The sequence below is a fragment of the Aquarana catesbeiana genome, linkage group LG09 (genome assembly GCF_042186555.1).
Source record: "Aquarana catesbeiana isolate 2022-GZ linkage group LG09, ASM4218655v1, whole genome shotgun sequence".
NCBI lineage: Eukaryota > Metazoa > Chordata > Amphibia > Anura > Ranidae > Aquarana > Aquarana catesbeiana.
Window position 1 is genome coordinate 184,141,273 of NC_133332.1, and position 72,089 is coordinate 184,213,361.

Below are 72,089 nucleotides of genomic sequence, written 5' to 3' on the forward strand. Positions count from 1 at the left end.
TGTAGAAGGTTGGTGGTGTTCTCATACTACAGGCAGGCAGTTGATTTTGCCAGCTGCAGTATCAGTATATATATATATATATTAGGGATGAGCTTCGAGTTCGAGTCGAACTCATGTTCGACTCGAACATTGGCTGTTCGCAAGTTCACCGAACAGCGAACAATTTGGGGTGTTCGCGGCAAATTCGAATGCCGCGGAACACCCTTTAAAAGTCTATGGGAGAAATCAAAAGTGCTAATTTTAAAGGCTAATATGCAAGTTATTGTCATAAAAAGTGTTTGGGGACCCAGGTCCTGCCCCAGGGGACATGTATCAATGCATAAAAAAAGTTTTAAAAACGGCCGTTTTTTCAGGAGCAGTGATTTTAATAATGTTTAAAGTCAAACAATAAAAGTGTGATATCTCTTTAAATTTCGTACCTGGGGGGTGTCTATAGTATGCCTGTAAAGGGGCGCATGTTTCCTGTGTTTAGAACAGTCTGACAGCAAAATGACATTTTGAAGGAAAAAACTCATTTAAAACTACCCGCGGCTATTGCATTGCCGACAATACACATAGAAGTTCATTGATAAAAACGGCATGGGAATTCCCCAAAAGGGAACCCCGAACCAAAATTAAAAAAAAAAAATGACGTGGGAGTCCCCCTAAATTCCATACCAGGCCCTTCAGGTCTGATATGGATATTAAGGGGAACCCCGGCCAAAATTAAAAAAAAAAAATGACGTGGGGTTCCCCCTAAATTCCATACCAGACCCTTCAGGTCTGGTATGGATTTTAAGGGGAACCCCGCGCCAAAAAAAAAAAAAACGGCGTGGGGTCCCCCCAAAAATCCATACCAGACCCTTATCCGAGCACGCAACCTGGCAGGCCGCAGGAAAAGAGGGGGGGACGAGAATGCGGCCCCCCCCTCCTGAACCGTACCAGGCCACATGCCCTCAACATTGGGAGGGTGCTTTGGGGTAGCCCCCCAAAACACCTTGTCCCCATGTTGATGAGGACAAGGGCCTCATCCCCACAACCCTGGCCGGTGGTTGTGGGGGTCTGCGGGCGGGGGGCTTATCGGAATCTGGAATCCCCCTTTAACAAGGGGACCCCCAGATCCCGCCCCCCCCTGTGTGAAATGGTAAGGGGGTACAAAAGTACCCCTACCATTTCACTAAAAAACTGTCAAAAATGTTAAAAATGACAAGAGACAGTTTTTGACAATTCCTTTATTTAAATACTTCTTCTTTCTTCTATCTTCCTTCATCTTCTTGTTCTTCTGGTTCTTCTGGCTCTTCTGGTTCTTCCTCCGGCGTTCTCGTCCAGCATCTCCTCCGCGGCGTCTTCTATCTTCTTCTCCTCGGGCCGCTCTGCACCCATGGCATGGGGGGAGGCTCCCGCTCTTCTCTTCTTCTTCATCTTCTGCTCTTCTTCTTTTTTTCTCTTCTTCATTTTCTTCTCCGGGCCGCTCCGCACCCATGCTGGCATGGAGGGAGGCTCCCGCTGTGTGACGGCGCTCCTCGTCTGACAGTTCTTAAATAACGGGGGGCGGGGCCACCCGGTGACCCCGCCCCCCTCTGACGCATGGTGACTTGGTGGGACTTCCCTGTGACATCACGGGGAATGCCACAGGGAAGTCCCGTCATGTCCCGTGCGTCAGAGGGGGGCGGGGTCACTGGATGGCCCCGCCCCCCGTTATTTAAGAACTGTCAGACGAGGAGCGCCGTCACACAGCGGGAGCCTCCTTCCATGCCAGCATGGGCGCGGAGCGGCCTGGAGAAGAAAATGAAGAAGAGAAGAAAAGAAGAAGAGAAGAAGATGAAGAAGATGAAGAGAAGAGCGGGAGCCTCCCCCCATGCCATGGGTGCGGAGCGGCCCGAGGAGAAGAAGATAGACGCCGCGGAGGAGATGCTGGACGAGAACGCCGGAGAAAGAACCAGAAGAGCCAGAAGAACCAGAAGAACCAGAAGATGAAGGAAGATAGTAGAAAGAAGAAGTATTTAAATAGAGGAATTGTCAAAAACTGTCTCTTGTCATTTTTAACATTTTTGACAGTTTTTTAGTGAAATGGTAGGGGTACTTTTGTACCCCCTTACCATTTCACACAGGGAGGGGGCCGGGATCTGGGGGTCCCCTTGTTAAAGGGGGCTTCCAGATTCCGATAAGCCCCCCGCCCGCAGACCCCCACAACCACCGGCCAGGGTTGTGGGGATGAGGCCCTTGTCCTCATCAACATGGGGACAAGGTGTTTTGGGGGCTACCCCAAAGCACCCTCCCAATGTTGAGGGCATGTGGCCTGGTACGGTTCAGGAGGGGGGGGCCGCACTCTCGTCCCCCCCTCTTTTCCTGCGGCCTGCCAGGTTGCGTGCTCGGATAAGGGTCTGGTATGGATTTTTGGGGGGACCCCACGCCGCTTTTTTTTTTTTTTTTGGCGCGGGGTTCCCCTTAAAATCCATACCAGACCTGAAGGGTCTGGTATGGAATTTAGGGGGAACCCCACGTCATTTTTTTTTTTAAATTTTGGCCGGGGTTCCCCTTAATATCCATACCAGACCTGAAGGGCCTGGTATGGAATTTAGGGGGACTCCCACGTCATTTTTTTTTTTCAATTTTGGTTCGGGGTTCCCCTTTGGGGAATTCCCATGCCGTTTTTATCAATGAACTTCTATGTGTACTGTCGGCAATGCAATAGCCGTGGGTAGTTTTAAATGAGTTTTTTCCTTCAAAATGTCATTTTGCTGTCAGACTGTTCTAAACACAGGAAACATGCGCCCCTTTACAGGCATACTATAGACATCCCCCAGATATGAAATTTAAAGGGATATTACACTTTTATTGCTTGACTTTAAGCATTATTAAAAGCACTGCTCCTGAAAAAACGTCCGTTTTTAAAACTTTTTTTTGCATTGATCCATGTCCCGTGGGGCAGGACCCGGGTCCCCAAACACTTTTTATGACAATAACTTGCATATTAGCCTTTAAAATTAGCACTTTTGATTATTCATGTTCGTGTCCCATAGACTTTAACGGTGTTCGTGTGTTCGAACGAACTTTTTTCCTGTTCGCATGTTCTGGTGCAAACCGAACAGGGGAGTGTTCGGCTCATCCCTAATATATATATATATATATATATATATATATATATATATATATATATATATATATATATATATATATATATATATATATATATCCCAACTTAGTGCAACTACAGGCCATTAGTATGTCTGGAAGGCGAACAAGGAGAGGCAGACAGTCACAAGCCAATAAAAGAGGGCAAGCAGGCTCTCTGTCTAGAGGCAACAGTGCTGTCGTGGAGATGGTGCATCCTCATCAGCACATGGCCGTGGGACATGCTTGGCCTTTTTTTCGGCAGCTGGCCGTATTGAGCCGCAACATGCGGAAGACTTGGTCGAGTGGATGACCAAGCCCTCCTCATCCTCCTCATCCTCTCTCACCTATGCTCAGGGTACTTTGTCTGGCAAACCAGATGCCAATGCGGCCTCTTCCCTCAGCTCAATGGCATCAGTGACTCCTTCCCGAGCCCCACCATGTTCTCCCGTGGAGTCCCTCGAACTGTTTGACCACAGTGTTGGGTACATGCTCCAGGAGTATGCCCAGCATTTATAAGGCTCTGATGATGATACTGAGCTAGAGGAAGGCAGTAACGTGAGCCCAGAGAGAGGGGGTGTCCAAGAAGGACAGCAACCTGGCAGTCATGTTACCCCAGCTGCAGCATACTGTCAGCTTTGCTCCAGTGATGAGGAAGGCGGGGATGATGAGGTCACTGACTCCACATGGGTGTCTGATAGGAGAGAGGAGGAGGAGGAAGAGGAGGAGGCATATCTTCAATGAGGCAGGATGCCCTCCAGGGGCCAGCGTAAGGGCAGAACACCAACTGCAGCACACCGCAGAGCTCCACATGTGCAGGGCACTGCTGTCTCTGCACGTTATTCCAAAAGTTCTTTGGTGTGGGCCTTTCTTGAGACAAGTACATCAGATCCCACCACTGCTATTTGCAACATATGTCTCAAGTGTATCTCGCATGGCCAAAACATCACCTGCTTGGGCACCACATGCTTGACCAGACATATGTCGACCTGCAATGCAGTTTGTTGGCAAGTGTACCTAAAAGACCCACACCAAAGAACAAAGCGGACCTCTCCTTGCTCCTCATCAACTGGGATCTCCAACCCCACTATACCTTCAGTCCTCTCTGAAACCTGCACTGAGAGGAATGAAGGTGTAGAATTAGGTGTGTCACAGCCAAGTACTTGTGGGCAATCTGCTTTTGGTACACCGACGTCAGATTGTACCATGCAAATTTCCCTGCCCCAGCTGCTGCACCGCCGAAAGAAGTTCGCTCCCAGCCATCCACATGCCCAGCGGTTGAATGCTACCTTGGCAAAATTGCTAGCACTTCAACTGCTGCCTTTTTTAGTTGGTAGACTCTGTCCCCTTCCGTGAGTTTGTGGAATGTGCGGTTCCTTAGTGGCAGGTTCCCAAATGCCACTTTTTCTCATGGAAGGCAATTCCTGCTCTCTACCAGCATGTGGAAGGCAATGTCTTGGCCTCGCTGGACAGGGCGGTCAGTGGTAAGGTGCATATTACCGCTGATTCATGGTCCAGCAGGCATGGACAGGGACGTTACCTACCTTTCACCGCGCACTGGGTGACTCTTCTGGCAGCTGGGAAGGATGCAGGACAGGGTTCAGTAGTGTTGGAGGTTGTTCTGCCACCCTGCCTCCAAAATTCTAATAGTGGTAAATCTGCCACACTTCTCTCCTCCACCCTCTACTCTTCTTCTTCCTCCATGGCCTCTTCCTGTGCTGATTTGTCCTCGGAACCATAGGTGCTCCGTAGGTGTTCAAGGGGCTATGCAAGCACGCAGGCAAAAAGATGCCATGCTGTGCTTAAGCTGGTGTGCTTGGGGGACAGGAGACACACTGGGGCAGAGATTCTGTCAGCTCTGCAGGGGCAGGTTCAGAGGTGGTTGACACCACGCCAGCTTAAGGCAGGTATGGTGGTTTGCGACAATGGCACCAACCTCCTCTCCGCCCTCCGACAGGGACAACTGACGTATGTGCCCTGTTTGGCTCACGTCCTTAACTTGGTGGTGCAACGGTTCTTGGGCAGGTACCCGGGCTTACAGGATGTCCTGAGGCAGGCCAGGAAAGTCTGTGTGCATTTCTGCAGGTCATATAATGCCAGTGCTCGGCTGGCTGACCTCCAAAAGGAATTTAACCTGCCCAAGAACCGCCTAATCTGTGACATTCCTATCAGGTGGAACTCAACGTTGGCCATGCTGTAGCGGCTGCACACGCAGAAGAGGGCCATCAATGAGTACCTATGCGACTATGGCACCAGGACAGGGTCAGGGGACCTTGGTTTTTTTCCCACACCAGTGGGCTATGATCAGGGATGCATGCACTGTCCTGTCACCATTTGAGGAGGCCACAAGGATGGTGAGCAGTGACAGTTCATGCATCAGTGACACTGTCCCTCTTGTCCACCTGTTGGAGCACACACTGCATGAAATAATGGACAGGGCACTTGAGGCAGAACAGAGGGAGGAAGAGCAGGACTTCCTTACCTCTCAAGGCCCCCTTTATCCAGACAGTGTTCCTGCGTGCCCACCAATCACACAGGAAGAGGACAAGGAGGAGGAGGAGGAGGATTGTGTCAGTATGGAGGTGGGGCCTGGCACTCAGCATCAGCAGCAGTCTTCAAGGGATCATTTACAGTCCGAAGAAACCCATGGACTTGTACGTGGCTGGGAGGAGGTGGCTGCGGATCATGTCGTCCTTAGTGACCCAGAGGACTCTGGACCGAATGCCTCAGCAAACCTACGCTGCATGGCCTCCCTGATCCTGCAAAGCCTGCGGAAGGATCCTCGTATTCGTCATATCAAGTGGAGGGATGATTACTGGCTGGCAACCCTCCTTGATCCACGTTACAAGGGTAAGGTTGTGGACCTTATCTTGCCATTGCAGAGGGAGCAGAGGATGAAACTCGGGAGGCCTTGCAGAAAGGTTTATGCAACGCGTTTCCAGAGCCTGGGAGGTTACAATTTTCTGGTCCTCCTGGACAACATGTTGCTGAGGCTTCAGTCAGTCACAGAAGGAGCGGTGGAGAAGGTGGCTGTCTGACCGATGCGTTCAGACAATTTTTTAGTCAGCAGCTCCAAGGTATGATCGGTTCCAGCAACCATCGCCGGTGTCTGATTCACATGGTGCAGGATTACCTAGGGGTAAGATCAGACTTGGACACCTTTCCCACCGAAAATCCTCTGGGTTACTGGGTCTTGAGGATTGATCACCGGCCAGAGCTTGCACAGTATGCAATTGAGCTACTGGCCTGTCCTGCATCCAGCTTTCTTTCAGAACGCACATTCAGTGCTGCTGGAGGCTTTGTAACCAATTACAGGGTGCGCCTGTCCACCGAATCGGTCGATTGGCTGACCTTCATAAAAATGAATCAGTCTTGGATCACCAGCTACCAAGCACCTGATGCTGATGTAACCGATTGATTTTTTTTTTAAATGTGAGATACCTTCAAGACTGCCTATACTGATGCTGAGTGACTATCCTGTTATGCTGAGTCACAATCCTCTTCCTTCTCAATTTTCACGCTGATAGCTTGTAAGAACACTTTTGGTTCTGGGCACCACCACCAGTGGCCAAGGCCCAATTTTTCTCCCCCTGTTTAAGAGGGGCGTGTAATTACAATTTTTGATGCAATACTTTGCAGCAGGGCTCATTCCTGTTCTCCAGCTAGAGTATCTGTGAGGGGTTGCAGTGTTGTGGCACCAGTGCCCAAGGTCCAAATTTTCAGCCCCTGTTTAACAGGGGCGTATAATTACAATTTTTGATGCAATACTTTGCAGCAGGGCTCATTCCTGCGCTCCAACTATAGCATCTGTGAGGGGTTGCAGTCCAGTGCCTAAGGCCCAATTTTTCTGCCCCTGTTCAACAGGGACATGTAATTACAATTCTTGATCCAATATTTCACAGCAGGGCCCATTCCTGTGCCCACCAAGAGTAACTGTGAGGACTTAGTGTTGTGGCACCGGCACCACCACCACCATCACCACCAAAGGCCCAATTTTTCTGCCCCTGTTCAACAATGGCATGTAATTACAATTCTTGATCTAATATTTCACAGCAGGGCCCGTTCCTGCGCCCACCAAGAGTAACTGTGAGGGCTTACAGTGTTGTGGCAACACCAACACCTAAGGCCCCAATTTCTGCAGAGTATATAGGGCAGGCCCCTACTTTCAAATATCCAACTTACAAACGACTCCTACTTGCAAACGGAAGGAGACAACAGGAAGTGAGATGAAATCTACCCCTAGGAAGGGAAATTCTCTCCTGTAAGAGTTAATATGGGAAAATGTGTCTCCTCTTCACTGATGCTTTATCACCAATCCCCAAATTTTCAAAAAACATTTGTCATTGGGACAGAAAGTGAGGTGAAATCTTCTGAAGAGGTGCACAGACAGCAAAACAAATGTTACAGGGGTGATAACCCTTCCCTATGTTTTCCAAAAAGCTTAAAAATAGATTTTTTGGCTGGAGCTACACTTTAAAAATGTAGCAGTTCAAAATTACAAACAGATTCTACTTAACAACAAACCTACAGTCCCTGTCTTGTTTACACCACCTGTATACTGCTGTTCAGAGTATATAGGGCCTGGGGGCCCCACGCCTTTTCTTTTTTTCATTTGGGTGCGGGGTTCCCCTTAATATCCATACAAGACCCAAAGGGCCTGGTAATGGACTGGGGGGGTGGGGGGTACCAATGCCGTTTGTCTCACTGATTTTCATCCATATTGCCGGGACCCGACATTACATTAAAACCGCAAGCAGTTTTAAATGACTTTTATTCCTTTAAAAATGTCATTTTGTGCAGGGACTGTTCTAAGCACGGGAAACACGCGCCACTTTACAGAAATACTATAGACACCCCCCCAGGTATGATATTTAAAGGAATATTTCACTTTTTTTTACTTTAAGCATCAATAAAATCACTGCTCCCGAAAAAACAGCCGTTTTAACAACTTTTTTGCATTGATACATGTCCCCTGGGGCAGGACCCGGGTCCCCAAACCCTTTTTAGGACAATAACTTGCATATTAGCCTTTAAAATTAGCACTTTTGATTTTGAACCTTCGAGTCCCATAGACTTTAATGGGGTTCTAAAGTTAGTGCAAACTTTCGGTCCGTTCCCAGGTTCTGGTGTGAACCGAATCGGGGGGTGTTCGGTTCATCCCTATTCAACATAAGTTACATGCTAATCCGCAATCATTTAGACTGTCAAGTAGTAGAAAATGAAAACAGACAATAGATACATAATAAAATTATTATGAAAATAAACATAATTCATATATTAAATAATATAAATATAAATAAAACCATAGGGAATTTGAATTGAGTGTGGTTGAGCAACCTTAGTGGTGGGTGAAGGTAGTAGTCCTAATGGGGAACCTAAGTGGAGAAATATGGACATGATATGTGTGAGGACCCTTGAGATGGTGTTACTTTGGATTCAGGTACATATCCCCCCAAGAGACACAGACTCTGGGGACCCTGGATTTGCCATATTAGAAATAGTGGCTGATTCATAATGCTGGGACAAATACTGTTAGGAGATGCTGAAGTCAATTCCAGCCACCTGTCTGTCTGTTGCCCACTAGAATGTGTTTATTGTAAATAAGTCTAGTATGGGATCTGAGAGTCATTAGATCCCCATTGTTGTTTGTGTTAATTAACTCTGCTATTGTGTGAAGAAGAGTTCTGTGTTGATTTGTGATAATGTTGATTGTGTTTTCTGAGCTACAAGATGGCCAGTCTGGCCTAAAGGTCATGACTAAGTCATCTAGGCTGTCTAAAGGGATTAGTTAATTAGCCCATGTTAATTAGGTTTCTGGTCTCAGGTGTATGTTCAGAGTAATATGAGCAGGAGGTATGCACCTCCTCTTTTACTGTATAAAAGAGCCTGTATTCCTTGCAATAAAAGAGATTCCTGGTTGAACTTACATACAGCCTGCCTGGTGTTTGTTCTGAGCTATCACAACTGGATTTGAACGGCATATAGCTGTAGTTCGATTCTCGGAGCATCGGATGACCGAACCATCAGACGTTGCAATCTGATTCAATAGCCACAGAGGAGTGTCAGGAGAGTGGAACAGAGTGAGCAGGGGCTTGTTACATTGGTTGGCAGCGGTGGGATTTGAACCTTTATCCCAGACACCAGTTGCAGAGACAGGGGATTTGATAGAAGAGCTGTTATTAGGTCCAAACTTCACTGTGCTCTGCCCAGTACCAACAGAAGTATCTGTGGAGTTACAAGGAACTTCCCCAGCTGAAGCGCTGGCAACCGGACAGAGGGTCCAAAATCTCTGCCCTACACCTGCGGTGGTTCCGGAGGCTCAGGGTGAGAAGGAGGTGGTCACTTCCCAGCAGCAGATCAGGATACAGGGGGAGAAGGGAGAGGAGGTGTTCATCGTCCCTCCCCAACAGTTGGTCAAGGTGGAGGAAGTGGTCTTTCCTCCCCAGCAAAGACCTGTGCACCTGGGAGACAGTACCACAGACATATCGTCCCAACATCCAGATGAGGGAATGGAAAAGGAAGCAGCCGCCTCACCTCCCAAATGGCAGTTACACAGTTTGGGAGTGGAGGAAGCCAGCCTCCTGCCCCAATAGTTAGCCAGAGCGGAGGATGTGGAGTCCCCAGCAGAAGGGCTGGCAACCGGGCAGAGTGCTGCTGGCCTCTGCCCTCAACTAACAGAAGAGGGAGTTCCTGTGGTAGTGCATGGGACTTCAGTCTCCACTTGTATACCCCAGGGATGCTGGGCGGTTGGCCCAGATCCCCAAAGACATGACGGAGTGAGCCCAGTCACCCTGTCTTCTCTCCAGTGGCTGAAAAGACTCTAGGGAGAAAGGCCAGTCCAGGCCTCTCCCCAGCGGCGGACGTGTTCTCTGAGAGAGGCAGAGGTTGGCTGGGTAAGTAATGCTCTGTTTGGGACAATTTATTTGGGGTACTGTGTGGATATCAGCATTGGGGGACTGGAACTATGGACTACCTTTGGAGTCAACCCGTCTGGGGTCTCCTCCTGTGTTAGTCTCCTGCTGAAAGGGGAGAAATGTGACAGACCTAGCCAGGAAAGAGACTTTTGGAGGGGACTGAATGCTAGCCTCTTGCCGATCGATCGTGGGCCCTGGCATTTGGGGGAACGGTGCTCTTTGTGAGCTGTATGCCTGAGGACCCTTGAGGTGGTGTTACTTTGGATTCAGGTCCATATCCCCCCAAGAGACACAGACTCTGGGGACCCTGGATTTGCCATATTAGAAATAGTAGCTGATTCATAATGCTGGGACAAATACTATTAGGAGATGCTGATGTCAATTCCAGCCACCTGTCTGTCTGTTGCCTGCTAGAATGTGTTTATTGTAAATAAGTCTAGTATGGGATCTAAGAGTCATTAGATCCCCACTGTTGTTTGTGTTAATTAACTCTGCTATTGTGTGAAGAAGAGTTCTGTGTTGATTTGTGATAATGTTGATTGTGTTTTCTGAGCTACAAGATGGCCAGTCTGGCCTAAAGGTCATGACTGAGTCATCTAGGCTGTCTAAAGGGATTAGTTAATTAGCCCATGTTAATTAGGTTTCTGGTCACAGGTGTATGTTCAGAGTAATATGAGCAGGAGGTATGCACCTCCTCTTTTACTGTATAAAAGAGCCTGTATTCCTTGCAATAAAAGAGATTCCTGGTTGAACTTACATACAGCCTGCCTGGAGTTTGTTCTGAGCTATCACAACTGGATTTGAACGGCACATAGCTGTAGTTCGATTCCCGGAGCATCGGATGACCGAACCATCAGACGTTGCAATCTGATTCAATAGTCACAGAGGAGTGTCGGGAGAGTGGAACCGAGCGAGCAGGGGCTTGTTACAATATGTATGATGCAGGCTATATGTTATATGTGAAGAAAATGTGGAGTGTAGGTGTATGAGTGAGGTGAATGGTGAATGATAAAAGGTAGAGAAAGGGGAATGAGTAAGAGGGAAGGAAGAAAAGGAGAAAAAAGCCAACAAAAAAGGAGAAAATAATAGCTGACGCACAAAGAGGGTGAATGGTGAAGGTGGATAGGTACCTGTATGAAGAAGATGGAAGTGATGATTGGTGGGGATGGTACGTCCTCCCGTCCCACAACCCAGGGAGGCGGTGAAGGGGAGGGGAAAGGACGTGCTGAGCATGAGAGCTTCTGGATAGGAGACCAGGACAAATTAATTGGCAAGACCGATGACACACACACAGATGCGCCAATGCAGTCTCGGGACACAACAGCCTTAAAATATAAAATAAGACACAACATTGAAATGAAATGGAGAAACTTAATCTATGTAAATATAAAAAGGGCAGAAAATGAAATAACAAACAAAAAAAAAACAAAAAAAATATTTAGGTAAAGAATGGCGAGGCCATGGTATGCACTGCCATGCGTAGGTTTAAAAGGGTTTAGTAATTAACTGCTGCCACATGCTTCCATCCCTAATTAGTTTTCTAAATGAGAAAAAGAGAGTTTTGGGACTTTAAATGAGGCTGGGACCAAAGGGGTAACAGCCTCCATCCCTATCATTGATTAAAAAATGGAGAGCAGGTGGTGGGGCTTTGTATGAAGCGCGTAGCAGCACAGAGAGTCAAGTGGGGGGGTGCGCATGCGCGGGACTTCTGGGAAGACGTGCTGAACGGGAGTTCCGACCCGGCTGAGCCTTCCGCGGTCCCCAGATGCAGCATCTGTCAGCGGAACCCCTCAATCCTGACACCCCTAGGCTGCGGAGTGTCGAGAGCACAAGCCTGTATGAGGAGATTCCCTCAGAAACTAGTAGTGAGCCGGCAACTTATCTTCGGCCTGCCTGCCCCCACTGCCTCCAAGATGGCGGCCGCGGCCTCCTCACGCGGAGACACAGGAGAAGGAGACTCCATTGCAGATATCCCCACCACTGAACAGCGTGCCAGTTCTCTGATGGAACCCCCCGTGAGTACCCAGTCACCTAAGACTGTTCCCTCTGCCTGCACAGAGTCGTTCTTTAGCAGAGCTTTGTCTGACATGCTCCATATCCCCACAATGCAATCACCTATCCACCCCCCAACCACCCAGCAGGCTATCCCTCTGCACTCTCCCCACCAGACGGACATGGCCCAGCTATTGAACTGTTTCTCAGATATGTTGGCTGAAGACCTGGCTCAGAATGCCACACAAATAACCACATCTATTAAAGCTGATTTACAAAGCTTGGGAGCACGCATAGATGTGATCGAACAAACAGTAGATCACACAGCAGCACGCACTAATCAGAATACTAATTGTATTCAATTGCTGCAAGACCAACTTGATATCGCGCTAGGAAAGATCGACGATTTAGAAAACAGAAATCGGAGATGCAACTTCCGCATAAGAGGCATCCCTGAAGCTGTTACTAACGTTCATGACACAGTTAAGCTCTTTATGAAAGAACTCATCCCGGACATTTCAAGCCACAAACTTGAGATTGACAGGGCCCACAGAGCGCTCCAACCACCCCGACAGGAATGGACTCCCGAGGGATATAGTGGTTAAACCCCACTACTACGAGACCAAAGAAGAAATTATGAAAAGATCTCGGAATCTGGACAACCTTTCCTTCCAGGGAAACAAAATTCAAGTCTTTGCGGACATCTCCAAGACCACAATTCTAAAGAGGAGAGCACTAAAACCTCTTCTAGAAATCTTATCACAGAGATCCATAAAATACCGTTGGTCTTTCCCTTTCCGCCTTCTGTTTCAATACAAAGAAAAATCATACGGTTTCTCATCATTTCAAGAGAGTGAACATTTACTCCTGCGACTCGGATTCATCTCCCAGGAAGTTTCCCCTCAGGAGCCCCCCTCCAAACCAAGTTCTTCCAAGAGACCCCCCTAGGAAGCCCCATCACTCCGATCTGGAACAACCAGCAAACGAAGCGACACCGCGACTCTCTTCCACCCAGATGACTTTTTCTCCGTTGGGCCCTACAAAGCCCTTGTTTTCACCTTTTTTCTTCCAGGATCTCCTCCTTAATTGTGTGGTGACTGTGTACACACTATCTGAACCCTCCTCTCTGCCCAGGAGACCAGAAGCATTTCTCCTCTTCCCCCTCACCTGGCCTCCCCTTATGAGGTGACAGGTGATGGATCCAAGTTATCTGACATTTCCTATTCCAGAAGAAGTACCCCTATCTCCTCATGATGGACCAGATGCATTAATTTCCTGTGTCTTGGCGGCCCACGGGTTTAGCATCAAAATTTCAGCCTATCCTCCCCTTTTTCCCCTCCCTTCCATTTCCCTTTCCCTGCCTTCCCTCTCCCTTCCCGATTACTTGCAGACATCTGCCTAATGTATGTTTTTTTTATCTTTGGTCTGTAGTTTTTTTTTTCATAGGGTATGTTCTTTTTTATTATTATTCATGTTTGTTATTTTTTATAATGCTTTGTAATCATCACGTTTTTGAGGTTCCATATTACCCCTAAAGTTGGGGACCCGGCGGCCCGGTCGGGTTAGCATTGCCACTCCCTCTGTTGTGATCGAGAGGGGTTTTCCCTCTGGTTACACTAGATATACAACCTCGGCTGAGGTTGTTCCTGTTCTTCTGAGACCCTCCTTTTTTTTTTTTCTTGGGTCTTGGTTCTGAACTGAACTTATAAGTTCGGTTCTACATTTTATTAGGTGCCTACGCCTGGTTTGTTTGATGTTAGTATGTTGCTTTCACTAATTATTCTTTCTCTCTCTCCTTATTTTCTCTTTACTCCCCTCTCTTCATTTCCTCTTGTCCTTTATTTATCTCAGAAGCGTGCACAGAGGATCACCATGTTCCAGACTCTTCTGCTGAAGTTTCAAGCCCACCCTCCCAGACTCAAGTTCGCTTCAACTAGGAACTGGGTAGGTTCGCACCACATATATTCGTTTTACTCCTCTTGTGACCATGGCTGACTCTTCCCCTTTACAGAGGGCTCTTAAAATTGCTTCTCATAACACCCAAGGTCTTAACTCCCCCGTCAAAAGGCGCAAGGCCTTCCAAAGCTACAATTCTAGGGGTTTAGGTATCGTTCTTCTCCAAGAAACTCATTTCCCCTCCAATTACTCTCCCTCCTTCCTCCACAATAAATATCCCACTTTCTTCCTTGCAAATGCTAATGAAAAAAAACGGGGAGTTGCTATTCTATTTTCTAAACAGACTCCATTCTCACACGCTTTGACAATTAAGGATACTGATGGGAGATATATCTTAGTCAAAGGCTCGATTGAGGGTAACCTCTACACCATCATCTCCTATTATGCACCTAACAAGGGCCAAGACAAGTTTTTCTCCTCCTTACTTGCCAATCTCTCACCCCACTTTGAAGGTAGGGTGATTATGGGCGGGGATTCCAACATCACGTTTGATCAGGTTCTTGATAAATTGGACCATGGGATTCCCCACCTTAAAAAAAACCCCAAACAAAGTCTTCAGATTGCCTGACTCCTCCATTCATTAGGCCTTATTGATACCTGGAGGGAACTCAATCCATCAACAAGAGACTATACACACTATTCAGCCCCTCACAAAACCTACGCTAGAATTGATCACATTTTCATGTCCAACTCTGAGATACACACAGCTTCCCAGGCCTCCATCCAAGATGTTCCGTGGTCTGATCACTCCCTAGTGACATTAAAACTCTTAAATTCATTATCTCCCCCTGGTTCACGGTCTTGGCGTCTAAATGAAAAAATCTTATCTAACCCTGTTCACTGCATTATGCTGGAGAAAGACATTAAAGAGTATTTCTTCATTAATGACACTGGGGGCATCTCCCCCAGTTCCCTTTGGATCGCTCACAAAGCGGTATTTAGAGGGAAGCTGATCCAACTCTCTGCCCAATTAAAACGCGAACGACAAGCAGATATCTTGAAGTTAGAAAAAGAGTTCAAAGAACTCAGTCTATCCCATAAACGGAATCCCAATCCCATCACTCTTGCTAAACTTGACACTACCAGATTGTCCCTCAACTCAGCCTTGACCTCCAATGCAGATAGACACCTTCATTGGATTAGTGGCAGCCACTATTTGCATGCTAATAAGTTTGGCCCCCAGCTAGCGGCCAAACTTACCCCGAAACATAGGACCTTTGCCCTCCCCAAAATAAAATCTCTGTCAGGTTCTCTCACCCAAAACCCCGAAAAGATCCTAGAAGCCTTTCAATCATTTTATTCCAATCTGTATTCTGACAGCTGTCCGATCTCCCAACAAAATTTAGACTCCTTTCTCGAGAATACCCCGCTGCCAAAAATCTCTGAATTTCATTGCTCTATCCTGGAGTCCCCATTTCATGACTCTGAGATCCGAGCGGTCATAAAAAATCTCAAAAAAGATTCTGCCCCGGGTCCAGACAGATTCTCAAACTATTGTTACAAAACCTTTACAGACACACTCTCTCCGTATCTGGCTCATCTCTTTAATTCCTTAAGCAAGTCCTCCCCCCTTGATCCTGATGCCAACTTAGCCTTCATCTCGGTCATTCCCAAACCTGGTAAAGACCCCAGTGAAGTGAGCAACTACAGACCTATTTCATTAATTAATAATGATTTAAAAATTATGACGAAAATACTTTCGAACAGACTTGCATCATTTATAGGTTCTTACATTCATAAAGACCAGGTGGGGTTCATTCCGGGGAGACAGGGTCCGGACCAGATACGGAGAGCAGTAAATGCAGTTTCCCTAATGAAGTCGGGTTGGGATGGCGCCCCCCCCAGGAGGGCCTCCTCCTCTCCATTGATCTTCAAAAAATGTTTGATACTGTTGCCTGGCCCTACCTCTTCTTAATTCTACAAAAATGGGGCTTCGGCCCAAACTTTATTAACGTTATGGAATCCCTCTATCACCAACCTAAGGCACAGGTCAGAATTCAGGGACACCTCTCAGATAAATTCCCTATAAAGAAAGGAACGAGGCAAGGGTGTCCCCTTTCCCCACTTCTTTTCGCGGTGGCTATTGAGTCCTTAGCCATCGCGATAAGACAACATCCAGATATCCATGGAGTCCGCTGCGGCCAATCTATGCACAAATGTGTTTTATTCGCGGATGATGTCCTCCTATTTATTACATCCCCCCTAATTTCTACTCCCAACATAATCCAACTTTTACATAACTTTGAACTCGCTTCAGGGCTTAAAGTTAATGTTTCAAAATCAATTGCCCTTAATGTATCAACCCCCCAAGACACAGTACACAAACTGATGGGTAAATTCCCATTTTCATGGAACTCCACCTCCATTCCCTATCTAGGCATTAACCTCACATCCAGTGTAGACCAAATGTTTAAACATAATTTCCCTCCCATGTTTAAAAAACTTACCGACGACCTGAACCAATGGTCTCTCTACAAACTTTCTTGGCTAGGCAAAGTGAACGCAGTCAAAATGACACTTTTACCCAGAATATTATACCTATTCCGCTCCCTCCCTATTCCTGTCCCCAAATCGCACATTCGACATCTACAATCCACCATCATCCGCTTTATTTGGGACAAAAAGGGACATAGATTTTCTAAGAATGTGCTTTTTAGACCCAGAAAGAAAGGAGGCCTTGGCTTACCTAACCTGTGGTGGTACTATCAGGCAGCGCAGTTAAGCCAATTTTCCACAATCTACTTTAAGGGACCCAAACCAGACTGGGTGAGCATGGAACGAGAGGCAGTCCCTAATTTTACCTTAGATTTTTTACTTTGGAACATACCCAAAAAATGCCCCCCTATACTAGCTCCTACATTGTCCCATTCAATGAAGTTATGTGACTCCCTCCACAAGTTAAGACCTCTAACCTCCACTTGGCAACCACTTGCACACATTTTCCGGAACCCCGGTTTTCCCCCTGGTTTAGATATCCGAGCTTTCAAATGGTGGCTAGACAAAGGCCTATACAGAATTGGACATTTCTTTAATTCTAATGGTCCCCTTACTTTAACGTACTGCACTTCTAAACTGGAAATGCCAACCTCCAAAAAATGTAGGTTCTATCAAATTTCGCATTACCTGAACCAGTTATGGAAGAGCAACGATAGCCATCTTTCCGTAACTCCCTATGAACAATGGTGTGCTTCAGCCATGGACACGAGAGGAGGTATTTCTCTCACATACTCATCTCTAGCGGAGCCGCTGGAGAAAACGGCTTACATGTTGAGCTGGGAGCGGGATCTTGACTTCAGCTGGGACCTGGACATATGGCATTCCAACTTTGCTCGTTCTTTTAAAGGTATATTGAACACGTCCCTGAATGAAGCCTGTCTCAAAACATTAACACGCTGGTATTTGGTACCTTCTCGCCTGGCCAAATATTTCCCACAAGTGTTACCTCTTTGTTTTAGAGGATGCAATCATATAGGTACTCTCCTACATATATTATGGGAATGTCCTAAAATCAGAATGTTTTGGAATAGGATATTCTCTCTTATTCGCAGAATTTGTGGTTGTGCGTTGAAGCACAACCCCAACCTCTGTCATGCGCTCTTTACCCATTCTCCTCCTACATCCTCTGTTTTTCTTCCCTTTTCTCCTCCCTTCTTTCACTTCACTGCACTTTATAATTCCTGTTTCCTTCAGCTCTCGGTATTCTTTAGGTATTATTTAATTAGCCTAGGGGTTGATCTCGGGGTAGATCGCAAGGCATTGTTCTCTCAGTTCCTTACGTATACAGTATTCTAGTTTTTGTTAACTGACCTCTGTTCGATCTGCCCTGAGAGTACAATCCAATTTGTTGATTCTTTGACAATGATGATGTGCGTGATCTTTCCATCATTTTTGTGTTACTCAACATTCTTAAAGTTACGAGCACTTTTTTCCTCGGCATCTTTTTATCTTAATTGGTGCCCTGGGCTTCTGGGCCCCTAGTCCATCAGTGCAGTTAGTTCCCGGATGGGGCACTGGTGGCGGGGGGTCTAGGGTCCATGGTGTATTATTAATTCACTACGTAGAGGAATATTAGATGATTGATGTAATTATTTATTGCATTTGTTGTACACATATTACTCCATGTATCCGATGAGCAACTTGTTCAATTTTTTGTACAATGTATTGATTTGATACTTCAATAAATTACTTTTAAACTTAAAAAAAAAAAAAAAGAGAGAAGTCAAGTGACTGGGAAATAATGTTTATTCACATTGTATGATCTACATATAAAACTAAATGGGCATATAGCCTCCAAAAGCATTTGATCATATTCAACAAAAGTTACATGGTAATCCGCAATCATTTAGACAGTCAAGTAGTAGAGAATGAAAACAGACAATGGATACTAATAAAATTATTATGAAAATAAACATAATTCATATATTAAATAATATAAATATAAATAAAACTATAGGGAATTTGAATTGATCCATGGTATGATGAAGTTGAAGGTGAATGGCTTGATGCGTTTTGCGGCCTTGTAGCCGCTCATCAGGAGCAAAAACCATGGAAAATATCTAAAAACAAAAAATATCCCAACAAAACATCCCCACGTGTTGACGTCACGCTGCACGCTTTGGGCGCGTTGCGTCCATGAGGCACGCCATCCCCGGCTGGGCATCTCACATTGGCAGACACACGAATGAGGTGGATAGGGGCTACTCGCCCGATGGCTGAGCCACCCAGGTGAAAGCGTTCCTCTCCTTTGTGTTGTTTGTCCAATTGATGCTCGGGGCGGGTCTGTGGCGGCACTGCTACATAGGCACCTCCATAGGCCAGTTCACGTGCACATTATTCACCTGTTACATCCAAGACTATTATCATCCCCACGTGTTGACGTCACGCTGCACGCTTTGGGCGCGTTGCGTCCATGAGGCACGCCATCCCCGGCTGGGCATCTCACATTGGCAGACACACGAATGAGGTGGATAGGGGCTACTCGCCCGATGGCTGAGCCACCCAGGTGAAAGCGTTCCTCTCCTTTGTGTTGTTTGTCCAATTGATGCTCGGGGCGGGTCTGTGGCGGCACTGCTACATAGGCACCTCCATAGGCCAGTTCACGTGCACATTATTCACCTGTTACATCCAAGACTATTATCATCTCCACCAATCATCACTTCCATCTTCTTCATACAGGTACCTATCCACCTTCACCATTCACCCCCTTTGTGCTTCAGCTATTATTTTCTCCTTTTTTGTTGGCTTTTTTTCTCCTTTGCTTCCTTCCCTCTTACTCATCCCCCTTTCTCTACTTTTATCATTCACCATTCACCTCACTCATACACCTACACTCCACATTTTCTTCACATATAACATATAGCCTGCATCATACAGTACATATCATGTCCACATTTCTCCACTTAGGTTCCCCATTAGGACTGCTACCTTCACCCCCCACTAAGGTTGCTCAACCACACTCATGGCCTTGATCTGTCTGTGTTGGTTGTTTCTGCCCCCTTTGGTGACCATGGCATCCGGAGATGGGACTGTGCATTGGCTGACTCTCAACTCTCGATTGACTCTCGATGCTGCACTGCTGCTGCGTGTAAGTTGGACACACGACCTTACAATATCCCTTCCATAATATTCAATTATTTTGTCTCAGTAATTTGCTTGTCCCCTTATGGTTGGTACCCCTACCTCACAATCAAAATGTATTATTATTTGAGACTATTTAGAATCCATATTTTTTGTTTTTAGATATTTTCCATGGTTTTTGCCCCTGATGAGCGGTAACAAGGCCGCGAAACGCGTCAAGCCAGTCACCGTCAACTTCATCATACCATGGATCAATTCAAATTCCCTATGGTTTTAATTATATTTATATTATCTAATATATGAATTATGTTTATTTTCATAATAATTTTATTAAGTATCCATTGTCTGTTTTTATTTTCTACTACATGACTGTCTAAATGATTGCGGATTACCATGTAACTTATGTTGAATATGATCTATATGTTGAATATGAGCTATATGCTCATTTAGTTTTATATGTAGATCAATATGAATAAACATTATTTCCCAGTCACTTCTCTCTGTGCTGCTACGCGCTTCATACAAAGTCCCACCACCTGCTATCCATTTTTTAGTAAACTATTTTTCAGGTCTGGAAATTTGAAACTGATTATCGTTTGTCATCCACTAACGATTAGAAAATTGGGCAAATGTTCGAAAAATTTGAACTTCCAATTTTTCATATAGTGTATAGCCAGCACTAGAATTGAAAGGACCATCAAAGCTCAGATTCGAGTATTATTCACATGGTGGTAAATAGCCAACGTTCACAGTAGACATGTGCATTCATTTTCGTCCGAATGTATTTTCGTCCGAATTTCAGGTATTTTTGTTATCGTTTTAACAAATGATAACGAAAGTGCAGAATCCGAAAAACAAAAGATCCGCCATAAACAAATGCTTTATTTTCGTTTTCGTTGCTACAACAGTTCGATATAGATAGGAGATTCGACATGATGATGACAATAACAATCTGTGTCCATCAAACCTGTGGTCGAATGTGCCTAACCTTAACTCTATTAGTCCAAGATTATTCTACATAGAGAGAAAAGATTCGACATAGAGAGAAAAGATTTGACGTAGGGAAGAAAAGATTTGACGTAGGGGAGAAAAGATTCGACGTAGGGGAGAAAAGATTCGACGTAGGGGAGAAAAGATAAATAAAAATAATGATAATGATGAATGTTATTGGCTGATTGTAACCAAAGAGGAGGAGCAGTAAAATAGCTAGAACTAAGTACACACGTACTTTGGCTTATGGTGTCTGTTGAAAGTTCTAAGAAGATTCGACGGAGCAGGTAAACTATACGGCGTCGTACAGTTTAGCTGCTCCGTCGAATCTTCTTTGAACATTTGACAGACACCATAAGCCTTCAATGACAGATTCGACCTTAATTTGGATTTTCGGACGAATGCAATTTTTAACGAAAAACTAAATAAATAAAAACGAACTTCAGGAGTAACTAAATAAATGTATTTTTCGGACGAAAATTAAATTCCAAAATGAAATATTTCAGTGTGCACATGTCTAGTTCACAGTGCTTGGGAGAAAATGCTGTCATGATATAACCAAACTCATGTAGAGTCCCTGCTGTATTAACCAATGCAGTATTACCACTTGCCGACTGGCTCACGCCACTATACAATGGCAAAGTGGTTTGTTCCTACGAATCGCCCTATGGGTACGTCTGTACCTTTAAGGGTGATAGCAGGCCGCTGCACGGCAGGGAACCCGATGCACATGGCCGGCGGGTGCAATCACGTGCACGAGAGCAAAAACAGGGATTTGTGTGTGTAAACACACAAATCTCTGTTCTGCCAGGAGAGAAGAGACATATTGTTTGTTCCTGCTAAGTATGAAAAACTATATGTCTCTTCCTCTGGTCAGTCCTTTCCCCTCACAGTTAGAACACACCCAAGGAACACACATTTAACCCCTTGATCCCCCCCTAGTATTAACCCCTTCACTACCAGTGACATTTACACAGTAAACAGTGAATTTTTATAGCACTAATCGCTGTACAAATGTCAGTGGTCCCAAAAATGCATCAAAAGTGTCCGATATATCCGCTGCAATGTCACAGTACCCCTAAAAATTGCAAATTACCTCCATTATTAGTAAAAAAAAAATAATAATAATAAAAATGCCATAAAAATGCCATAAATCTTTCCCATAGTTTGTAGATGCTATAACTTTTGTGCATACCAAAAAATATATGTTTATTGTGATTTTTTTTTACCAAAAATATGTAGAAGAATATATATTGGCCTAAATTGAGGAATAAATTCATTTTTTAAAAACATTTTTGGGGATATTTATTAAAGCCAAAAGTAAAAAAAAATATAGTTTTTTTGGTTTATAGAGCAAAAAATAAAAACCACAGAGGTGATCAAATACCACCAAAAGAAAGCTCTATTTGTGGGAAAAAAAGGATGTCAATTTTGTTTGGGTACAGCATCGCACAACCGCGCAATTGTCAGCTAAAGCGACGCAGAACCGTATTGCATAAAATTACCTGGTCATTAAGCAGCCAAATCTTCCGGTCTGTAATTGGTTAAAGGAGAAGATTCAGCATGTTTGTCAGGCAGTACTAATCTAATCATAAGATCTGGCCTGCTCCTTCTGGGGTCCCTCCACACCAGCTATAGTATATTTTAGCTGGCATTGCACTTAGGCAACAATGTGGTAAGCTTTTTCTGGTTTGCGGATTCTACTTTAGGTGGTTAGTTCTATCCTCTTCACTTTTACTATTTCTTTCCTGGATTGGAGTATATTTTATCACTTTGGCATTTTCACATACATGCAATTCCTTCAACTCATTCTCTAGATAGGCTTATCACCACTTCTTTTATTCTTTTCACCATTCTCTTAGGATTCACAGTGGGTTCATTAATGTACACAGTTATATATAATTTATTATTGTTATAGTTATACACATATTTACTACTTGTTCCCAGATGTCCTTGCTGATGAGCTATACACAGTCACTGTTTGCCACATGGGGAATATATCCCCTGGTTTACATATCATTCAACACTGTCCGGTGTTGCGCTTTGGTATACTGTCGCCTCAGCTCCTGTTACAGACGATGTTCCCAGTCCACCCTGTGCTCAACATCACATACTACAGTTACAATACCTTGTAAGTATGGGAGATAATTATTTACTCCCCTATACCCCCCTTTTTTCTATAGCACTTCTTTTTAGCCAGACTGGTTTACAATACCTATATATTTTATAGATATCTGTTGCACCTGCTCCCGATGAGTGGACACATCCACAAAACGCGTCAAGCTTTGTTGATGCCACAGTTACTTTACCAACATGAAATTTATTTATTCACCTACCAATCATGTCTGACAATTTTATAATTTTATTAATCATGCTTTGTTCTACATTTCATGTGAACACTGAGGCAAATATTGAGCATGTTGCTATTTGTACCTCCATGCTATGTTATTATGTGTATATTGGGCATTTCGTCATCTGTACCTTTATGCCATGTTACTATGTGTATATACAGTATATACATTTTTAGTACTCATTTATATTTCTACTTGCATTGTGTATGTACTCTTGCTGTATTGTTATATAGAATAAACACTTTACAGACACACATTGCTTACTTCATGTTGCATGCTTCATATAAAGTCCCAAATCTCCCCATTTCCAATATAATCATAAATAGGAGTGATGTCTATGCTTTTGAAAGGGTTGGAAAGCAATACTCATATGGTTTATACTTTTAAGTATACCTGTATACCTAAATCATATTATAAGTAATCAAAATGTTTTGAAACACATAGCATACCTGCCAGTATTTGTTATTGCAACTACTCCAAAGCAATCAGTGTCTGATTTTTTTTCTCAAAATTAATATATATATATATATATATATATATATATATATATATATATATATATATATATTTACATATATGGTAAAATAATTTTATGAGAAGTTAAAGAAAAAAAGTTCTGTTGCTAGAAATAAATATAAATTAGTGTGTGCAACAGATTATTTTCCAATATACACAATTATTGCTTCTGCCAATTCACACGGTAAAACAGACAGACAGTGAATTTTGAAATAATTGCTTTTTTATTAAAATTAATGAATGGTCTATATGTGTTCACACAATGGAATCCCACACCCTGATAAGACTTTGAAGAGGAAGTTACTATGGAGTGCATATGAGTTGAGAGTAGTGGTTAATATGTTTACAAAAAAAATACAGACCCTTTAAACCTTGCTTCTGCCTCTTAAAGTACATTTCACAATATATGTAATAAAATCTCATTTGCAGTTACTTTAAACATATAGCTTTTGTTTTGACAATGAGGTTGTATTTTGCTAATAAATGTAATGGAATTACTGCTTGCATCAATTAATTCAAAGTACAATCTTGCAAGCCAGAAAGTGAATCTGAATTATCATTATAAAGAGAACACTCTATGAAAATGTTGTTTACTGCATTTAACCTTACTTCACTTGTTCTAGAAATATCTTTTTTCTATTTGCCATTTTATGCTAAATCTTTTCTTTCCTGCTCTCAGAGTTGAATTCAGAGCAGGCTTTAAGGATACAGTAAGATGGACTGTATGAAACCAAGCAGCATCCATCCATATATTCTGAATTAGAGAATTTGCAACATAAACATCATTACTTCTCCAAAATAAGGATTATTCTTCATGATGAAGACAGGCAAATCATTCCTTTTTGCACATTTGGCCACTGTACTTTCAAGCCTCAGTACAACCAAAATCACAAACAGAAAAATCAGCACAAAGAACATAACTTACAATCAGTAGGATTTGTCCCTTGAACTGATCACCACCCCCCCTCCACCCCGCTGCTGTAATATTCTGGTGCAGCAGGGTTTAATACAATTAATTGGCTGTCACAGGCTCTCATCGAGAACGCCTGATTACGCCCACCCTTTCTGCCCAGCTGCTTTATTCATAGAAGCCATACTACAGCTTTATGAATGAAATAGGATCTAAGAATGGAGGATGAGCAGATGCTTTGCCCCCTCCTTTCATAGATCATATTCTATTCATAGAAGCTGTAGTATGGCTTCAATAAATGGAGCAGCTGAGTGGAAAGTGTTGTCAATAATATAAAGTACTCTATCTAGAATAATAGAAAAATAATGTGTAGAATGCAAACTTCAAGCATGTTCCAGGCATCATTGGTTCTTTTCCAGAGAATGTAGCCTTTGTTGGATCCTAGAAATAGATACAAATAAAAATAAAAAATAATATAATAATCAAAATCCCTATCAGTCCCTTAGGTTCTTCCTTTCATGACTTTAGAATATAAATACTCTAGATATCCAGCAAATATGTTGAATGTATATATGTTATATGTTTTCCATGCATGTGAGTGCATCGATGTATCAAACACTCTAACCTAGGCCCGCTTTCATCCCTTTTAACTTTAGTTTAACTTTAGTTTAACTTTAGTTTAATATTCCCTTTGATATGACCATTTCCCCTCATTTACTAATATAGCAAGGTGGCTAATTGATCAAATATTTATGATCTTTTTGTTAGACATTAATCATTTTACATCCCTTGTGCTATGATAGCTGCATACACAGGTTTTTCTTTGAAATACTTCCTACTGTTATTTACCGTATCATTTAAGGTCAATTGTATTATTTATGACCTAGGACAGTAGTTTGTATTAAAGTAAACAAAAAAAATACCATAGTCTTATCTTAGGCCCAACTAGTCAGAAATTCCATAACAACAAAGACCCAGTTAGCATATAACTGAGGTGTACACAGTCTTGCCACTACATGTAGTATATAAGTAAATTACATTATTTTGAGTATGAAAACTCATGTAATCTCCTGTTATAAACTATCAAGCAAAAACCTTTGATTTTATTACAGTTCCTGTATATTGTAGTTTGGTTAACTAGAATCCCCATTTCTGAACAAGCCTACAGTTATTTTCACCTGTTATGTGGCATCCAAACATGTGTATTTTATAAACTGCATCCTCTCAGAAGATAGGGTCACCATGGTAAATTCACAATATAACTTTGATTGCATGGCTCATGATTTATACACTATTTTACAAAAACTTTCAATACTAAATTTAACAAAAAAGCTTGCAGTGGTTTGTAAAATGTCACTCACATTATGTTGGATGGAAAAGGTAATAATTTTCTTTCTGTGTACCAGTCAGGCTGTCATTGACTTATACTTTCCTGTCTCCAAAGCTACCTGAACACCTTGTGACTTCTTTTTCTGGAATGAGCACTTCCAAAGAAGAGAAAAACATTAGCAGATGATGCATTAAAAGATAAGCAAAACCCTGTCTTCAAACTCTGTATTTTGTATTAATACATTTCCAGACTGCCATCAAAAGTAGTAAATGTATGTTCGTGAAATATGAAAGAAGTTTGGGTGCAGGATGTATGATAGGATGTTCTGCGCTTAAATCCTCAAGGTGCTGATAAGCATGGCACTGGAAAAAGCAATATGTTCTTCAGCTCAAATTGATAGGGCGTCCACTCTGCATTGTTAATTCAGCTCTCAATCTTATTTTAAATATTAACACCATACTGCTCTATATATTAGAGCTGTTCATAAATCTGCTGACACATTTGATCATTTTGCAAGGTTGGAATTCTATTGATGGACAAAAAAAGACACAAAAAATGTATTTGAAGAAATGGATGAGATGTACCCTTCCTTTCAAATAAATTAGTAACCTACAGCAGCTCTACATAAATTATTTTCTCTACATATCTCTCAGGAATATACCCCTTAATATAATTTATGTATGCCCTTACATGCCTAACGAAAATGTCATCTTAACGTGCTTTACTCAATGAAAAGTAATTTTTGAAGACATGAACAATGATGTTGCAAGTTTGTTTGAGAATAATCTCCCATTTAGAGAAAATGTGATCATTTTCTCTCAATGGGAGGGAGATTCTTTTTGAATGATTTGTATAGTGCTACCTATGCGAACTGAATCGCCTCAGGGCACTTTTTGCCACCGGTGTCCATCTGCGGTATAGCGTGGTCCTTTGCCCCATGGGGTCCCGACACACTTACAAACACATACACATACAACATACACATATTTGGCCAATTTTTTTGACAGGATCTAATTAACCTACCAGCATGTCTTTGGAGCATGGGAGGAAACCGGAGTACCTGGAGGAAACCCAAGCAGGCACAGGGAGAACATGCAAACTCCAGGCAGATGGTGTCATGGTCGAGATTTGAACCAGTGACCCAATTGCTGCTAGGTGAAAGTGCTATCCACTACACCACTATGCTGCTTTTTAAATACAGGTATCTTGCAGCCTGAGAGGCTTTACCCCCTCTTAGGGAGTTTGGAGGGCCGTGCATGGAACCATATATGAAGTGGCATGGAGGTTTTGGGCTGCTTTCCCCCTTTTCTCTGGAAAGGAAGACTGTTGATATTCTGTTGTTCTGCTATATTTGCTAGTCCTCCTACCAGGAAGAGACAAGGTGTGGTTGGTGGTCCCCAGGCTCCTGAAACCAATTTTGTGTGACTACTTGATTAAAGTTTTACAGTACCTGAAGAAGTGAGGTTGGAGACTAATGAAACACGTTGGGATTTATTATAATACTCCCTCCAACCAGACCCTATTTTACATCAAGTAGAGTCAAACTATGGTAAGTGGAGGGGGATAAATAATATGCTGTGAAACATATGTAAATAATTTTTATGCATCACATGGATGTGTCTATGAAAATTTCTATGCACTATATCTGCCATATATTTTAATGATTTTTATAAATCATGTATCAATGGTTACATTTTACCAGTATGATATATTTATTGCATAAATAAGCAACCCTAAAGTCCCATGTTTGCAGAAAAATTGTTTCTGTTTCAATCAGATTCTAATGTTTTCCTAAAAGAATTATAATAAAACATATATAAATCTTTCAATTCTGTTAAATCTTCAACATAAGGCAAAAAAAGCATATATAGAACAATGCTATATATAAATATAAACCCGTATAAATATTAAAGATGCTAAAAATCGCATAAGATAGCTACATAGGGAAATCTATCACAGGGACATAATCTTCTCTTCTCTTCTCTTCTCTTCTGACCCACAGTAACACATACAGTATCTTACAAAAGTGAGTACACCGCTCACATTTTTGTAAATATTTTATTATATCTTTTCATGTGACAACACTGAAGAAATTACACTGTGGGGGTTATTTACGAAAGGCAAATCCACTTTGCACTGAAAGTGCACTTGGAAGTGCAGTCGCTGCAAATCTAAGGGGTAGATCTGAAATGAGGGGAAGCTCTGCTGATTTTATCATCCAATCATGTGCAAGCTAAAATGCTGTTTTTTTATTTTCCTTGCATGTCCCCCTCGGATCTACAGCGACTTTACTTCCAAGTGCACTTGCAGTGCAAAGTGGATTTTCCTTTCGTAAATAACCCCCTGTGTGTTAATGACAAAATGAAAACATGATTGCCAAATTATTAGGCCTAAAGCATAAACATTGATCTGGTCCTTAGGCACTGCATGGGTGTGTTGAATTGAAGTTGTTAAGAATAATTAGGTATAAAAGTGTCAATGCTCAAATGATCTTTATCCCTATACCAGGATTACTGAGGGGTGAATTACATGCCTGAAGGTGATTGATGCTGAAACTTGGATAGAAATCAGGACTCCTCAGATGTCTAGAATACTTAAGTACAGTTAAGTGTTTCTATTTGATATGTAACCATTTTCATTCATATGTAATTCATTTAGTAAATGTATATGCTTTTGCTTTGTATCTGTGTGTAATTTTCTTTTTAAACTTAGCACAAGATGTTTGCCCCTATAGATAATACACTGGAACATGAAAAAAATGATGGCATATTTACTAATCCATTTTGAACTAGTTAACATCCACAGTATATTTATATGTCAGAACATGATCTTACAAAATGAGATGTACCAATATAATACTGATTTGCATTGAACTTTTTAATGGAAGGGTTAAAACACTAGAATATACAAATATATGAGAGGGAAAATAAAGTAAATTATTGGACTCAAAACCAATGGTTTATATAGAAAACTTACCTCATAAGAGTATGTAATCAAAAAGCTACATATAGTCAATCAATCAATCACTAATTAATATCAGTAATCCTAGATTGTAAGCTCTAATGAGCAGGGCCCTCTGATTCCTCCTGTATTGAATTGTATTGTATTTGTACTGTCTGCCCTAATGTTGTAAAGCGCTGCGTAAACTGTCGGCGCTATATAAATCCTGTATAATAATAATAATAATATGTCATTATAGGAAAATGAGCCCCAGTCATCCTTTTCATGTTCACACTAACTTGCAATAGGCAAAAGTATTGAGAGAAACTAAGGGATTGAAGCAGGGATCTGATTGGTTGTAAAAATGCTCCACTCCTCAAGGACACTTCCTATATTCCTTTTCTTTGGCCCTATAGTTGAAAGTCTCCCAGACTGATCTCATGACATCATGCATCACACTTGAAATGGCCTTATAATGACACCACAAACAGTATGTGGAGGGCCCAAGCTATGCCAAAGATTGAAGCGTATTATTTAGATCACTGTAAACATTTTTCATATATGTTACAGGTTCAGCTAATAAGTGTGGGTCCAGAGTTATTAGCATTTTCATAAACTGGGTAGAGTAAAGTTACTGCATCTTTTTTTAAAGCAATTCATTTGCTAGAAAGACCGATTTTAAATTGGAGTATATTAAATATATATGTCAACTGAAATAAGCTTGGATACATGCTGCATGTTTGTTTTGCATAACACGATTACTGGCAAGTGGCATACAGATTCCAACAGAGCTAGCCATAGAAATTTTCAGCATTTCTTTTTTCTGTGGTTATCATGGCAAAGCAGAGCAATCCTTAAATCATACATGAATTTTAGGCAATATACACAGCCACTAAGTACACTTATTGTTTTCTAGTAAACAGTACAAAACATACTCCTTGTCTGTGTTCCCTCAATGCAAACACAGTGCAAGAACAAGATGTGCATCTGTTAGCATTAGAATCACAGCCAAGCATCTACATCACTGGTCTTTATGGCAGATGCCAGTACTGAATGATGTCTCACCAGTGACTCACTGTTCCAAGCATCTTGCACAAATATATTGTATTACAACAAAATCTATTATTTAGTTGTGCTCTCTAAAGGCCAGGAATTATCCAATGCCATGTAGGGTTTATAAGGCAGCTCCAGATGCACTCTGTTTCAGCTCCTTTACAAGGCTTGGTTAAATAACAAAGAATCTAATTTTATGTTCTATATAGGCAATACGTTATGATTTATTGAGGTCATCTTATAGTTATCCAGCCTCATAAACACTTTATACAGTAGGATGAACAACATTTTCTATCTCATAATGAATATTAATAATATTCATGACTATCCAAATAATAAATAATGTAAAGATCAAATATATAATGATGCAATATTAGAATTACATAAAAATTTAAAATTTTATCAGTATGTAGTTAGCAATTTAACCCCTTCAAGACCAAGTCTATTTCTGACACTTGTTGTTTACAAGTTAAAATCTGTATTTTTTGCTAGAAAATTACTTAGAAACCCCAAACATTATATATAATTTTTTTATCAAAGACCCTATAGCATACAATGTCGGTCATTGCAATATTTTATGTCACACAGTATTTGCGCAGCAGTCTTTTAAACTGAATTTTTTCAGAAAAAATCCACTTCACTGAATAAAAAAAAAAAATAAACAGTAAAGTTGGCCCAATTTTTTTGTACATTGTGAAAGATGATGTTACGCCGAGTAAATAGATACCTAACATGTTATCCTTTAAAACTGCATGCACTTGTGGAATGGCGACAAACTACGGTACTCAAAAATCTCCATAGGCGATGCTTTAAACATTTTTAATGGTTACTAGTTTAGAGTTACAGAAGAGGTATTTTGTTAGAATTATTGCTCTCACTCTGACGATTGTGGCAATACCTCGCATGTGTGATTTGAACACTGTTTACATTTGTGGGCGAGACTTACGTATGTGTTTTCTTTGGTGCACGAGCACACGAGGACGGGCGCTTTAAAAAAAAATTCTTATTTATTTATTTATTATTTTTACACTGTTCCTTTAAAAAAAATTCTGATCACTTTATTGCTGTTGCAAGGAATTTAAACATCCATTGTGACAGTAATAACATCAAAATCTGTCTTTTTTTAAAACCTTGGGATTTTAAAATCGTAGCTGTTGGCTGCCGAGTAAATTGGAAGTGATATTGTGACATTGCTTCAGGGTCACTACATTGGAGACCCAATCAAAGCCAATTCTGGCTGTATTTGAGACTCCTGATGGGATGGGAGACCCGGATGGAGTGGCGGAAGACGGCGGGAGGGGGGACGTCCCCTCCCACTGCTTATGATAATGTCCAAGTGGCTGCTTAGCCACATCAGTTGTTATCACATGAAAGCCAACTGTCCACTCTAAAAAATGGTACCAGGGTGATGCCTCTGGCTGCAGGCATCACCCCAGTATAACCACTTCAACAAAATGACGTACAGGTACATGATTTTGTGTGAAGTGGTTAAAAGAATTTTATTCAATTTTATCATTAGAAAGATTAGCCAAGATCTGATTTACAACAAATATGTTGACCGACAAACATATTACAAGTGTTCATTAACAATATATCAAAATAATGTGTTATACTGTAATGCTTTCATATTATTGTTATATTATGAGAGGCTAATATTGCAGTAGGCATGCAGTTGTTTCACACTTGTTAAGGTATTAATTGTTTTAAAATTGCCAGTGACATCTAGAATATAGAAAGTGTGCACTAACTTGAACTTCTCTGCTCCCTGTCTTTCAGTTTTGAAGAGTGTGATGCAAGAAAACTAGTGTCAGACCATGTAAATTACATTATCAAAAAACATATTAGCCAGTGCCGGGACAAGGTCATCTAGCACCCAGGGCAAAAATGCCAAACTGCTCCCCCCCCAAGATGTATGAGCATCATGTGTTAGCAACCCCCCAAAAAAAAAAAAAATAATTCAGAACTAATCAGCACGCTTAACCCTAAGCAGAAACCCCCTTTGCACGCAAAATTCTCCCCAAACAAAAATTCCCCCTCCCCCCAGTACAAATTTCTCCCTCCTGAAATCCCCCCTCCCAGCACAAATCTTTCCCCCATCCTCTCTCTAAGTTTAAATCTCTCCCCAAATGTTCCCTGCTAGCACAACTATCCCTCCCCAAAAAAGCACACATCCTCAGCCCCTCAAATTTCCCCTCCAAGCACAAATACTTCCCCTCTCCAAATCCCCCCTCCCAGCACAAATCCTCCCCTCCCTCAAATGTCCCCTTCTAGCACAAATACCCCCCAGTCATCCCTAATAGCATAAATCCTCCCCCCTCCTAGCACAAATTTCTTCCGTAGCACAAATACCTGCCATCATCCCTACACGCACAAATCCCCCCCAATCCCTCTTTCTAACAGCTCCAGGATTTCTTGTCCTAGCACAACTCCCCCCATGCCAATCATCTATTCTAGCACAACCCCCCCAAATCCCTCCTCCTTGCACAAATCTTCCCCACAAACAAAGATCCTCATCCTCCCAGCACAAATCCTCTTAACCTCAGCACAATCCCCCTCAAATCCCCCCGCTTAGCACAAATCATCCCCCTCCCCCCAAAATGGTTCCCGAAATACCCACTATCATCCATACTAGCATAATCCCCCCCATTCCCCCTAACAGTCCCCACATTTCCCATTCTAGTACAAATCCCCCACAAATCATCCCTTCTAGCACATCCTGACCCCCCCAATCCCTCCTCCTAGACCAAATCATCTTCCTCCAATCCCCCAGCACAAATCACCCCTCCCAGCACCCCTACTAGAAAAATCCTATCTTATGCCCACCCAGATTTCCCTTCCTAGCACAATAGCACAAATACCCTCCCATTTCGATCCCACCTAGAAGTAATCATCTTCTCCCTACTCCTACTAGAACATCATCCTAGTACAAATACTCTCATCCTCCCTTGTGTCCCCAGTGCAGTTCTCCCTTTTGATGGCTGGGCTGCAGCTTTCCCCAAACACACAGACCTCAGATACAGCTCAGCAAATCGCTCTGTGATGTCCTTCTTCTGAGGCTCCTCCTCATCTTGACATGTCATAGCTGAGGAGGAGCCTAGTAGAAGCTAATGTCAAAACCTTTCCACAGACAGCTGGCAGGACGTGGGAGAGATGCCGCTGCTGAAGGGGAATGAGATTGTGGCTTAGGAAAGCCACTGTATGTCAGTTCAGGAGTATACAAAGTTTGTTTACCTGCCCCCACCCACATTGTTTCCTGGGAGGAGAAGGGGGCGGGTAATCAAACTGTAAAGTCCATATTTTGCAGTTTTGATGGAAGAGCGCTACAGTGAGAAGAGTATGAAGATGGAGAGGAGAGAGCATATCCCGCTCTCTCCTCCTCTCCGTATTTGGCATATATCATACAACACTAAGCTGACAGAAGTAGTGATGCCGCTGTCACTACTTCTGTCAGCTAATAGTCGCAGAATCTCTCCTGGCAGCTCCCCCTCCACCTGCCATATTAGTCATAAACCTGTATTTACTTTACAACTCTTACTGTATGCTCTGAGTTTCAAGAAAGTACACGTTAATAGCTGTGACTCTATGATGGCTTTAAAAATGTCCCCAGGAATGTAAAACAGAAGCATTGGCTGGAGAATACAACGTGAGACACTGCTCTTTCCCTGTCTACTGTAATATTCTATAGCATTGTACTGTTGCCCCTACCAATAAGAACAGAGTTAGAACATTATTCATAGACATTCATTATGCTACTTTACCTGAACATATACAATCTGTCTTAAAAGAAACCTTTACTAATTCTGAAGTTGCTGTTTTTATTTTTGGGAATGATAGTAGCATGGAAGTAGCTTTGACCCTCCTATATCAATACTTGATGTCAATGATCTGGAACAAGTATGCAGCAAATAAAATCACCTGTTAGGTATCTCTCAACAAGGGTTTCCTTTAACCATTTTAGGTCCTTCTTATAGCAGTTTTACTGCTACAGGGCGCCACCTGTGCTCTGGATCATATATGTACGTGATCCAAAACTTCCAGGAAGGGGGCTCAAATGCGCCCTACTGGCGGCTTGCTTCTGCTGTAATTACACATAGTGTAAAGCCTATCGGTGGGTGCAGGGTACTCAATGTCCTCCAGCACCCAACGATTGTCAGGCAGAGAGACAGAACTGTGATCAGCTCTCAGTGGTTTCTCCTATGGACCTTTATGTCACTACAGGACAGTGAGTGCTTAGCGGGGGGACAGGCATCCAGCATACCTGGAAGTGTGTTGGATCCAGAAGACTTATCCACAGCTATAGCTCAACAACAGAGTAAAGATCCGAAACACCAGCCAGAGAGTTACTTAAATGTGCATGCACAGCCCATTCTATTTAACTACGGCTCTGATCAAGAATACGTTTCAGGTTCTCCTCTACCATGGGATCGAGGCAAATCTTGTGGTTTTGAGATTTGTGGTTTCAGTGAATTTATGTGTAGATTTGTACAGGAGATTTGCACAGGAGAATATTTTAAACCATAATGCAACCCCCTCACTATAGTTAGGTTAGGAGGGTTAGAGAGCAACTGTTGTATCAGTGAATTGGAAGAAAAAGGAAAATCATAAGGAAAGCTGACAAACTGCATAGGGAGAGATTACGGTCTGATTGCTAGCTTCATGTTCCTTTTTTTTGTTATGGGGGGGGGTTCTTTTACTGCAGGGCTTCCCTTTGAAAAAAAATACACTTTTTTTTAGAGGTTAGTATTTGAGGGTTTTCATTTATTTAGCAGAATTATTTTTATATTCTTATGCCGCATACACACGATCGGACTTTCCGCCTTTCCGTGTTGTCAGTTCGTTCCTGTCTTTCAGTGCGAACAAGAAAAAATCCCCTATGTGGTGGACTTTTAAGGCACTATATTGTTTCAAAAGATTTTGGTGAGATGTGTTGATAGTTTCAAAAACATTTATTTAGAAAATATATAAACAAAAGCAATATTCATGTATAAAAGCGAGGAATGTTTGAACATATCTATGAATTTATACACTGCTATACATATAACAAAATATACAATACAGTTTATATTCTCTTGCGCCCAATGCGTTTCAGAGTGCTAAGTTGCCTCCTTCTTCAGGGATATATATGCGAGAAGAAACCATATTTCTAAAATAGAGTAATAAATGAATAAACAAGCAATAATGACATTACATAGGCGTATAGCATTTTTGAAGTATAGTGTCAGAAAAGGAGAACACTTACAGATATTGTAGCACTGTAGTCAACATTCCAATAATTGTATCTTTAAAAACATGCAAGGGTACAGATTCCTTTAGGTTCACACCCTGGAGACCCACAGTTGCACACATATGTGTAGATGTTCACAGATGTCACACCTAGGAGGAACCCCACCACTAGCCCAGAAACCCCCTGTCAGGGATCTGTCAGCACCAGACCGGCGCAGTTGCATGCGCCTATGCACCGGCGCGCCCCTGTTCAGGTAATACAGCAATCTCCAGCTGTTACTGTGCATCAGCGCGGCGCTCGGGCACGTGCGGCGCGTGTGCGCGTGGGCATTCGCATTAGCGCCGTTTGGCGCCAAAAGGTGCATAACAGTTCTCCTGCTGCAGGGATGCGCTGCTGTTTCATCTCAGCTCTGTGGATCTGCTAAACCTGTACCTGATTGATTGATTACCCTATTGACCCGACTTGTCTGACCATCCCTCTTTCTCCAATCTGACCCGGCCTGCCTGACCCTGCTACTGCATCTACCAATACCGTTGCCGACCTCTGCCTGCCTACCGACTCTGCTTCTGCCTGCTGTATTAACCGCCTTGATGCCTGCTGATCCGGACTGTCTGACCCTGCCTGTGCCTGCCGTTTGCTGCTGTGCTGTTGCACCCTCAGCTCCTGCTCCAGGGACTTCTGCATCTGCACCCTCAGCGCTGCAGCCTGCTGCTTCCTGTTACCACCTCACCTGCAGTCCAGCCATCCATGGAGGGATCTCCACTCTGCTCCAGCATCAGAGCCTTTCATCTCAACAGGCACTCCTACCCCACTGTGCTCACGAGACCACTGTCCCCACTCCAGTGGCTCTTGAACCAGAGTTGTATGAGAGGTCTTCTCCTACAAGTCAGGCTTGATACCAGGTACCTACCACCCCCCTCCTCCACAATAGGAGGGATGGCCTAAAAGAGGACAGGAAGAGCCCGAGGACACACTGGAGAAGCCCTGTAAAATGTAGACAAAAAGTCTATGAAAACAAATATTTATAGTATCTCTTATGTGTAGGGTTATAGTTAAAAGAGATTTTAGTACCTGTTAAGGATAAGGTTGTTCTTGCACAGAGCAGATGAAAGGAGAAACATAGAACCAAAGCTCTGAAAAAAAGGTAATTATATAACAATAATAAGTATGGATTTTTTTTAAAAAAGGCTCATGTGCTATCAGTGTTATCATGGAGTAGGAGACTAAACTGAAGTACATATATTAAGCAAGACTATACCTCAAAACTGGATAAGTAACACTAAAAAACCAGTGAGAGGCTCATTTTCATAGTAATATATGAAAAAGGTGGTATATATAGACTGTCATTTTTAGAAAGAGATCGCTCCTATATCCATAGTATTTTACTGGTGTTAAAACACACTATAGGCATTCATCATAGATCTTCGTTAAAAACAAAGGGCCTAAGCTATTGGGAAGATTGGGAGAAAAGAAAAACAAAGTTTTTACCTTTACAACAGACGTTTGTTTGCTTGTGACCGTTCGACTCCACATCCAGCAATGCAATGAAGGGGATGTGAGAGCGAGCCGCCACAGGTGAGTATAAATTATCCTTCCTCCCCAATCAGCTGTTGTGGACACAGCTGATCGTAAGGGGATGGGAGGAGAACAGGGCTGCGTACACCCGGCCCCCTGAGTGGTGTGCGCACCGCTTAACCCCGGCATGCTGACTAATAAGCCACACGTCATCAGTGGACAGCATGTGTCCACTAGGTGAAGTAAGATGGAGGCCCAGCGCCAAATACTGACGCTGAACGACCCCATACAGCGACGCCATAGATTCATCTGGGAAAGAGAGCCATGCCTGCATATTAACAAAAGCAGTATGTATTCCAAACAGGTTTAAGCATGATAGAGAGAATATAATACATCCACAGAGGAAAGTCTATACATCCTAGACAGCAATATAAACATATATATAATGAATACATATGAGAGTACAGTGTAATCTGTACAAATACATAGGAATGCTCTAGTCAATGAGAGTAACAATTCAAGATGGGCCAAGCCATTGCAACAATGGTAAATATATATAGAAATAGAAATGTCCACATATAGATTAAAACAGTAATATGTATTATTATATCATCCAACAAAATTTGGAAAAGGGAAATGTCGTACGCCAACCTGTACCTGGGGGAATGGGAGCAAATGTTTTTGGAGGATGAGGCCCACATTTTGGGGTGGTACCGATACATTGATGACATTTTTATAATCTGGGATGGGCCATAAGAAATGCTTGAACAATGTCTCCCGAGGATGAACAGAAATGATTTCAACCTTGGTTTCACAATGTCTCACAATCAACATAGTATTACGTTTCTCGATGTGGGGGCTGGGTGTACGCAGCCCTGTTCTTCTCCCATCCCCTCATGATCAGCTGTGTCCACAACAGCTTATTGGGAAGGAAGGAAAATTTATACTCACCTGTGGCGGCTCGCTCTCACATCCCCTTCATTGCATTGCTGGATGTGGAGGCGAGTGTGGAGGACACACTGGGCTTCTCCTTTCCCGAACCCCAGTGTGTCCTCGGGCTCTTCCTGCCCTCTTTTAGGCCATCCCTCCTATTGTGGAGGAGGGGGGTTTCTGGGCTAGTGTTGGGCTTCCTCCTGGGTGTGACACCTGTGAACATCTACACATATGTGTGCAACTGTGGGTCTCCAGGGTGTGAACCTAAAGGAATCTGTACCCTTGCATGTTTTTAAAGATACAATTATTGGAATGTTGACTACACTGCTACAATATCTATAAGTGTTCTCCTTTTCTGACACTATACTTCAAAAATGCTATATGCCTATGTAATGTCATTATTACTTGTTTATTCATTTATTACTCTATTTTAGAAATATGGTTTCTTCTCGCATATACCCCTGAAGAAGGAGGCAACTCTGAAACGCGTTGGACACGAGAGACTATAAACTGTATTGTATATTTTGTTATATCTATAGCAGTGTATAAGTTCATAGATATGTTCAAACATTCCTCGCTTTTATACATGAATATTATTTTTGTTTATATATTTTCTAAATAAATGTTTTTGAAACTATCAACACATCTCACCAAAATCTTTTGAAACAATATAGTGCCTTAAAAGTCCACCACATAGGGGATATTTTCTTGTTCTCGCTTTATATTGGATGTGGCACTACCCCCTGCGCAATATAATTGGCCTAATAATCTTTTCTGTCTTTCAGTGCGTTTTATTTATAGTTCGCTTCTGTTTTTCAGTGCATTCTTGTCTGCTCATTTCTGATTTTCAGCTCGTTCTTTGCAAGTCCTTTCTGATTTTCAGTGCGTTCTGTCAGTTCGTTCTGAGCAGCCGATCTTTTTCTAGCCATGTTGTGGTTACTTACTCGTTGTAGAGTTCGTGCTATTGCTGGGCTTGGTGTTGGAGTTCTTGCTTTGACCCAAGTCCAGTCCATGAACAGGGTGAGGAGGGGTTCATGGACCAAGAATTAGTTACTTAATTGTGACCAATTCTCTCATATGCCTTTGCTGCGGGAGCTCCAGGAGAATAATCCTGACAATTTCAGGAACTATCTCCAGATGACGGACCCCGTCTTTCACCGTCTGCTGGCTATGCTGTCCCCCTATATTAAAAGCAGGACACCTGCATGCAGCAAGCCATCACTCCCGAGCAAAGGCTCGCCGCCACCTTGTGGTACTTGGCGATAGGGAGAAGTCTCCAGGATATCAAGTTCACGACTGGGAACTCCCCCCAAGCTCTGGGAATCATTATTCCAGAAACCTGTTCTGCCATCATTCAGGTCCTGCAGAAGGACTATATTAAGGTAAGTTTTATCCTTTAACATCACATTCTATGTATTTAATGTTTGCTAATGTATTGTATTTATTTCATCATTCCATAATTTCCATGATTGTATTATGATGTAAATGTCCTCTTTATCCTCATGCATGCTGTAAGCTTTTAATGCTCCTTTTTGTTCTTCATGCATATTTGCCTTCACTAACCTCCCCAGCATGCTTTCCTGGGCCCATACACACTTAGCCTAGTCACCTAACAATGTATTTTGCTAGCTCCATTGTAGTGCTTACCCTAAACACCCCTTAAAATGTGTCCAAATGTTATTGTTGTCCTTAAATTCAGGCAGAGCGCAGGAGGCTTTTTTGGGGGGCAAAACTAATTTGGAACCCTCCCTCCCAACTGCTAAGTCAACCGATACCAATACTCTATCTGCTGACTTTGCCAAACCCATACACACTATACCTACCTCTTTTGTGTTCATATTTATGGATGAATTCACCAAAGCATGTAGGGTAAGTGCCTGTCTGAATACTTTCAAATGGTACTGTTTAAAGTTTTGTTCTCCTATTATCTTGATAGGTAATTGCAGAATGTAAAAATGTGCTTCAATTTGCACAGTGTGTATTCATATTTTTGGATTATGACACTTCTTACCTGTCCAGTGGACTGCCAATAGTGTAAGCAAGGAGGGGCTGACCAAAATAACACAGATTATTTATGCATTCAGCTCTCAATGAAGTGGAGATGGTTACCTTTCCAAAACAACTCCCCCCACCCTAAAATTTTTACAATGGGCCATCAGAGGAATCTGATAAGTGGACCTTATACTTTTGTCTTTAAATACTAATTTCAGTCATATACTTATGTTGGCCAAGAATGTTTGTGTCTAATCTGCTTGCAATGTTATGTGCAAAAGTACAATTTTTTTTTTGCTTGACTCCACAGTTTCCTTCCAATCCACAGGAATGGCAGACTGTGGCCTCCCAATTTGACCAGCAGTGGGACTTTCCCACCTGCGGTGGTGCAATAGATGGGAAGCACATCCGGATCATCCCACCCCCCAACTCAGGGTCATACTACTACAAACTACAAGGGGTACAGTAGTATTGTGATGTTGGCGGTGGTGTCAGCAGCGTATGAGTGCCCCTATCTGGACATGGGGAAGAATGGCCATCTGTCTGATGGAGGAGTCATCGCCCAGACAGAATTTTACAGGCGTCTCCAGAATGGCAGCTCGGGGTTGCCACCTCCAACGCATAACATGGTGGGCCTCCCATTTGTTTTTGTTGCAGATAAGACCTTTGCACTGGGGGAGCATTTGATGAGGCCATTCCCCATGAGGACCCTGACCCCGGAGCAGAGGGTTAATAACTACCGGCAGGCCAGAGCCAGAAGAGTGGTTGAGAATGCCTTTGGCATAATGGCCAACAGGTTCTGTCTTTTCCAAATGGCAAAACACTTGGCCAAATACACTGAGCCACATAATTTTAAGCTGCTGCATTCTACATAAGAATTTTCTGCATAAGAATGCAGCCAACTATCTGACCTCAGTTGTGACTGAGGCCGACTTTTCACCCGCAGAAACAATAACGACACTTGAAACTGGCCATCCTGGCTTGCCCCCCCAAAGCACCTATGAAGTATGGCAAAGCTATGTGGAGTACTTTGTGGGTAGGGGGAAATTGATATACCAGAGAATCTGGAAGCCCCTTAAAATTATTTTTTTGGAAAAACTAAACTCATATTTCATTAGATTTACTGCTTGTGATTCTTATCTGTCTCCTAGGTTCTCCAATGGCCTTACGTAACTTATTTGATACATGAGGTGACAGTGTCTTCTTCAGCTAACTATTATGTTGTGCTGTGAGTCTGCTACACACACACAATATTTTTGTTAATGCAGGTAATGCATTAATGATAAAAATATTCATCCTTTTCAACTCCATGAATTAATTGCTTGGAGTCCCTAAAATGGCCTGATTTTTGTAAATTTTACAGCACGGGGGCAAATACTGAAGGCAAATCCACTATGCACTACAAGTGCACTGAAGGTAACCCACATTGTCAATGTAACTACACCGACTGACTAAAAAAAAATGGTATTGAGCATTGAAAAAGTAAAGGCCATATGAGACATTAGTATGTCAAAACTGTGTTGATTTTGATCATCAGATGGGGTGATCTCACCCATGTAAAAGCCAAATTTTGAAGATGCACACAAATTGGGACTCAAAATGTGGATTTCTCTTATGATCCCATGCCTAAAATGTGTGTCTTTTCCCTACATCTATTTTTCTAAAGCCACAAAACACACAGTGTGTCAACATGTGCTATCTGCCATCATGGGATATCAATGTACACATTTTGTGGGTGCAACCCTTTCCTCAAAACTAAAGTAGGTGAGAGAAAGGGGTTGCACCCCTGAAACACGTCTATTGATCCCCCATGATGTGAGCTAGCACATGTTGACACACTGGGCCTTATTTCAGAACGGACAATCCACTTTGCCCTATAAGTGCACTTTCATTGCACTTGTGGTTTTGCTTTTTTGAAATAAGCCACAGTGTGTCAACATGTGCTAGCTCCCATCATGGGGGATCAATGGACGTGTTTCGGGGGTGCAACCCCTTCCTCTCACCTACTTTAGTTTTGAGGAAGGGATTGCACCCATAAAACGCGTACATTGATATCCCATGATAGCAGATTGACCCACTGTGTGCATCTTCAAAATTTGGCTTTGCAATTACTTTAAAACTTTTAAAAAATGTAAAACAAGAATGCCAAAATTTACATTTTTTGGGGGTTTTAGATTTTGGCTAAAACATCAATGATGCTGGTCAGTCTATATTGAACATCACTGATATTTTGCTTGACCTTCTCTAAATCCAGATTGCACACCATTATCTCACTGATGAGTACTTATGCACTTGCACTGTTGAAGTGAGTTTCTTCTTTCACAACATCCACATCACCTAAAAATTAAAAAAAAACACAACATGTGTTATAAATATGCAGGCATACATCTATTACCTGAAGCTGTGGTCTCAGACACTGACCTGTTGTGGTCACCTGAAGTGTCATCCAATTTTCTGTTTTGGCAGAGTTCCAAGCTGAAGACATGATTTTTTTCCCTTACAAAAGCTGGAATACTTACCTGTTTTGTGCAAGTTTCACACATGGAGAGACCCCTAGTATCCACTGGAGCACCTGTGTGGGACACCATAAAAAGGTTTTTATGGTGTCCCACACTAGTGCTCCTGCGTCCAGATGTGTAAACAGCTACTGAGTGTCCTCTACTTACCCTGAATTCAGTTGTCATTTAATTCTAGTTTCAAACACATCTAGACAATAATGTAATAAACTTCTTTTAATCAAAATAGGCATGAACAAATGTAGTTAACCTGCATCTGCCAAAAACGTCATATTAGTGGTTGAACAAACAATGTTTAATACGAACGATTACTGTGCCTACGAACCTCAAACTTGACATTTTAAACTGTACATCAGTAAAGAAAAGTACCAGCATGAAAGTGCAAATAATAATAGGTAAACATGACAAATACTTACTTTTTTGCAGCACTTTCTTGATCCTTCTATACTGATCCTGCTCCCTCAGTTTAAGGTCTGGCCAGCGTTTCCTCAATTGCTCCTTGGAACGTCGTACCCCAAAAGTCCTGTGCAGACTTCTCACAACTTTAGTCATGATCTTGGCCTTTCTCACATTAGGATTTCTGTACAGCCCATGATTCCCAACATAGTCGGTCCTCTTCAAAATGTCCACCATCTCCACCCTCTCTTCAAAGGACATATTTGAGGCCTTATATCTCCTCCTGGATCGGGAACTGCCTTGCTTCGGGCTTTCCTCGCCATTGATGCTCTCTGCAGGCACCTGCTGTGTCTCCGCCATGTCCTCTCCCTCTGCCCCAAAAGAGAAAAGGTGGGGAATACACTAGAAAGAAGGACAGGGGCAGAGTTTGATGCATGGCAGTGTATATAAAGCATAACACGCGTGCGACGTACATACGATCTGTGAGTGGAAGATGGAGGATCGTAAGTGCCAATCGTTCAAGCAAAGGTTGTAACTTGGGGCATCAGTGGTTAGTGGCCTATACTGCTTAGAGATTGAGGTAGACATGTGCACACTGAAATATTTTGTTTCGGAGTTTCGTTTTCATCCGAAAAATAAATTTGTTTAGTTACTCCCGAAATGAGTTTTTATTTATTTAATTTTTCGTTAAAAATTGCATTCGTCCGAAAATCCAAATTAAGGTCGAATCTGTCATTGGAGGCTTATGGTGTCTGTCGAATGTTCAAAGAAGATTCGACGGAGCAGCTAAACTGCACAACGCCGTATAGTTTACCTGCTCCGTCGAATCTTCTTAGAACTTTCAATAGACACCATAAGCCAAAGTACGTGTGTACTTAGTTCTGGCTATTTTACTGCTCCTCCTCTTTGGTTACAATCAGCCAATAACATTCATCATCATCATTATTTTTATTTATCTTTTCTCCCCTACGTCGAATCTTTCTCCCCTACGTCGAATCTTTTCTCCCCTACGTCGAATCTTTCTCCCCTATGTCGAATCTTTTCTTTCTTTGTAGAATAATCTTGGACTAATAGAGTTAAGGTTAGGCACATTCGACCACAGGTTTGATGGACACAGATTGTTATTGTCATGATCATGTCGAATCTCCTATCTATATTGAACTGTTCTAGCAAAGAAAATGAAAATAAAGCATTTGTTTATGTCGGATCTTTCGTTTTTCGGATTCTGCACTTTCGTTATCGTTTGTTGAAACGATAATGAAAATACCTGAAATTCGGATGAAAATGCATTTGGACGAAAACGAATGCACATGTCTAGATTGAGGCCTATACTGGGACAAGATTAGGAGAGTTTAGCCTGGCATTAGGGTTTGTCTTGTGTTGTGTCTTGCAGATAAAATGGTGGATAAATTCACAGACCCGGACTTCCTGCTCAAATTCCTAGACATGTACAGGGAGCTGCCATGTCTCTGGCAAGTCAAAAGCAGGGACTACTCGAACAAGCAAAAGAGGAAGGCAGCGCTGGATAAACTGTTGGAATTGGTGAAGCCGGTGTATCCCACGGCAGACATCAACTATTTGAAGGCCAACATTGGTAGCCTGAGGAGCACATATGATAGGGAGTGCAAGAAGGTCCAGGATTCTATGAGATCCAGAGCAGCAGCAGATGACATATATGTCCTCAGGCTGTGGTACTACGACAGACGGCGTTTTTTGTCAGACTAGACGGAACCCAGGCCATCACTATCTACACTTCCTTCAACACTTCCTTCCACATCAGCTGAGGCTCCTGAAGTCCAACCTGGGCCTTCCACCCAGGAAGATGTGGAGGAGCCCAGCTTAACCCAGGTATAGCATTGTTGAACATATTTCTTGTCAAAAATTTAATGATGTTAACTAGTAGGGATGAGCCCGCTGTTTGACTCGAATGTAAGTTCGACTCGAACATCGGGTGTTCGCCTATTCACTGAATAGCGAACAATTTGAAAGCCGCGGAACACACTTTAAAAGTCTATGGGAGAAATCAAAAGTGCTAATTTGAAATGCTTATATGCATGGTATTGTCATAAAAACTGTTTGGGGACCTGAGTCCTGCCCCAGGGGACATGTATCAATGCAAAAAAAGTTTTAAAAATGGCCATTTTTTTGGGAGCAGTGATTTTAATAATGCTTAAAGTAAAACAATAAAAGTGAAATATTCCTTTAAACTTTGTACCTGGGGGGTGTCTATAGTATGCCTGTAAAGTGGCTCATGTTTCCCGTGTTTAGAACAGTCCGAGAGCAAAATGACATTTCTAAAGAAAAAAAGTAATTTAAAAGTACTCGCGGCTATAATGAATTGTCTATGGGAAAAATCAAAAGTGCTCATTTTAAACTTAAGGACTAGCCTCGTTTTGGATTTTAGGTGTTTACATGTTTAAAACAGGTTTTTTTGCTAGAAAATTACTTAGAACCCCCAAACATTATATATTGTTTTTTTTCTAACACCCTAGAGAATAAAATGGTGGTCATTGCAATACTTTTTTTTGCACCGTATTTGCGCAGCGGTCTTATAAGCGCACTTTTTTTTGGAAAAAAATCAGTTTTTGAATAAAAAAATAAGACAACAGTAAAGTTAGCCCAATTTTTTTTTATATTGTGAAATATAATGTTACGCCAAGTAAATTGATACCCAACATGTCACGCTTCAAAATTGCGCCAGCTTGTGGAATGGCGTCAAACTTTTACCCTTAAAAATCTCCATAGGCGACGTTAAAAAAATTCTACAGGTTGCATGTTTTGTGCTACCAAGGAGGTCTAGGGCTAGAATTATTGCTCTCGCTCTACCAGTCGCAGCAATACCTCACATGTGTGGTTTGACCACCGTTTTCATATGCGAGCGCTACTAACGTATGTGTTCGCTTCTGCGCGAGAGCTCGTCGGGACAGGACGCTTTAAAAAATTTTTTTTTTTCTTATTTATTTTATTTTATTACATTTATTTTTGCACTGTTTTTTTTTTTTAAATTTGGATCACTTTTATTCCTATTACAAGGAATGTAAACATCCCTTGTAATAGAAAAAAGCATGACAGGTCCGCTTAAATATGAGATCTGGGGTCAAAAAGTCCTCAGATCTCATATTTGGACTAAAGTGCAAAAAAAAAAAAAAAAAGTCGTTTGAAAAAATTACATAAAAAAAATGCCTTTAAGACAAGTGGGCGGAGCTGACGTAATGACCTCGCTTCAGCCGACCAATGGTATGGCGGCCATCTTAGCCTCACTCGTCTCCATACCCAGGCACTGAAAGGTTCCGATCGCCTCCGCCGCTACCGACGGCTCCGGTAAGCGGCAGAGGGTGCGGGAGAGCGGCGGGAGGGGGGTGGCACCTCTGATAACGGTGATCTCACAGTGAACCCACCGCAGAGACCACCATTATTGTACACAGAACCGGCTCCTGTAAAGATGGATACCTCGGTTGTGGCAGCAGCTGCTGCCGTTACCGAGATATCCCTCTTCAAAGTGCTGACGTATATGTACAGGAGTTGGTCGGTAAGTGGTTAAAGGTTTATATGCATGGTATTGTCATAAAAAGTGTTTGAGAACCTGGGTCCTGCCCCAGGGCACATGTATCAATGCAAAAAAAGTTTAAAAAACGGCATGGGATAACCCCACAGTCTGTTACCAGGCCCTTTGGGTCTGGTATGAATATTAAGGAGAACCTCGAACCAAAATAGAGAAAAAATTGCGTGGGGGTCCCCCCAAATTCCATACCAGGCCCTTCAGGTCTGGTATGGATATTTAGGGGAACCCTGCACCAAAATAAAAAAAAAATGTGTGGGGTCCCCCCAAAAATCCATACCAGACCCTTATCTGAGCACGCAACCTGGCAGGCCGCAGGAAAAGAGGGGGGTGAGAGAGCGCCCCCCCTCCTGAACCGTACCAGGCCACATGGCCTCAACATGGGAAGGGTGCTTTGGAGTAGCGGCCCCCAAAGCACCTTGTCCCCATGTTGATGGGGACAAGGGTCTCATCCCCACAACTCTTGCCCGGTAGTTGTGCGGGTCTGCGGGCGGAGGCTTATTGGAATCTGGAAACCCCTTTAACAAGATCCCAGCCTCCCCCCTGTGTGAAATGGCAATGGGGTACAAATGTACCTCTACCATTTCACAAAAAAAAGTGTGAAAATGGTAAAAATGACAATACACGCCTTGGGACAAGTCCTTTATTAAAAAATTAAAAAATAAAAGTGTCCCACAAAGTCCAATATTCTTCTCTCGCTCCGACAGACCAAAAAAGAAAAAAAAAGCTGCACACCGCCACCGGTCTGCCTCCATGGGAGACACCCGCTGTAATGATCCGGCCTCTCAGGTGACAGTTCTTTTATAACTGAGGGGCCAACAATGACATTGCTGTTTGACCCCGCCCCCCTCGGATGCACGGGGACATAGCTATGGCTTCCCCTGTCACCTGAGAGGCCGGTCATTACAGTGGGTGCCTCCCATGGAAGCAGACTGGTGACGCATTGGGTTTTCTTTCTTTTTCGGTCCGTCGGAGCGAGAGAAGAAGAAGATGAATGGACTTCGTGGGACACTTTTATTTTTTATTTTTTAATAAAGGACTTGTCCCAAGGCGTGTATTGTTGTTCTTACCATTTTCACACTTTTTTTGTGAAATGGTAGGGGTACATTTGTTATCCGTTACCATTTCACACGGGGGAGGCCGGGATCTGGGGGTCCCCTTGTTAAAGGGGGCTTCCAGATTCCGATAAGCCCCCCGCCCACAAACCCCCAAAACCACCGGGCAAGGGTTGTGGTTATGAGGCCCTTGTCCCCATCAACACGGGGACACGGTGCTTTGGGGGGCTGCTACCCCAAAGCACCCTCCCCATGTTGAGGCCTGGTACAGTTCAGGTGGGGGGCGCTTCCCCCCTTCTTTCCTGCGGCCTGCCAGGTTGCGTGCTCGGATAAGTGTCTGGTATGGATTTTTGGGGGGACCCCAAGCCGTTTTTTTTAAACTTTGGCGCAGGGTTCCCCTTAAAATCCATACCAGACCTGAGATTTTGAGGGGGACCCCTACACCATTTTTAAAAAAAAATTGGAGTGGAGTTCCCCTTAATATCCATACCAGACCTGAAGGGCCTGGTATGGAATTTGGGGGGACCCCCATGCAATTTTTTTTTCAATTTTGGTTCGGGGCTCCCCTTAACATTCATACCAGACCCAAAGGGCCTGGTAATAGACTGTGGGGGAATCCCATGCCGTTTTTTTTCAATGACTTCTGTGTGTATTGCTGGGACCGACGAGTACTTTTAAATGACTTTTTTCCTTTAGAAATGTCATTTTTCTCTCCAATGTCACTGTTCTAAACACGGGAAATAAACGCCACTTTACAGGCATACTATATAGACACTCCCCAGGTATGAAATTTAAAGGAATATTTCACTTTTATTGTTTCGCTTTAAGCATTATTAAAATCACTGCTCCCGAAAAAAACGGCCTTATTTAAAACTTTTTTTTTGCATTGATACATGTCCCCTGGGGCAGGACCCATGTCCCCAAACACTTTTTATGACAATGCCATGCATATAAATGATTAAAATTAGCACTTTTGACTATTCATGTTCGTGTCCCATATACTTTAACAGTGTTTGCATGTTCAAACAAATTTTTTTGCCTGTTCGCATGTTCTGCTGCGAACCTAACCGGGGCGGTGTTCGGCTCATCCCTATTAATTAATTAATTAATTTCTGATTTAACAAAGTGGTTTACATATCAATAGACAGTAGTAGCCAAAAATTATTGGGACAAGAATGAAAAATGCTGGGCTCAGAAGGATAGTCTTTTCTATTTGGTAACATTCAATTTGCAACAGTCATGAGCTCAAAATTGTGTGTGATTGATGACCAAAAAACTAAATCTATGTACCATTTTCATACACAGGAAAGTCTCAGCCAGGAGGTGGCCATGGCAAGCAGCCTGACAGAATCCCAGGTTCCTCCCCACCCACCAAAAGGACCAGGAAGGCAAGGAATCTTGAGGAGTCTGTGTCTGTTTTCCTCAAACAGGCTACTGCGGCACTTAACGCGACCCCTAGTGTACACAAGGCATTTGGACATGTCACTGCAAGCAAACCAGAAAACATGGTGGGGGCGCATGCGCGGCTCTCGATCATGGCGGACGTCTTCTGAGTGAGCCCTGGGCATAACCACATGCTCTTTTCTTTGGGCACCCCATGGGAAAGGTTGGCCGGTACCGGCACTGCTATAATCCTTTGTGTGGGCTGCGTCAGGGATCCTACATGGACAGATATGTTACTAGGCCGCAATCCTCGGCCTCAAGTTCCCCCGCCGATCCGTTCACAACGATGGATCCTTCGCTGGTGCGGGGGAAGCCGGGAATCCCCCTCCCCTTGCAATACAGGCTGCAATACAGGCTCAAGGCCTCATATTCCCTCCTACACCAGCAGTTCTAACTCCAGACATCCTAGATGCCAAATTGGATGCTAAACTGCAGCTTCTGCTTCAGCAGATCACCCAATCGATTTCGGCTGCTGTGAGCAAAATATCTGCAGAACTGAGGGGGGAAATCACCCAAATTGGGGAACGATAGAGCATAAATTTGACCAAATGGTGAATTATGTGCAGGCCATAGAAGATGAGAACTCCAGCCTTAAACACTCAGTCTCCCAGCTACAGCTACAGCAGGAGGACTTAGAGAACAGGGAAAGAAGACAAAACCTATGGTTCCGTGGTATCCCTGAAAAGGTGGGTGATTCGGCCTTACGCCCCTACCTCCTGGGGCTCTTTAACACCTTGGCTCCCTCGGTGGTGGATGTGGATTGGCTCCTGGACAGGGCTCATCATTCTCTGGGCCTGAAACCCCCGGCTGGAGCTAGGCCCAGAGATGTAATTGTGAGGTTTCACTTTTACGATAGCAAGGAAGCCCTGACATTGGCCACATGCAATAAATCCCAGATCACATACTGGGGGCTAAGCTACAGATATTTAGCGACCTTTCCCCATCACATTAGCAAAACGGAGAAACCTGCGACCAGTAACAGCACACCTGCAACATCACCAGGTCCAGTATTACTGGGGATTCCCCTTTCGTCTCACCGTGTCCAGAGATGGGGTCCAACACAGCCTTCGGGATCTTCAGGAAGGTGAAGCCTTTGTGAAAAGTTTAATTCTCCCCCCATTGCCTGAAGAAGATTTGCTACCTCCCCCTGGACATGCCCGTCCATTTCCTACTACTCCCAGCCGTGTCTGGACCCCTGTAAGGGGCCAATCAAGAAAGCAAGTCTCCACACCTCAAAGCTCACATTTCTCCAAGCAACCTCCTTGATCTCCATGGCTGGATCCTATGGCTCACTTTTGTTGTTTTTCCCCCTGTAATTTACAGGGTGCACAGTGCTGTGTGCTGGACTTCAGGTAGTATGAGTTCCCCTGAAAATTTGTTTTAGGGGCTCTCCTTTCCCATACCCATGGTGTATTAAAGGTCAAGTTACTGTTATTGTTTTGTTGCTCTTTAATGACTGTTTTCTGATGAACTAACTTTTGCCAGACTGTTACCGTGACTGCCAAGTTCATAAGGAGAGCGGGCGATCCCCTCTCTCTCTACCCTGGACCCCCTTGCTGGAGACCCCCATGTGCCCATACATTTGCCACAGTGTGAGGCCTCCTGAGATGCCAATGGATCTCAGGCTTTCTGACCTTGGTTCTCTTTTTTTTTTCTTTTGGATGTTTTTGTTTTTATTCTTAATTTATTTTTATTTTTGTTTTTTATTTTTCCAACATGTCTATGCTTATATGTCAGCTTTGTAGGTTGAGGTTGCAAAACTTTGTTTTATCTCTATTGTTATGGGTTTCTTCCCATGAGGTATATATGTTCTTTCACAGATACCATAGGGCTAGTTCCCTTTGCAGTGTTCATAATTATTCATCTAACAGTTATCATGCATTTTATGTTATGTTTCTCCACAGGGTCTACATGCCAGTGTTAGCTACCATTGGTGATTTGCTCTCATGGTGTTGAGAATCATGTCGTATAATGTAAAGGGTCTGGGCTCCATTCAGAAGCATTGGATGGCTCTGAAGGAGCTCAGATCCTTGGGTGCAGATGTAGTCATGCTCCAGGAGACACACTTTCGAGCGGGAGGTACATTGAAATTTGCTTCCAGATTTTTTCCCACCTCCTATTTGGCTTTGGATTCCACGGGAAAGCTGGGGTGGCAATTTTAATTAAACAATCTTGTCCATGTCGACCCCCACGGAAGGTATCTTATCCTGGAGTGTGGCTACATGACCTCTTCTTTCACCCTAGTTAATTTATATGCTCCCAATACTGGACAGGTTGATTTCCTCAACCAGGTTTTTGACTCACCTCAATATCACTCTCAACCCTTTATGATTGTTGGAGGAGACTTCAACTTGATCATGTCCCCCACTAGAGACAGACAAGCCATAATTAGAGACCTTCCCTCATGAAGGATCACCTCCCAAGCCAACTCTTTTCGCAAATGCATTAGATGCCACCAACTTTTTGACTCCTGGAGGATTAAACATCCCATGGTTAAACAATACTTTCTACTCCATGGCCCACAAAATGTACTCTCGCCTTGATCATTTTCTTATCTCCTCTCCACTTATACCTTGCATTGTAGATTCTGAAATACTCCCCATCACTTGGTCGGACCATGCCCCTATTGTATTGAATGTTATGTTATCCCAGACCCCCACCAGAACATGTCACTGGCGCCTTAATGACCATCTTTTACAATCCGAGATCTCGCGAACAAACTTGGCTACAGACCTAAAGGAGTTTTTCAGTTCAATTTGGAGTCTGTCTCAGATTTTTCTACACTGTGGGAGCTGCACAAGGTGGTCTTCTGTGGTGCCTGTATTGCGGAGGGCTCCTGTATAAAAAAAGACAGAAACAGACTTTTACAGTCCTTGACGGATGCCCTGCAGAAAGCAGAGCGATGGCTGTTGCGCGAACCCACAGTGTCGAAATTGCATAGGGTCACCTCCCTCAGGGAACAGATAAAGTCCTTGCACCTTGGTAAGGCGGCCAAATCCATACTCTGGGCGAAACAAAAATTCTATAATTTCTCTAATAAGCCACACAGGATGCTGGTAAATAAACTGCGTTCACGCCCCTTTAACTCTTTTCCTGATTATCGCCTTCGGGCTGATGGGTCAAGAACCCATTGCCCCATGGAGATGTTCAAGATTTTTGGCAGCTTCTACCTCCAATTGTATAACTGCCTTACACCCGATAACCAACTTTGCCCAAGCGAAATTTGACAAATTCTTTTCTGCTCTTGAACTTCCAAAATTGTCCCCCTCCGACTTGACCGATCTAAACACAGCTATAACTGTAGAAGAACTTCAAAATACAATTAAGGATCTCCCATTTCATAAATCACCAGGCCCAGATGGACTGCCCTACTTCTATTATAAGACCTTCCTGGATATCCTATCTCCCCACATGTTAACTTTATATGGCACTCTGCTCAAAGGACAAATCCCGCATCCCCAGTTTATATCTCAGTTATCCATAAACCGGGTAAAGACCCTTCCATCCCAGATAACTATAGACCTATAGCTCTCCTAAACTCAGATTACAAAATATTCACAAAAATTCTAGTGTCTAGACTCTCCAAACATATTCCTAAATTGATTAACAGGGATCAGGTGGGTTTTGTTTCAAATAGACACGCTGGGGACAACACTCGCTGCACTATAAATTTGATCGATCTATTGAATAGATCCCCCCGCCAGGCTCTTATTCTGAGCCTGGATGCACAAAAAGCCTTTGACAGGTTGAGTTGGCCTTAAATGTTCTCCACCCTGCGAGCGTATGGACTAAAAGGCCCTTTTTTCAAAGCTTTGGAGGCCCTATACTCACAAGTCACGACTCAAGTTCAGATGTCATCCTTTTTGTCGCGTAGCCTTCCCCTGACTAATGGCACTCGGCAGGGGTGTCCCCTATCCCCACTACTTTTTATCCTGTGTTTGGAACCTCTTGCCAAGTCCATTCGTATCCATCCAGATATAAGTGGGGTGGTGATGCGACAAAGGGAGTATAAGCTATCGTTGCTTGCGGATGACATTCTGCTAACTATCACAAATCCGTTGTTGTCCCTACCCTCACTACACAACCTTCTGTCCTCATTCGGTGCCATTTCTGGTTATAAGGTAAACACTACAAAAACCGAAGCCCTTCCTTTACACATACCACCATCTCTCCTATCTCAACTCAAGGAATGCTATCCCTATAGGTGGTGCTCCAACTCTCTTAAATACCTGGGAGTTCATATTACTCCCACCTACTCCTCCCTTTACTCAGTAAATTACCCTCCCTTGATTGCAGATATCAATAAATCTCTACAAAACTGGACTAGGTATCCCCTTTCCCTCCTTGGCAGGATTAATGTACTGAAAATGTCCATTCTGCCTAGGCTCTTATATTACTTTACCTTACTTTACCTTACCGGTTGCCATTCCCTTTTCCCAACTTAAGGCCATCCAGAGAAGTTTCCAGAGATTTATTTGGAATGGTAAGGCACACCGGTAAGTCCAGTTGTCCTTGCTTTGTGATCTAGGGGGGGCCTGGGGGCACTGGATATTGCTAAATACAGTATACTATGCCTCGCACCTAAGGGCCATTGCCTCCTGGTCCAGCTTACAGGCTTTTAGTCACTGGGCTGACATTGAGAAGGGGGTGTTGTATCTGGTTCATCCATGCTCCCTAGTCTGGTCTCATTTGCCCTATATAGACCCCATTTTTAGATGTCAATGTACAGCACCAATGAATTTCACATTAACCATACGGCGTAAATGCCTTACCTCTACACCAGTTTCAATTTTGTCTGCAAACTAGGCACTTTTTTCACTCTCAGGCTTTTGACTCTTGAAAAACTCACCCTCTTTGAATATATATGTGCACAGGGCCCTTGCCAACTACACTTGGTCTCTTCCATCTACCACATCCTCCAGGACTCAACCCCCCTCACTGAGAACACGCATTTGTATATGAGAAGGTGGGCCCATTTGATAGGCTCTCAGATGTGGGATAAGATCTGGTCCTCCACTTTCAAGTCTTCCAAATGTGTCCTGCAGAGGGAGACATCCATTAAGATCCTCATGCACTGGTATAAGACCCCAGAAATTATCCATAAGTATGACCCTTCGAGCTCAGCTAACTGTTGGCAATGTGGACAGGCTGTGGGGTCTATATTTCATATCTTTTGGCAATGTGCTCTGATACAGCCCTTTTGGCATGAAGTGATGTTGCTAATACAGAAAGTGATGGAGGTATCTCTACTGCTTGACCCACTACACTACTTACTGGGCCTCCCTTTTTCAGGTATTACTAAAAAAAGCAATAGGCTAATTTCTTATAACCTCCTTGCTGCTAAAAGACTGCTAAAAGACTGATTCCTTTATGCTGGCTATCCAATACTCCCCCACCATGGTCTAGACTTCTTCAGCTTTTTGCAGAGACTCGCAGAATGGAATATATGACAGCCACTGTGCATGATACTATACCCCAATTTGACAAAATCTGGGAGCCTTGGAACAGTTCGGAATATGGGGCACAACTTTCATCCATTGAGTCCTGAAATCTTCATGCTCCACTCTCTGACTACTTGCAGAGACTCGCCTCCTTCCCAGGTATATAAGAAATTGACACCCTCTGGACCATACTTATGTACCCTAAATTAGCTTTGCCTTACATGTATGACCTCTGTATATGTTTTTGTTATGCTTATAAGTTGATGTACATTCCTTATATTAAGTTGTGCAGTACACTTCTGTGTCCTGCCTTTGTGGACATTTTTCTCTTTTTGTTTTAAACCTTTGATTCATACCTATACTCAAATGTTATGTAATCTTTTTTTAGTAAAAATTTAACAAAAATACAATTAAAAAACAAAAACAAAAAGAAAACATGGATGAGGGCCAACGCACAATCTGTAAAGAACTAATTTGGAAGGCCCTAAACAAGGGGATGAGGGGCAAACTAATGCCCCGTACACACGGTCGGATTTTCCGATGGACAATGTCCGATCGGAGCGTGTTGTCGGAAATTCCGACCGTGTGTGGGCGCCATCGGACATTTTCCATCGGATTTTCCGACACACAAAGTTGGACAGCAGGAGATAAAATTTTCCGACAACAAAATCCGATCGCGTCAATTCCGACCGTGTGTGGCCTGTTCCGACGCACAAAGTGCCACGCATGCTCAGAAGAAATTCCAACACGGGACAGCTCGTTCTGATAAACTTAGCATTCGCAATGGATACAGCACTTTCGTCACGCTGCAATGTTAAAAATGGTTTAATACAGCGCACTCTCTTCTTCTTTATAATGTGACAAGAATTAAGTGGTTTTGCTGCTCGTATTCATACACACTTCTCACAAACTTTTATTTGTGTTTTTTTAGTGGGATTCCCTGAATATATTGTTATTAGTTGTCACATCTGACAGTTTGATATTTTTAAAATTTTTTTTATTTTGGATTTTAAGCCTTTTTTTTTATTTAATGTTTGTATTTTTTCCAAGGCTGATCTTTGTTCAATGTTATTTTTATTTTTACTCCAGAATATTTTTGGGTGTGTTTTGTGTGTCAAGTTACCCCAACACCATTGATATCTTTTATTATTTAATCTCAAGGAGATTGTTTGTTGTTGGTGTCCCTTGTTCATTTCACATTGTATATTTAAAATGTACCTGAATTCTCACAAACAAACTGTCCTTTTTGAAGTAAAACACATAGGAGAGTATAATTCAAAACAAAAATCCTTTATTAAGGGATCAGAACCAAACAAAGAGGAAGGCAATACTGGATCAACAAGAGAAATTAGCGAAGCCTGGGACCCCCACGGCAGACATCAATTCTTCAACATCAAAATTGGTGGCCTGAGGAGTCCATATGTAAGGGAGGGCAGTCTGGTCCGGGATTCACAGAGACTTGGATAGGAGCAGATGACATGTGTGTCCGCAGGCTGTGGTACCACAAGAGGCTGCATTTTTTTGCCCAACAGACTGGATCCAGGATCCTCACTGTCTGGTCTTCCTTTCACGCTTCATTCCCGGCTGTGGCTGTGCAGTTGGAGATGTGGCAGGAGGAGGAGTAGGACCTGGAGGAGGAGTAGGACCTGCAGGAGGAGGAGGAGGACCATCCCAAAGCTGTGTGTGAGGTGTAATTTGGCCCCTCATACCTTTCTCCAGAGCCTCCGATATGAGGGCCTCACACATGGCTTTTTGGCCCTCCTCCATCCTCTGCATTTTATATGCTATGAATGCAGCAATGTTCTCCTGCCTGGTGTGTGGTGCTCCCAGGACCTCTGTAGCCCTCCAAAAGAATCTGATAGCCGCCTCCTCTAGGGCACTCCTCCTACTGCCACTTTCTGTTTTCAGGGGGGGTGGAGGGACCTTGATATCAGCCAGCCAGCTCGGCCCGGCCACCTCCTGGCTGAGACTTCCCTGTGTATGAAAAAGGGACATAGTTGTAATGTTTTGCATCATCAATCACAATCCTTAATTAGTACTCCCAACTAACATATAGTTCACATCATTGATTGGACAAGCAGAAATATTTAGAGGAATGCTATACCTGGCTCAATCTGCGCTTCTCCACATGTGGCCTGGAAGGCCCAGGTTGGGTGTCAGATGCCTCAGCTGGGGGGAAGGAAGCGTGGAAGGAAGACTGGAGAGGGATGGCCTGGGTTCAGTCTGGCCTGCCAGAAAGTGCAGCCTGTCGTAGTACAACATCCTGGGGACATAGATGTCACCTGCTGCTCCGGATCTCTGGGAATCAAGGACTTTATTGCGCTCCCTCAGATATGTGCTCCTCAGGCCACCAATGAAAATCTTTAAATAAGTGATGTCTGCCGTGGGGATCACCTGCTTCACAATTTCACACAATTGCTCCAGTGCTGCCTTCCTCTTTGCTTGGTTCTTGTAATGGGGGTGTTTAATCTCCCACAGACAGGGCAGCTCCCTTAGCATCTCTATGAATACTGAAATTAAGTCATTATCTTTGAGTACCATATCCATGTTCACTGCAAGACACAACACAAGACAAAGCCTAATGTCACACAAAACTCTCCTAATCTTGTTACAATATAGGCCTCAATCTAGAAGCAGTATAGGCACAAGTTTGTCTCTTACCTTCGTTCTTACGATCGGCGCGTCCAATGCTCCTTCCTCCGCTCACAGATCAAACGTAATACGCACGCGTGTTACGCTTTATACACACTGCGCATGCGTGTAACTCCGCCTGCCCCTGACGTTCTTTCTAGTGTATTCCCCGCCCCTTTTTGTTCGGTGCAGTGGGGGAAGAGCATGATGGCGGACATACAGCAGGTCCGGTCTAATTGTAGCAACGAGGAGGAGGAGGAGGAAAGGGCGGATCCAGGCACGTCCCGATCCAGAAGGAGACGTTTTAAGGCCACAAATATGTCGTTTGGGGAGATGTTGGAGATGGTCGACATCATGAAGAAGTCCGACTATGACGGAAAGTATGGGCCTTACCCCAACCCGAACATCCGAAAGGCCAAGATCATGGCGAAAGTGGTCAGGAGTCTAGAGTGGAATTTCGGGGTACGAAGGTCTAAAGATCAGCTCAGGAAACGGTGGTCGGATCTGAAGTTGAGAGAGCCAGAGCAGTACCGAAAGATCCGGAGAGTGCTGCAAAAAAGTAAGTAGTTGTGCTGTGTTCCTATTCTTTCTGTCTTTATTACGTTCGTTCTGCTCCATATGCTTTTATTAGTTGTAACGTTTAAAAAGGTCAACTTTAATGTTCATGGGCACATTATTCGTTCGTATCAAACATTTTTCTTTCGGCCTCTAGAACACCATTGTTTAGGCCATATGCATTTTCACACATTTTTGGGGGCCTACTTGGATGCCAAATATTTGTTTGTGTAGATGGGTTTGTTACTAGAATGAAATGCAAACTAGATTGTGTGTAAGGAGAGGACACTGAGCAGCTGTTTTCACATCTGGACACTGGAGCACTAGTGTGGGACACAAGAACACCATTTTTATTAGGGAGGGCACACAGGTGCTCCAGTGTATACTATAGGGGGGGCTACATCTGTGAAGCTTGTACCAAACAGGTAAAGTATTGCAGCTTGACAAAGGGCAATAAAAAATATACATCTTGGAACTCTGCTAAAATAGACAATTGTACCCCACTTCCGAGCAATGTTTCCTATTTCTAGTTCTGCCATCAAATATCTGTGTGCTAAGTATACCATTTTTGTTTTACATAGGGGAGAAAAGACTCGGACATCCCTCATCCCAGGAGACCAGAGACCCCCCCCCTCTGGAAGAAGGGGAAATACCAACACAAGAAGAAGAGCAGGAGGAAGAAGAAGACGTGGTGGAGATTGGCACCACAGCAGGTGAGTGTCTGCGACCACAGGCTCAGGTAAAAGAGATGGATGGTGGCAGATTTTTGAGACCTTTTTTTTTGTTCTTTATCTCTTTTTAGGTGATCGTGATCCAGAACGCTTTACATCTGAAAGTGCCCAGATACTGATCGGGGAGATCATGGGGTGTAATCTCCAATTGCAAAACATCCAGCAACAAATCAGTGATGTTATTAAAAAAAATAATAACATCATTGATGTTTTGGGGCGAATTTAAACCCCACAAAATCACCTGTTTTATCGTACCAAAATTTTTTAAATGTTTAGAAAAGCCAAATTTGGAGGATGCACACAGTGTGCCAACATGTGCTATCTGCCACCACGGGAGATCAAGGGACGCGTTTTGGGGGTGCAACCCCTTCCTCAATTATAAAGTAGCATTGAGGAAGGGCTTGCTCCCCCAAAACACGTCCCTTGATCCCCCCTGATGGCAGATAGCACATGTTGACATTCGTAAATTGGTGTGCATCTTCCAAATTTGGCTTTTCCAGGGGTGATTTCCCCCCATCTGAATGCTATATCAAACACAGTTCATAAATACTCATGTCTGATATAGCCTTCAGGTTTTACCATATGTGAACTTTGTAAGTTCAAGTTTTTTGGCTTTCTTGTTGGTTTTACACAGGCCTGTTTTATCTGAAATGGATATTTCGATTTTTGATAATGCTACTGCAAACATTGTTATACAACAAACATGTTGGTTTGTTTTAAAAACCTTTGGGAAATGCACATGTGATTGTGCAGGTATAAAAAAGTGCCTTACTCAAGAATGTGTGGATTATTGTCTCAACACTACAACACTTTTGGGGTGATGTAATTGCTGTTTTATGCAAAAATGGGGGTTATTTCCTAAGGGCAAATCCTTTTTGCACTACAAGTGCAGGTTCAGTGCAGTTGCAAGTGCACTTGTAGTGAAATGTGTTTTTGCATTTAGGAAGTACCAGCCAACACTGTTTTTTATAAGGTTACCCAATCACGACATTTTCTGCACTCAACACATTTCTGTCAGGTTCAGCTAAAACAAACACAAGCAGTAAATGTCCACAAAGAATTTCTTTTGGTTGTTTTTTATTTGAAAAAGGTGTCACAGATTGTCTGGCATATTGATAGCCCCCCTACCCACAAAGAACTCCAGGTAGCGTAACCGGACATCACGGGCATTCAGGGAGGGCAAGCCAGGACGGCCACTTTCAAGCGCCGTCAGTGTTGATGGATTAGGGATTCCGGCCTCAGGCCCAACTGAGCCAGTATAGTTGGCTGAATGTTTTCTTAAAAAATTATGGAGAACACAGCAGGCAAGTATTATATGGTTCAGTTTATACTCCGCCATATGGATGGGTGTCAGAAATAATCGGAACCAGCTGGCCAGGATTCCAAATGTGTTCTCCACCACTCTTCGGGCTCTGGCCAGCCGGTAATTAAAAACCCTCCGGGGTGAGGGTCCTCGTCGGGAATGGCCACATCAGGTGGTCCCCCAGCGCAAATGCCTCATCAGCAACAAACACAAATGGGAGACCTTCAACATTGTCCTCTGGAGGTGGCAAGTCCAAGCTGCCATTCTGGAGACGCCTGTAGAACTCCATCTGGGCAATCACTCCACCATCGGACATCCGGCCATTCTTCCCCACGTCCGCATACAAGAACTCGTAATTAGCCGACACCACCGCCAACATCACTATACTATTAAACCCCTTGTAATTATAATAGTACGACCCCGAGTTGGGTGGTGGGACGATGTGGACGTGTTTCCCATCAATTTCCCCTCCGCAGTTAGGAAAGTCCCACCGCTGGGCAAAGTGGGAGGCCACAGTCTGCCATTCCTGTGGCGTTGAAGGAAACTGTTGAGGAAAAAAAAATAAACATTACTATTTTTTCACAGAAACATGGCAAGCAGATTAGACACAAACATTATGGGGCAACCTCCAGATAGCATTTACTAAGGGGAATTTAACAACAACAAAGTATAAGGTACACCTATCATATTCCCCCTCCCCCCCTCTCATGGGCCATTTCTAACATTATAGGGGGGGGGAAACTCTTGGACAGGTAACCCTCTTCACTTCATTGAGAGATGAATGCCTAAATACAGGGTATTACTTGGAACAGCCCCTCCTTAGTTACACTATTGGCAGACCACTGGACAGGTAAGAAGTGTCATAATACAAAGATATAAATACACACTGTACACATTTGAGGACATTTGAACATTCTGCTATTACCTATCAAGATAATAATACGATACAAAAACTTTAAACAGTACCATTGGAAAGTATACAGGCAGGCCCTTGCACTACATGCTTTGGGGAATTCATCCATAAATCTGACCAGTAAAGAGATGGGTATAGTGTGTATGGGTTTGGCAAAGTCAGCAGATAGATGATTGAGGATAGAGAATTGGGATCAGCTGACTTAGCAGTTGGGGGGGAGGGTTAAAAAAAATTTGGGGACACCACAAAAAAAGGCCTCTGGCACTCTGCCTGAATTTAAATCAAAAATAACATTTCCAAACATTTTAGGGGGTGTTTGGGGTAAAGCACTACTATGGAGCTGATAAAATACATTGTTAAGTGACTACATGAGGTGAATATAGGCCAGGAAAGACCATGCTGGGGAGGTTAGTGAAGGGCAAATATGTATGAAGGACATAAAATAATAATTACCTAAAAATCCAGCATGCATGAGAACAAAGGGGACATTCACAGCATATTACAATCATGGTAATTAGGGAATGAGGGAAGAAATACAATATATTATCAAACATTCAATACAATAAAATATGATATAAAAGGATAAAAATCTTACCTTCATATACTCCTTCTGCAGGACCTGGATGATGGCAGAACAGGTCTCTGGGATAATGATCCCCAGAGCCTGGGGGGAGATGCCTGTCGAGAACTTCAAGTCCTGCAGGCTTCTCCCTGTGGCCAAATACCGCAAGGTAGCGACCAACCTCTGCTCCGGAGTGATGGCTTGCCTCATGCAGGTATCCTGCCTGCTAATATAGGGGGTCAGCGAAGCCAACAAACGGTGAAACACGGGGTCCGCCATCCTGAGAAAGTTCCTGAAATCATCAGGATTATTCTCACGGATCTCACGGAGCAAAGGCATATGAGAGAACTGGTCACGCTGAAGCAACCAATTCTTGGTCCATGAACTCCTCCCCACCCTGTTCATGGACTGGACTTGTGTCAAGGTCAGGACCCCAACACCAAGCCCCCGCACAGCACGAAATCTATGAGGAGTACGCATACGAAACATGGCTAGAAAACGGTCGGCTGCTCAGAACGAAGTAACAGAACGCACTGAAGAACAGCAAGGCCTGTGAAGAGCGACCTGAAAAACAGCAACGAGCGGGCAAGATCGCACAGAAAACTCCGATACGAACTGACTGCACGCACTGAAGAGCAGATATAAACCCACAAGCACAAACTGAACGGCAGAAAATGATCTGAAAGCCACGAGTCTGAAAAAGCGCGAATCGTCTCTCACCAAACTTTTACTAACACGAGATTAGCAAAAGGAGCCCAAAGGGTGCCACGCTTGGTTCTGAACCGGCCTTTTCTAGTCTCGTCGTACGTGGTGTACGTCACCGCGTTCTTGGCGATCGGAAATTCCGACAACTTTGTGCGACCGTGTGTACGCAAAACAAGTTTGAGCCAACATCCGTCGGAAAAAATCCTAGGATTTTGTTGTCGGAATGTCCGAACAAAGTCTGACCGTGTGTACGGGGCATAACAACTCACACCCACCTGTGTGAGTTGGACCATACTCCTCCATCACCTCCAGCAACACCAGCAACACCACAGCCACCCAATCTACCACAGCAGCATGGAAGGAAGCGTGGAAGGAAGTGTTGAGAGTGATGGCCTGGGTTTGGTGTGGTCTGGCAAAAAACACAGGTTATTGTAAGACCACAGCCTCGGGACATATATGTCATCTGCTGCTGTACTGGAACTCTCGGAGTCCTGGACCGTATTGTGCTCCCTATTAAATGGACTCCTCAGGTTACCAATTTTGACAGTCAAATAATTGATGTCTGCAATTGGGGTACAAAGGCTTCACCAATGCCAACTGTTTCTCCAGCGTTGCCTTCCTCATTATTTTGTTCTGACCTTGTGCTTCCTATTAAATTTTAAATTTTGTTTTTGACAAATACTTGGCTATGTGTTTTACTTCAAAAAGGACAGTTTGTTTGTGAGTAGGCAGGTACATTTCAAAAATACAATGTCAAATTAACAAGGGACACCAACATAATTGTATACTTGAGGTTAAAAAATACAAGATAATAATGGTGTTGTGGTAAGTTTACCCCCAAAATGAAAAAAAAAAAATATGGAGATCACTAGGAAAAAAAAATTATTCTGGAGATCACGAGAAAAAATAAAAAAGCTTATTCTGGAGATCATGAAAAAAAAACAACAAAAACAAATATTATTCAGGAGATCACTAAAAAGAATAAAAAATCAGTTTGTCAGAACTCTGTGAATATCAGCAACAAAGCAACTTTATTATTATAGCATTATAAAGAAGAAGAGAATGCGCTGCATTTCTAGATTTCATAATTTGTCGCGTGACGAATGTGATATCTCCATTACGAATGCTAGTTTTACAAGACCGAGCACTTCCTGCTTGTACTTGATTCCAAGCATGCATGAACTTTTGTGCGCGGACTTGTGTACACACGATCGGACTTTCCAACAACAAAGTTTTGTAAAATTTGAAAATTTGAGAACCTGCTAGCCAACATTTGTTGGTGGAAAGTCCGACAGCAAATGTTCAATGGAGCATACAAATGGTCGGATTTTCAGCCAACAAGCTCACATCCAACATTTCCCGTCGGAAAATCTGGTCGTGTGTACGGGGCATTAGGGTTTTCATTTTACAAAAAACTTCCTTTTTTGCAGGGCTTCCCTTAAAAAAAAAAGAAAAAAAATAGTTTCATGGTGGTATTTTGGGATTTTGATTTATTCTGTGTTTTTTTTTTAATTTTATATTGCTAGGGCCTTTTTAAAGTTTTGGGTTTTAAAAGCAGAACAGTTGCTAGTTAATGACCATCTGTTCTTAGAGCTGTTCTTAGGGTCATGTACTATAGAGCTGCGGTGCTAATTACCGTGAATTAGCGCTAATTTGCGGTAATTAGCGCTAATTAGCGCTAAGATGGTATTCACAATAGCACTGGTGAGAAAATACTCCCAAAATCGAATTTACTATAGTTCCCTGAAACCAAATAGCGCCCAAACCCTTACGCTGCTAAAACCTGGAGTAGTGCACATGAAAATAATGTTTAGAGCATGATATAATTGCCTAAATGGTACTGAAATATGCAGTATATTATTTAAAGATAATCTGCTTTTAAACTGTGTGAAAAAGTGATTTCTACAGTGAAATATCTTTAAAAGTCTGAGAAGTGAAAAATTCCCCATTTTGGACAAATAGGTGCCAACACAACTGAGCATGCTGAGACCTGAAAATAACTCTCATTTTAACTCAAGTGTCTTTTTTAGCCGGCGCTATAGTAAATACCAAATTGAGAGCTAATTAAAATGAAAATCTGCTCTATTTTAGTCCAAATGAAGTATTAACCATTGATTCTAATGGAATAATTCTAACTTTCACAAAAACCTTTTAATGTTGAAATGAAATGTATCTTTCTGTGAAATAAATTTTCCTGTGCAACATTGTTGCTTCTACTTAAAATATTTTGATTTTAAGAATACTAGAATGTGGAATGTTTTGATGTTTTGTTAAAATATATTTTTCTCTGTCAATTTCACTTGTTACTCTCAATCTCACAACCATCTTTACCCAAACTCACACAGGTGTCTTTATAATCCACAAACAATACCATTGCTGATACAAATTTAAAATGAATCACAATTTTTTGTGCTTTTTATTATTTCCAAATATTCATAATTTGAGCCCAAAAAATGTGATATGTGTACCAACATCAGAAATCAAAATGTAATTCCCAAAAATTTGAGGGTAATATACTTCTCTCACCCACAAAAAAGACCAAATATCACAGAATAAATCAAGAAGAATAACTCTTAAGTAATGTAATTCCATCACCTGTATGTCTCACATGTGGCAGCTCCGTGGCTTAGCATGCCTAGGCTCGGTTCACACTGGGACGACTTGGGATCCGACTTGTCGCCCCTCAAGTCGCCCCAAGTCGCCCCAGAAAGAGATTCACATGACAGTGAATGGGAGCGTCTTAATAGACACTACTGAAGTCGCTCCGACTTCAGAGCGTACTCCCTGTACTACTTGGATCCGACTTGGTAGGCGACCTGTACCATAGAAATCAATGGAAGTCGCCTCCAAGTCGGATCTCTCTCTAAAGTCAAGCGACTTTGCAGGCAAAAAATTTTGTTTGCCCAGGCAAACCCCTCCCTCCCAGAGAGCTGATTGTCCTGTGATTGGCCACAGCCGAAGTCGCCTGTCCTGGAGGCGACTTGAAGTCGCGTTGTAATTTGCTAAAGTCGCGCTGAAGTCGCGCTGAAGTCGCATTGAAGCCGCGTTGAAGTCGCCATACAAAGTCGCGCTGAAATCGTGTTGCCCCTGTGTGAACCGAGCCTTAGTGTATGGTTTCAAATCCCAACCATGTTGCTTCATGTAGAGAAGTTGTCTAATCGCCCAGGTCCTATAACTATGTCTAAATGTAGTATTTATGTGTAGGAGGGTTCCACCACCATTGTATGTCTTTTCCAGATACACTATTTAGCCAAAAGTATTGGGACGCCTGCCTTTACACACACATGAACTTTAATGACAGCCCAGTCTTAGTCCGTAGGGTTAAAATTTGATTTGGCCCACCCTTTGCAGCTAGAACAGCTTCTGAGAAGGCTGTCCACAAGGTTTAGTGTGCCTATGGGAATGTTTGATCATTCTTCCAGAAGTGCATTTGTGAGGCCAGGCACTGATGTTGGATGAGAAGGCCTGGCTCACAGTCTCTAATTCAGCCAAAGGGTGTTCTATCGGGTTGAGGCCAGGACTCTGTGCAAGCCAGTCAAGTTTCTCCTCCCCAAACTTGCTCATCCATGTATTTATGGACCTTGGACAGAGTCCTGACCTCAACACAACAGAACACCTTGGGGATGAATTAGAGAGGAGACTGTAGGTCAGGCTTTCTCGTCCAACATCATTGCCTGACCTCACAAATGCACTTGGAAGAATGGTCAAACATTCCCATAGACACACTCCTAAACCTTGTGGACAAGAAGAGTTGAAGCTGTTATAGCTGCAAAGGGTGGGCCAAATGAGTTTTGAACCCAATGCTAATACTGGGATGCCATTATAGTTCATGTGCATTTAAAGGCAGGCATCCCAATACTTAGGCCAATATATTGTATATTGCTTGTGACACTGAGCATGGCTATGGACTTAGGGCTGGTTCACACCACAGAGATGCAGAGAACATGTGTGGGGCTGCCTGGTGGCTAAGTGGGTAGCAGTTTGGTCTAGCAGCACCTGGGATGTTGGTTCCCCAACATGCTTGCGTTGAAGTTTATATGTTCTCCCTGTGTGGGTTTCTCACCACAATCCAAAGACATGCTGACATTTTATTTGTTTCCTGTCGAAATAGGTTCTAATGTAAGAAAGTTAATTTTGGACTTTAGATTGGAAGCTCATTGCAGCCAGGGACTGATCTTAATGTTTATTAGCACTAATCATGCCCAGGGACTTGGACATTTCAAATTTTAGGGTTTACACTGCATGGGTACATATGCTTAGAAAACTGTTGCTTTGTTTATGTGGATGCAAATGGACTTTGATCTTTGTCCTGTAGTTGGAGATTTGATGCACATAGCCAAGGGCTAACACAGTTGCGAATAGTATTATGTGTTCCTGCTCATCAGGTGCAATCACTTTAGACATACATGAAGAGATAGATTGAAAGATACTGGTGGGCGTGTACTTCTATTGGGTGTGTCAGAGTGCTAACAATACAACCTCTCTTATATGTATTTGTGCACGAAAAAACAAATCTCTTTGCCCTGGTTCACATTGATGCTACTTTGAAATCGCGCTACTTCACTTGAAGTAGCACGATTTCAAAGTAGCAAGGTCAGCGTGATTTCAGGTGCTACTTGATAGACATGGCTTCATATACAAATGTCTATTGAAGTCGCACCTGAAATCGGCAAAAGTAGTGCAGGAACTACTTTAGCAAATTGGTGCGGTGCCACAAAAAAATGTTGCATCGATTGGAACAGTGCCATTGCTGCCAATAGTCAAGCGATTTGGTCTCTCAAATCACATGACAAATTGCTCCAATGTAAACCTAGGCTTCAGCACACCTGTAAGTTAATGATAAAGGTGGAATCTTTATATATAACAGCTCTGGAGAACTGCAGGTAATGAATTCAGCTGGTGGATAGGCAGTGTTGTATGTGTTAGCTTTAGTTCACATTGGTGCGATTTGACATGTCAAAGCGGTGACAATTGCACTGTTTTAATTGGTGCACAGATGTCTCTAAAATTCTCCCTGCAGTCGGGAATGACATGCAGGAATGAAAGTGTGTGATTTCAGCTAAACAATTTCCTCCCGCTGCTAACCCAGAGACACCATTTCTTATCAAACGCCTTTAAATATCATAAGTAGAAATACAAATTTGCATATCTGCAAATAAACAAAAATAATAAAATTCTAATAGTGGTTGCGATCAAATATTCGCTGTAGCGATCAAAACAGTGTTCCGCCGCTTGATCGTTCTTACGGAAGGTGAGAGGGGACGTCCTCCCCAACCTCCGGTGCTTGTACTGTCTTACCGCTACGATCGGTGAGTCGGTCACAGGATCCGCCAGCCCCGGATGTTTAGCCTAGAGATTTCCAGTGGACCAGATGGTTGCCGGAGTCTCTATGATCGTTCGGAGGCCGGGCGTGATGTTATGACGTCACGCCCGGCCTCTGTATTAAAAAAAATGCCGCAGCTTTGGGAAGCGGAGATCATTTTTTTTTTATTTCAGGCTTCTAAGCCTAGAGGGGAGATGTGGGGTCTTATTGACCCCACATCTCACTGTAAAGAGCACCTGTCATGCTTATTCCTATTACTAATTAAATTCCTTGTAATAGAAACAAAAGTGATCAAAAAAAATTTTTTGGGAAAAGTGTCAAGCTAAAATAAAAAAAATTTAAAGCGCCCCTGTCCCTGTGAGCCTGCATACATAAGTCCGGCCCACATATGAAAGCGTTGTTCAAACCACACATGTGAGGTGTTAGAGCGAGAGCAATAATTTTGGTCCTAGACCTCCTCTGTAACTCAAAACATGTAACCAGTATAAATTTTTAAAGCGTTGCCTAAGGGGATTTTTAAATAGCGAAGTTTGGCGCCATTCCACGAGCGCAAAAACATTGGGCTAACTTTCTTGTTTTTTTTTTTTAAAGCCCAAAACTTTTTTTACTAAAAAAATGCATTCGAAAAATTGCTGCGCAAATACCGTGCTAGATAAAAAGTTGCAATGACCGCCATTGTATTCTCTAGGGTCTCTGCTAAAAAAACATATATAATGTTTGGGGGTTCTATGTAATTTTCTAGCCAAGAAACTATGGTTTTTACATGTAGGAGAGAAATGTCAGAATTGGCCTGGTAGGCAAGTGGTTAAAGTCTATGGGACACGAACATGAATAATCAAAAGTGCTAATTTCTCCCCTCGTCTTTCAGGACAGCACCTGGAGAGAGTGCAGCTCCACCCACTTTTCCCAGGAAACACTGCAGTCAGTTTTTTCTTTAAAGACCGGTCACTTCCACCATAGCCTCAGTTGTAGTGTTTCCTCCGCCATGGTGGAAGCGCTGCAGGGAACCGGGGGTGTGCTGCGCTGTCTCCAGGTGGAGAGAGTTTGGGGCATACCGGTAATTGTGTCTCTTTTATGGAAGGCCAGCCCAGCTTCCTCCCTTCACATGCGGGGGTTGCTCCCACGTCCTCCCCTCTTCATACCCGGCGAGGGTCAGGCTGCTGGAGGTCCCCGCTCCTTTAGACCAGCGGCTAGCTTGGGAGGAGCAGCGTCTCCTCTTCATCCCCATAGCTCAGCCTTCCGGGTTCCGGTGGCGAGTGTGTCACTATGGCCGGGGGCGGGACCTCTAGCGGCGCGACGTGGCTTCCAGTTCCGGCCGCTGGAACGCAGGAGGGGAGGGCAGGTCTCTTCTGGCTGACGTCATTTCCGGCCCTCGCAGCGGCGAGCGGACCGGGAAAGTTTAAAAAGCAAGCACCAAACGCCATTGCAAATCCTGACAGCATGGAGGAGGAACAATCGGTGGTGGCAGAATCAGGAGCCACACAAGTCAGCCAGGCCCAGGTAAGCGGGGACAGTGTGTCTCTGTAACTTACTCTATGGGCATGTTTTAGTTCCCTCTTTGGTAAAGATTTTAAAGAGCCTGCAGCATTCTTCCTGTGTATTGAAACAGGTAGTAAATGTGTTTTAAGATTGTGAAGTAAATCTGTGGGGGGATTTACTGGCTGAGTGAAGGAGGGGGGTAAAAAGTCTTAGCTCTTCCAGTCCTTTTCAGCATGCTGTTTATGGGTGTTTTTCTGTTTGTGTATTTCAGAAGGCAAAAGAAAAGACCAAACATTCGTCTTTTTCTGTTAAAAGAAAATGCCCATCTTGTAAAAAAGTGCTTAAAGAATCGTGGGCAAAAGTGTTATGCAAAGAATGTATTGCAGACTTAGTGAAGGAGGAAACCACTCCTAGTGCACCTGTGGTTCAGCAGGATTTACTGAGCTTGTTTAGGAAGGATTTGATGGATACTTTTGAGTTATTTAATAATTTTGATCTCCTAAAAACTATCCACACTACTCTTAATATTACAGAGGACAAAGCCCAGCTGTCGTTACACGACAAGATGTTTCAAGGCATGGGTGAAGTGAAACACAGAATGTTTCCGGTGCACAAGTTTCTGTCAGAAACAATTAAAAGAGAATGGAAGGACCCAGAGAGGGCCCCCTTCTTTTCTAGATCCCTCAAATGCAGGTTTCCCTTTGAGGAAGACAGCACACAGGTCTGGAACAAAAAGCCTAGACTGGATGCGGCCTTCTCTCAAGTGTCGAGAAACACTGACCTTGCGTTTGAGGACATGGGTATTCTCAAGGATCCCATGGACAAGAGGGCTGACTCCCTGCTAAAGAAAGCTTGGGATTCCACCCTAGCAAATCTAAAACCAGCGATGGCATCAACAGTGGTAGCCAGAAACCTGGAGCACTGGTTGGAACAGCTGAAGGTTCATATCGAGGCAGGTACACCTCGTAAGGATCTTTTGGAGACCTTACCAGTGCTTATGAAGGCTGTTGGATATTTAGCAGATGCTTCGGCGGAATCAGTTAGGATGTCGGCCAGATCATCTGCTCTAATCAATTCAACGCGCAGAGCTCTATGGGTCAAGACTTGGATGGGGGATACAGCCTCTAAGACCAAGTTATGTGGTTTACCCTTTGAGGGGGAATTGGTTTTTGGCCCAGGTCTTGAAGCCATTCTTGAGAGAACGGCCGACAAGAAGAAGGCCTTCCCCATTAAGAAAAAGGTGGTTCCTCAGGGCAACAAAAATTTTCGTCCTTTTCGGAAAACCTCAGACTCAAAGGAGACAGTATATAAAAGACCTTGGAGGTCTCAGAGAGGAAGGGGCAAGTCAGGGGTACTCTTTCGCCCCCCTACCCCAAATACAAAGAGCCAGTGACGGTCCCCCGTCTGTGGGAGCAAGGTTACAGACCTTCTTCCCACAGTGGCAGAGGATAACAGACAGTCCATTTATCCTAAAAACTATAGGGGAGGGTTACGGATTGGAGTTTGCCCAATCCCCTCCGGTTTGGTTTTATATAACTCAGGCTCCCAGAGACCCAGAAAAGCTTACAGCGATGTCGGCAATTCTTCAGGAGTTAATTCAGCAGAAGGTGGTAGTAAATGTTCCCTCCAACGAGGTAGAACAGGGGTGTTATTCGCACATCTTTCTGGTGAGGAAACCTTCAGGCAAGTTCAGATTAATCCTGAACCTGAAGATTCTCAACAGAGCGGTCAGGTACAAGAGGTTCAAGATGGATACGATCTTTTCGGTAAAGGGTCTCCTGACCCTAAACTGCTTTATGGTATCCATAGATCTGAGAGATGCATATCTCCATGTACCTATAGCCCCAGCATCACAAAAACACCTCAGATTTGCGACCAGGATAGAGGGGTCTGTCATACATCTGCAATTCAGAGCTCTCCCTTTCGGGCTGTCATCCTCTCCGAGGATATTCACAAAGATTCTGGCAGAGGCCTTAGTCCCTCTCAGAATAGAAGGAATCTCGATTGTCCCATATTTAGACTATCTGCTAATATTTGCCAAAACAAGGCACATATTAGAGAGATCTGCAGAGGACAAGGAGTCATCTGGAGAGCCTGGGGTGGTTAATAAACGAGGAAAAATCGAACATGATCCCGTCACAGGCAATAACCTTTCTAGGTTACACTATCGATTCCATAGAGGGAAAAACCTACCTCCCAGAGGAAAAGATAGTAAAGCTTCAGAACGCTGTAAAAAAGGCTCAGACAAACCTGCCAATTTCTTTCAGGGCAGTGATGTCTGTTTTGGGGCTCCTTACTGCAGCAATACCTGCAGTACAGTGGGCACGTTTGCACGCAAGGGAACTTCAACAGACAATTTTGAAAAATTGGTCTTATGGAGAGTCCCTAGAAAAAATGATAACAATATCCCCCCGAGTTCAGAGGAAGCTCTGGTGGTGGAGGAGTCACTCCAATCTGGACAAGGGCCTGCTCTGGTGTTTTCCCCAGGAGAGGAGATTAACAACAGATGCGAGTTCCTGGGGTTGGGGCGCCCACCTGGAAGGACAGATGGCTCAGGGGAATTGGACAAAAGGAGAGGCCAGGAGATCCTCCAATTGGAGGGAGCTAAGAGCTATTCTCCTAGGACTATGGGCTTTCGAGAAGATAGTCCGGGGTCACCATGTTCAGGTGCTATCAGACAATGCCACAGCAGTGGCATATGTTACAAGACAGGGGGGCACGAGAAGCAGGGTCTTGATAGCCTTGTCAGTTCAGATGCTATCCTGGGCGGAAGGCAACGTAAAGTCCCTAACAGCGGTACACCTAAAAGGAGAGCTGAATCTAGTGGCCGACTTTCTAAGCAGAGAAAGGATACTAGAGGGAGAGTGGAGTCTGAACAGAGAGGTATTCCAGGAATTAACAGAGAAATGGGGAACTCCTCAGATAGACCTGTTCGCATCCCACAAGAATTCAAAGGTGAAGGCCTATTACTCACTAAACAGGCAAGATCAGGCGAAAGGATTGGATGCGCTGGCACAACCATGGAACTTCCACTTGTGCTACGCCTTTCCCCCCTTTCAAATGATCCCTTTGGTGTTGAAAAAAATTCAACGAGAGACCACAAGTATGATCCTAGTGGCTCCCTTTTGGCCCAAGAGGCCCTGGTTTGCAACCATACAGAGGATGGCAGTGGAACCACATTGGGTTCTCCCACTTCGAAAGGATCTACTATCAAAGGGACCCCTTCAATATCCAAATATCAACCAGCTCAGGCTGACAGGTTGGTTACTGAGGAGCAGCTGCTAAAAAGAAGGGGCTTCTCAGATAAGCTGGTGTCAACCCTGTTAAGTAGCCGAAAGAAGGTTACCAGGGGTATTTTTTTTAAGACATGGAAACAGTTTAATTCCTGGTGCATGACTAAAAAATGTTCACCACAGGAATTGCCCTCAATATTAGAGTTTCTCAATGAGAGTATGGAGATGGGGCTGGCAGCCAGTACCCTGAAGGTTGAGGTAGCTGCCTTGTCGGTGTTTCTTGAGAGAAAATTATCTCAAGAACCATTTATAGTTAGATTCTTCAAAGCGTTGGCCAGGCTTAGGCCGGTACCTTTCAGATCTTTCCCTAAGTGGGATTTATCTGTGGTGCTACAGGGGTTGATCAGAACACCTTTTGAGCCCCCACAGGAAGCGACTTTAAAAGTATGGATGCTTAAGCTGGTTCTTTTGGTAGCAATTACCTCAGCCAGAAGAATAAGTGAGTTGTAAGCTCTATCTATAATAGAGCCCTTTTGTTTGATATTTCCAGACTGGGTAGTGCTGAAAACTGACCCGGGTTTCTTGCCAAAGGTCGCAACCTTTTTTCATAGGGCACAAGAGATAGTTTTACCTACTTTTTGTCCTACACCATCCAACTCTAAGGAGGAGGCTTTTCATACCTTGGATGTGAGAAGATGTTTACTCCATTATTTAGAGATTATGAGAGAGTTTAGGAAGACAAATTCTCTTTTTATTCTTTTTTCTGGATCACGCAAGGGTCATTGTGCTTCTAAAAGCACTATAGGCAGATGGCTAAGAATGGCAATCAGTGAAGCCTACAGGGCTGCAGGGGCTGATCCTCCCACAGGGGTAATGGCCCATTCAACAAGGGCAGTAGCAACGTCCTGGGCGGAAAGAGCAGGGGCTTCTCCAGGTCGGATCTGTAAAGCGGCCACGT